The 72,089-nt window shown below is 35.1% G+C and overlaps 2 protein-coding genes across 5 annotated transcripts; both read right to left on the reverse strand.

Annotated features, from left to right (window-relative positions):
* Positions 1–1,922: 1,922 nt before the first annotated feature.
* LOC131071844 (uncharacterized) lies at positions 1,923–48,268 on the reverse strand. 4 transcript variants are annotated; one of them, XR_009112600.2, is made up of 9 exons: positions 48,032–48,268; positions 42,803–42,912; positions 37,790–37,939; positions 37,342–37,661; positions 30,738–30,848; positions 30,576–30,623; positions 2,909–3,114; positions 2,647–2,702; positions 1,923–2,427 (listed from the first exon to the last, which is right to left on the reverse strand). XR_009112600.2 is itself a non-coding variant. In XM_058007807.2 (8 exons), the coding sequence occupies exons 1-7, from the start codon at positions 48,132–48,134 to the stop codon at positions 2,955–2,957; spliced, it is 1,002 nt and encodes a 333-aa protein (XP_057863790.1). In that variant the 5' UTR covers positions 48,135–48,268; the 3' UTR covers positions 1,924–2,427; positions 2,909–2,954. The 4 variants fall into 4 exon arrangements, 3 of the variants coding, with proteins under 3 accessions (XP_057863790.1, XP_057863789.1, XP_057863788.1); XM_058007807.2 differs by lacking the exon at positions 2,647–2,702 and having other exon boundaries at positions 1,924–2,427; XM_058007806.2 differs by lacking the exon at positions 1,923–2,427 and having other exon boundaries at positions 2,643–2,702.
* LOC131071846 (uncharacterized) lies at positions 22,563–25,707 on the reverse strand. Its single transcript, XM_059211169.1, has 5 exons — positions 24,781–25,707; positions 24,370–24,668; positions 23,871–24,267; positions 23,353–23,765; positions 22,563–23,241 (listed from the first exon to the last, which is right to left on the reverse strand). The coding sequence occupies exons 4-5, from the start codon at positions 23,726–23,728 to the stop codon at positions 22,871–22,873; spliced, it is 747 nt and encodes a 248-aa protein (XP_059067152.1). The 5' UTR covers positions 23,729–23,765; positions 23,871–24,267; positions 24,370–24,668; positions 24,781–25,707; the 3' UTR covers positions 22,563–22,870.
* Positions 48,269–72,089: the final 23,821 nt, after the last annotated feature.

The raw sequence follows: 72,089 nt of genomic DNA on the forward strand, positions 1-72,089 counted from the left end.
AAAAGAGAAGAAAAATCCTTACCGAGATCTCTTTTGTTGTTTTGATCTTGTTTCCTCTCCTTCAAACCCTATAGACCTGTTTTGAGCAATAACAAATGTTCAAATGAGTGAAAAAGTCAAATAAAAAATAAAAAATTAATGTTGGGTTGGGTGCCTAAACCTGCAACGAGAGTCTTTTCTCAGGACTCGCAAGTCCCAACGTCAGACCCACTCGAGTCCTTGTCATAGACTTAGGAGTCTACATCAAGGACTCTCCCAGACTCAGCTCGCGAGTCCGTAGCGAGTCAACTCGGCCCGCCAATAGACTCGCAAGTCCAAAGAGTCCTTAAATTTATTCAAACTTTGGATAAATTTGTTATTATCTATTTAGATGATATCCTTGTCTTTTCTCACTTGGAACATACATCTTCAACATTTGGAACATGTTCTCTACACAATTCGATGTAACATTTTGTATGCAAGCTTTCATAAGTGTTCTTCTGATCAAGCATCTATCTCCATTCAAAGATTTTTCATTGATTCACAGGCAATTTAGGTAGATCTTGCAAAAGTAGAAGTTCTCCTCAAGTGGCCAACTCCAATGACTCGTTGAATTAAAAAGTATTCTTTGTCTTGCCATAACTTTCCAACCAATTGACAAAGACCAGTATGTTTAAGTGGATAGAAAACCATTTTCATGCTTTCAACATGTTGAAAAAGAAGTTACGTTCTACACATGTTCTTGTACTATCCTATATCTTGGATCCTTTTGAGATCAAGACAAATGCTTAACAATATGTACTTAGAGTTATTCTAAAGCAAAGTGGCCATTGAGACAGACGCTTCACTATATGTACTTGAAAAAGAAAAAAATGTCCAACTAATCACTTGTGTCTTCAATTTCTTCAATCTAAGAACAAAAGTTCAAGAAGTTCAACATATAAAGTGGGCTTCATATTTACAAAAATTTCACTTAGTCATCAAGTGTAACAAACATAAAATCAATTATGTTGCAAATTGTTATCCTCCTACAACACATGCTATAACTATTGTGACTACCATTTAAGATTTCAAACATGGTCTTCTCAATATCCTCAAGATCTTGATTTTCATGATCCAACCTTAAAAAGTCTTCAAAATCCTACATCATCCAAATTGACAAATTTTCAAGACTTTCACATCAAGGGTGGGTTTCTCTACAAGTTGGATAAGCTTTGTGTACCTTGAGATCACTGAACTTCACTTCCCAAGGAAACACGATTTACTCTTTTGATGGTCATTTTGGCAAGCGTAAAACACTTCATCATTTGCAATGTTTCTTCTATTGGCCTCACATTTGGTGAAATGTTCTACACTTCCTCAAGATATGTGTAGTTTGTCGCCACTCTGAACCAACAAACAGAAAGATGGGCTTAAGTATTCCTTTTCCTATTCCTACTTGTAATTGGGAAACATGGACTTGGTTAGTGGATTTCAATTGACTGTTCACCATCATGATTGTGTTTTTGTGGTTATCTCTTAGCTCAACTATTCTTTGACTCTATTTAGCTATCCTTTGGTCTACCTACTAGTATTGTTTTTTATTGCAAACTTACATTTTGTGGGCCGATTCTGACAATCTTTATGGAAGATTTTTGGAGTTTCCGTTAACTTCTCCATTGCTTTTCATTCCTAGTTTGGCAGACAGATTTTGAGGATCTACCACCAAGTTCTCCTCCCAAGTGGAACTTGAGCATAACCCACATTGAGCATGCTTACAGCTGGGCAGTTTACTCATCTATAGGTCAGTCAGCCTTTTAGGTATGACTTGGTTTTCAGCCTTTGGCTCCAAATGAGATGCCCTTATCTTTGTGTTCTATGACTATGCATATTCAGAAAGAGCAAAATAAGGCCCACTCCTTTAGTCAGCATTTGAATATTTTTCAATCAAAAGTAATTCAAATTCTTAAGAGCATTTAAATTGTAAAGACAACAATATTGAGGTTTCTCACCATCATCCTTTTAGCTTCCTAGAATGCTATTTTTTTTATCATAATGAGGCAATAGTATTTCCCCATCTCCCTCACACCTAGCCATGCTGGCTATTGATTTTTTACTTTCTCCAAGTTAAGAAAAGGGCAGTCATACGTCCATTTGCATTTCTCAGTTTGCCTTCATAGGATACTTAATGTCAATGTGTCTATGCCCGGTGTATGTACTTATCCATTTGATAAAAAATATAAGTTTTCAATCTGTCCATTTCTGCTGGTGACACATTGCCCATCTTTGTAAGGCTTTTGCTTTGAATGTACACAGCTCATCTTTAACAAGGTTTTTTTAATCATCCACCTGGCTATGGTCTAGTGGTAAGGCAGCCTGGTTGAGCATTATGACGACCACATTCAAACCTCACTAAGCATGCTCCCTGTTTTAATGGAGGCTGCAGCTGAGAACATAGACAGGTGCAAGCTGCAGACAAACGGGCGAATTTTCATAAATTACTTGGATGCAGCTTCTAAGCTTAATAGTGTTCCAATCAACCAACAAAAAAAACTGAGGCAATATTCTTGATGAACCTCACTATCCCAAATCTAGGCTATTGAAATGAAAAGAGTAAGGGACGGATCCAAACACACAGAAGAAATTTAAATTACTTAAAGGTACAAGGCAAATAGATTTTTTACATACAACTGCCATCGTATAATAAGAGTAATTTCTCTCTTTTGCAAACATAGCATCATATTCTGAAAGAAAATCAGGTCAAATACTTAAATCACTAACAGAAGGAATACATCAAATTATAATATAAAAAATACAAATTTATACCACTGCTGCTAAGATACCAAGGAATCATGTTTTAATATAAATACAACATCAGCTTAATCTCATCTGAGAAAAATATTATGGCAGACTTACGAATAATTTCTTGAACAACAATAGGTACTCAAACCTTGTAATGGTAATAGTGCCAGAAAATGTCAGAAACAGCTTCAGGGTTACAAGGCAATTGACTTTGGAGCACAACTTGTAACTTCTAACTTGATGGACCTCCACACATCTTTACATCGATCCACTTTTTCAAGCATATGCAAGAGAAATGTTTCCGCCCATGGTTCATCTTTGCCTAAACTGCTTAAATTAGCAGGCACGGAGAAACTGTTCCAACAGCATACAAAGAAAAAAAATAAAGAAATTAGATGCAATAGTTAAAACAAGACAGATGAAAGGAAAAGAAAAAAATGTGATTCTTCTATTTCGTATAGCCAATGTATGAAACGTTGCTTCCAAAACAGTAACACAAGCAAACATAAATTTGGTGCCCCTCTGCCCCTCTCATTACTCCACTGGACGCTGATACAATCATGCTAACCAATGATAATAAGAGCATCTTAAGGTAAAATGCCGACTCTAAATCAACAATTAACAATTCTTTGTAAGATCCACCTTCAGCCTTCAACAGTTCGTATGACCTTGGGTAGCACACGGAAATATATTAACACCATGCAAAAATAACTATAAAATGTGATTCTATAGACTCAGTTGACATATTATTTCTACTTGATTATGGTCTTCCTTGACCCTTGTTTCTTTTGTGTAATTGCATGCCTTCATCATTTTCAATTTTGTTGTGCGTAAGATATTCAAATAAGATGCCACAAATTTGCTTGGAGGCCTAGTTCTATATTCACCCAGAATATTAAAATATAAATGCCTGTAACATATTTTTCTAATGCATTTGACGAGGATAAAAAGGGAACTAAAGACATCGTATGAAGAAAGCAAATAAAAGGGCAGTAAATGCAAGAAAATTGTTGGAAAGAACCTACAAAGTTCATGGATAATATAACATACAACATATTTTAGAATGGTTTTGAAACTTGCCAACCATTATGAATTTATTTTATTTATTTTTGCCAGATGGTATAATGGAAATTAGAGTTGGAAAATATACCTTGTTTATTTTCTCTGTTTCAATCGATTCAGTTGACCCCCATGCATCACAACCTAGAGGTTTCTCTTTGCCATACTTCCTTTATTCATACCGTCAAATGTAGACAGAAATTCATATAAGCTCTAGTAACTTCAACTTTCTAAACAATGTCCCTAAGCTAAATTTGCAACAGTCAACCTTTTTTTAGTTGTGTCTACAAACCTCATGCTTTCTTATAATTGGTCATAGAAGCCTTTGTCAACACGAGCAGGTCACAAAACATCATTATTTGCTAGAAGTCATTGCCATGCCCCTGTAGCGAATTTGTCTGTTTCTCCATAACAGCCTGAACACGCCATAAGAGAAGATTGCATGGCATTGGTTTCAGCGAGCAAACAAGTAACAAAACCAAGTTGATTAGTCACCACGTGTGTTAAGGGAGAAGTTTTGATTAAGATGATGGCTTAATGGTTGTTAGGACAAACAAGAAGTAAGAAAGCAGCAGTTAAGACTTGAGAAGAGACACCACCTTTCAAGGGAAAGGTCCACTTGAAACAATACACCCTTTCAGCAATGAGGAATAGTATAAGTAGGAGAACAGATGGTAGATGGAGGCATCATTGAAGAATACAGAAACAGATCTAAAAATCATCAGCAATTGTTCAGAATTACATCCTCAGAAATATTGGATAAGACATAGTGAACAGCGTTCCATAAGCAGGCTTAGCAACTGTGTCATCAGCAGAGACAAAAAGATCAGATTCTCATTAACCCGATTGAGACCAGCTACAATCAGTATCTAACCATCTGAGTAATTGTGCTTGTGGTATATATTTACTTGTGCATTAATTGTCAATATCTATTACTTGTATATGTATATATGTCTAGACGTGTAATGAAAATTGAATATGTCTGATTAATACTTCTGTTTGTAAACCCCCATCATGTATGGAAGGAAGGAGGGTATGGAAGAGGGGATCTAGGTAGGATGCCCTGAGTGGATGTCCATGTTGCTTGCCACCGAGGCTAAGAGGGCCAAAGTTCCACTCTTGGGCTTAGATAGGACAACCAAGGAACCTCCATTACAATCTCCTCTCCAACTCTATAATGATGGCTATTAATCTTAGGAGATGAAGCATGGATAGGGAAAGTAGGTACAAGCACCCCACTAGGTAGAATACCCCGAGTGGATATCCATTTTGCCTACCATCGGGACCAAGAGGGCCAAAATTCTGCTCTTGGGCTTAGTGTGGATAGCTTCAAGCAGACCTATCATGCTTCTTCTCCCGCACCCTAATGTGTTAGAAATGATGTTATAGATATTATATGAATATCATGCGGACTAACCTTAATAATGGATATATATTATATGTGTGTATGTTTCTCATGTTCTGATTGCAGGATTCGATTCCAGGATCACATTATTTTAAGAGATATTTTACTTGGTAAAGATGTAACCCTAACCCTAATTTGTTGCAATGGTGATTCTAGGGCAATTAGGAAGGGGACATTGCAGTCATACTCATAGATACTTGTATGAAATATTCAGGGAAACCCAGAAATTAAAAACTATGCCAGTCCTCAAGATTTGCAGTTTGCTCTTCAGGATTGACCTTTCGCATGCATCCACTAAAAATAAATTGCCTTCGTAAACCGTAAAGGATTGCTTCCCCACAATTCTAAATAGTCAATATTTCAGTTCAGCTTCCAAGGAATAACAAAGGGCATTGATGTGCAAATTTTAAGACATCATTTTCTTTTCCTGAATGCAAGTGACTCAAAAAAGACGTTCTCATGTGATGATAGAAAACATGGTGTAATGGGAGTAAAAATAAGTATATCCATTCAAATATGCAGCAGAAATTAGCATGATAGAGTAAACAGAAAAGACAATAAATATGCAGAATATACCATGGGAAATAAACCCTCTAACAAGATGCAAAAAAACCATGTGAAGCCCGCTTGGGCAAAAGATGATAGCTCACATATGCAGCAGAAAATTAACATGCTAAAATAAGACAGCACATACACACCAAAAGAGAAACACACGATCTATAGCATATACCATAAGAAAAGAGAAAAAGCTTCCAAGTAAAGGTATAAACTGCACTTTGCCCATTTCAGCGAAGATTACAGCAGAAAATTAACATGATAAAGTAAAACATAACAGACACCACAAGAAGGATGCAATTTATACCATGGTAAAAAAGCCCTCCAAGCAGAAGTTAAAATAAAGCATTGCCTATTTGTGCTAAGATGATACCATAGTTTAATTAACCTCATAACCTCATGGCTTTCAAGAATTGCTCATGAAGCCCTCCACGGGGACTAGCCCCTATGCTCAATACAGCATGAATTGTAGCATGTGAGCCACTTTCATTAATCCACATTAGAGTGGCCCGCTTGCAGGAACCAATGGACAAGAATACTAGTTCTAAACGTCAACATATATTACAACTTCAAAACATTGTATACAATGCTGGAAGCGATATGCATCTCTGGTATTAGGGTGATGTAAATAGTAATTGCCCTACCAAGAAATTTTCAAACCTCCAATATTGCTGATTTCATCTTGCGAATATTTCATCAAACACTATGCATACAAGCTATATTGAGAAAAATTCTGATCTATATCATTTATTCAACATCAACCATACCATCATTCATGGCTTAACTAAGGCATTTTGTCAAACAGTTGGCAAACATTCAAAAGAGCTGGAAACAATAGAATAAATATAAATATATTGCTGACCTCTTAAGGAACAGCTGATATACATCCAGCAGCCTTTAACATTTATTTTTGCCAACAAATAGTGGTACGCCACCCCATAGTATTCTTATGGCCTCATTTAAAGTGGTACAGCAAACTCAAATTGTATGGACAGCAGTCCCAAAAGCTGTAACTTCTTTTAGCAAGGCTGTGGCTGGGTTTATATGGTCCAAAGGAAGCGGTATTGAAGTTTGTCAAGATCTTGGTGCCACATCTACCTGCCACATCCTCCCTTGTGTCTATTAAAATGGTATTGAAGTTTAAAATAAGGCTTTACGCCTTTCAATATTTGAATTGCCCCTCCTTTTACTACCTTTGATAGTTGTAAGGCCTCCTAAGGTAAGTAATATGGTATGGCTGGGTGCAACCCAGCTTAGAATTATATAATTTGATTTTTATTAGCTATATTAACACAGCACACACAACACTCTAGTTATTTTATCTATCTTCATTCGCACGCACAGCACTTACAAATTTATATTTGCCTGCAAAACCTTTATAAATTTGGAACCTATAAATCTGGCAAACCCTGGAAAGATATATCGCTTCAACCCAATTCCATACTCCATCCACACTCAGCACAAATGTGAATCCCTTATTAATCCACCCCTATTGGCTAGGGAAGATCTTCCACTTTCAAAACCAATCTTCGTCATAGGATTTCCATCCTAGGACTATAGAACTCTTCTCAACTCTACAACTGAGGTTTCAATAAAATATCAAATGTCAAGAATCCATCAAATGAGTCTCCTCAGCCTCTTTTATAAACCCTTGTAGAACTTTCCAAAAAATATAATTTAAAATCACTTTTTAAATAATAATCCTTTTTGCTCCATATATGTGATTTTATACAACAATTAAATAATTATAACATAAGTTGTCTTTTAATTTTTGCTTTTTCAACAACTTAAAATTTAATTATTAAATAATTTTCCACACATCCAAAGAAAATTACAGTATATATTAGAATGAACTGAAAATTAATTCCGATCAAACCAACATATTCTTAAATGCTTAAGAAATTGAACCTAATGAAAATCAGTGCTTTCAAAAAATAACAAACCTCTCCAAAAGTGTAGAAAGCTCCCTAAGTGAGAAAACAGCATTTGAAAAGTACAATAAAATTCGCTTTAATCTCTAGAACTCACTGCCATTGTTGGAACTCTAACCCAAAAAATGGGCACTCTGCAAATAAATTAGAGTCCCCAAAGAAACTGGAAAGGTTATAAAAAGGGGCATTGACATTAAGTGATCTAGATCCCTAGATCACATGATGTATCTAAGAGACATGTTAACCATGACAATATGGTTGTATGGTGTAATTGAAACATAAGATAATGCTTGTGTGAAGACAACCATTGATATAATTTAATTTTAACAACCAACAAAGTAAACAGTGAAAAGAGAACACAAAAGAGATCAAGAACTATTGCATTATTTACAATAAAATTCAAGATCTGCACAAAGATCTCCAAGCAAAGTGTTGTGATTGGCTTCCAAAACTAAGCTAAATGCTAGCCATACTAAACTAAACCAAATGCATGTGCAATAGTGTATCGTACAATAAGTTATAAACCAAGAAATTTGGCTATGTATAAGGGTGACAACTTAATCTAACATGTGCTGGAAGATCTGATCTTGACAAGTTCCATGTCATGCCCTGCCTAGGATTAATATAAAACACAGCACAAAAGTGAACGGCCAAAACAATAAGAAGCCAACCTGAGATTTAAAGGCAAACAATCAAATATGATCACTAGATAACCATGGGGCTCTGGTATTATGAAATATACAGTGACAAACAATGTATACTCTAGGCTAGCCGACCTCACTATTATTGAAAGTTGTCATTTTATGTCAAAGAAATCAGATTGATTAATGAAAGAAATCATGGTAATGATTATCATTTTAAAAGAAGATCAATTAATATTACTATGGCTGTGAATTATTTATAAGAGGAATGATGAATATAGGAGCAGTCATCCCTATTAGGGAGAAGAAAATAATTAGCAGGCAGCAATGTCATTGGAAAAGACCTGAATTTGTTAAGAAAAGCAGTAATTGTATTTTATAATTACAAAGCAGCAACCACACTTTATTACTGGGCAACGTTTATTTTTGGCCAATACCTTCCTTTTACAAATCAGCGCTCCCCTAATAAGACAAATTTGTCTTATTCATTTTGTCTCATTCACAAAAGTGCAGCAATTAATAGAGTGAAGAGGTGCAATCTTGATAAACTATCAAAAGGTACGGACTGCATTAATATTCAATAACAATTGTTAAGGTGCGATTTTAAAAGAGATGCAATGAAGGATGCAATTAGTATTATGACTAAGAGCAGTAATTAACAAAGAGGAAGACATGCCTTTTCAAATCTGAAAGGGTATGTGTTGATGTTGTTTTATGCACTATGCAACACAGAATAAAATACTAAGTATTCTATCCTCTCTTGAACAAAATCCTCCCAAGTGCTAAACTTCATGGTCAAATGGGATGACTCTGAGGTTCCGAATGTCAAGTCTTGACATGCTCTTGGATAGAGTCATTTGTTTGATCTGACATTGCTGGAATCACAAGGTGGACTTACATTGAATCTTGAAAGCTTAAATATCGCTGGAGCGTGGGATTTCACTTAACTTGAAAAAAAGGAAAAAGGATGAGGGTTGAGAAAGCTAATCTAATCCTAAGAATGCAAGAGTGATGGACAATCTTTAATGAAATTCAACTAAGTTTTGCTTTGACATGCAGCGAACATCTTCACAAGGCTAGTGCAATCTTCTAGGGATAGTTTTATGAATTTCAAATCACCACTACAAGCATAGACACCCTCAAGATGAAGCATATCAATGAAGGAGTGATAATTGAAGTTAAGCTTGGTTGAGATGGATCCAGCTGACTATGCAAGACACTTTACAATCAGCAAGGTGTTAGTAGTATACCATTGATCAAGCACAAAGTTCTTCCATTCATCTAAATAACATGAAAATTAAACGAGAAGTAGAGACCATGCAAATTGTTGAATCAACATATGAATTTCACCATATCTTCAAAGAAGTTTACATGTTTCTTACAACAAAGTCTTGGCAACAATCTTTGCCTTCTCTTCCTACTCTACTCTAACTATCTACTATTGAAATATTGACTATTGCTTGCTACTAAACTATTCACTATTGACTATTAACCTTTACAAATGAAAGAGTGGAGCCTTACATAGTGTTCTTATTACATTGAGTGGCTCAGATTGAGTCACAATCAACGGCCATATTGCCTGCTACTAAACTATTCATTATTGACTATTAACCATTACAAATGAAAGAGTGGAACCTTACATAGTGTTCTCATGACATTGAGTGGCTCAAATTGATTCACAATCAACGACCAAGATCGAAAGATAGAAACCCTGTTACACCCATTACAAAGCATTTAATGCTTGACCAATGACAAAATTACATTTGCATTCAATAATTGTTTCTGGATTCTATTGTGTAAGCCATTTTTTATCATTTGATGGGACACATGTCCCTCCTTGAATATTCGACCAATAGATGATGAGGGTAGGTACATCGAACTTTGTGCCCACATGTGGTAGTTATCTCTTTGTTGGATAAGTCAGGTACATTGAAATTGGACGCCCTAGCTTGAAATAATATGATTGGCTAAGTGATCGTTGGGTGCCTTAGCTTGCTTGATCCTTGTAACTCATCACAAAGGTAGGTGATCGAGGCATATCTCTTGATACTCTGTAATGTCCCTACTACTTAGAGATCACTATCCTGCAAAACCGATTGTTAGAATACAACAAATATATATATATATATATATAATCTAACTTGCAATTTAACTTTAAAATACTTAATTAACACTAATCACAATTCTTATCTAATAAAAAGGATACGAATGCCATACGGAGATATGTCCTTAGGTGGCTGTGAAGCTCACCTTCTTGGAACCCCTCTTGGTTCCAAGCCATCCAGGAAATCGAAGGTGAATTCGATTCTTGTCTTGGATGTAATTTCTTACACCCAAGCCATCCAGGAAATCAAAGGTTAATTTGATTCCTGTCTTGGATGTCACTACTTACACCCAAGCCATCTAGGAAATCGAAGGTTAATTCGATTCCTGTCTTGGGTGTAAGAACTACTTACACCCAAGCCATCCATGAAATCGAAGGTTAATTCGATTCCTGTCTTGGGTGTAATTTCTTACACCCAAGCCATCCAAGGAAGACCATATGTCAATTCCTTGCCTTGGATGATGCATCTCATCATCCAAGTCCATCAGAGGGGACCGGCCAAATCCGTCTCTTCTTGGATGAACTTAGTCAACCAAGCCATATATATGCATATAGATATTCAGTATATACTGCCTACCAGGGATTATCATAATACCTCCATTAGGCTAAGGGAATTTCCTCCCTATAGCCTCCATCATACAATCACATTTATATTACATTTTACAATTTATTACTATTTTCCATTGCATAATCTACATTTACATGTTCCTAACTTAACATGTATTCCCTAACATATATTCAGAAAACATCCATTATCATATACTCACATTTATTTATTAACGTATATTCCTAACTATTCATTAATATATTTTTACATATTCATTAACATATGTTTACATATTCCTTAACACCTAAAAGCCCTTCAGTAACATATATATTAAAAATATTCATTACTTATATTCATTACATATATATTAAATATGCATTAATTATATTCATTAACATATATATATTAAAGTATTCATTCATTAACATATATATTAAAATATGCATTTAATTATATTCATTAACATATATATATATATATATATATATATATATATATATATATATTAAAATATTCATTTATTAACATATATATTAAAATATGCATTTAATTATATCTATTAACATATATATTAAAACATTCATTCATTGCTTACCTCTTCGTAACCCGCAGTTCCTATCTCTTCCCTTGTTGTTCGCAGACTGCTCTTTCTCCACGAACCCCCTCCCTCTTTCCCTTAGAATGATATTCCAGTCTCCTTTAATATAACATGATGGGGTGCGATCTGGGTTGCAACTCTTTTGAATAAAACCTCTCTGTGAATATTAGTTGAATCTCTGTGAATATTGTTGAATAAAATCTCTTTGTGAATATTGTTGAATAAAACCTCTCTGTGAATATTAGTTGAATCTCTGTGAATATTAGTTGAATAAAATCTCTCCCTGTGAATACTGGAAATAAACTCCCTGTGAATGTTGGAATAAACTCTCTCTCTCTGTAAATATTAATCTCTTGTTTACTGTAAAATCAATCTAAAGCAATTACCTCTGTTATCTATTTTATTCATGTTCTTATTTCATAAATAAATACTCCTTTTGTTTATATATATATATATATCATTAAATAATTGGGAATGTAAACCATATATATATATATAATTTATTTCAAATGTTAAAATACATTAATGTTGCAAAGTGATTATATTTTAGCAACGGCATGTTCTCGAAAATTGTTTCGAAAAAAATCGAGCGGCGTGCATGGGGGTGGCAGTTATTGTAACCGTCGGGGAAGTGGTACCCTCCACTTCCCCTGCGGTCACTGTCACGGCAGTGGCCGCAGGGTAGTGGAGGGGACCACGGGGTCCCCTCATCACTGCGGGCCTGCTTCCGCAGACCCGCAGTGGTGATGGGACCCGTGGGCCCCACTCCCCACTATCCCTTAAAACAAAAAAAAATTCGCCTATCTTTCTTTTTTATATATTTTTTTTTTTTAGGTTTTTTTTTTTATATATAAATATAAATGTATAAGTTGCAATTTAGAAATTGTTAATTTTTCTCCTTAGTATAAACTTTAAGTTATTAAATTTAACTTAGAAAAATTTGTAGATATTGGGGATTATTGTGTAGTAAATTCATAATTAATTTATCTATAGAAAATTTTATAATTGTAAGTTATATTATATCAAATGTTATAATTAGAATCATTCAACCTATTTAAGACCCATTGGGGCACTTAGTTGGCATGTAGCAATTAATTCATATTAATATAATTCGAACCAAATGTCTAAGCAGGTTGCTATTTTTGGGACCAGTGGCTCTACAAGTGATTTTTCTCATGGTATAAATCAACACATTTCTCAACCTTGCATGTTTCATGCGAATTACTTATACTTTATTTGCATTTATTAAGGACAAAGTTACATTTCCTTCATCTTCATGCAAGTTACACGTTTAATTATTATTATGCAAGTTCCTAATTGTCATTATTATGCAAGTTATATTTCAAGTTTTGAATAATAAATAATTTTAGTTATGGTTTTTATTCCATGTAATTCATCAAGTAGTTAATTCAATTAATTGAGCTTTGCAATGTCTAATTATACACGTTCAATTAGTAATTGATTTTAAAGTATGATGTTTTCATAGCTCTTAGTTAGAAAACTAAATAAAGGAAGATGGAAACCAAAACCTAGTAGCGTTCGGTATATACAGTGCCTCTGGGTCATGCTTACGGGTAATGTCGTCGTGTTGAACTACTGCACTTAACACCTAATAAAGCTACATCAACGACGTCTGTGGCATCGTCCCTATAAATTGTCGGGGAGTAATAAGGGACACTTGGAAGTTAAAATCCAAGGGGCGGGTAATCCCTCTTGGATCGATAATCTAACAAGATAATCCTTAAATGATTTTACATCCGTTGAGTTAAACCATAGTAAACCCCCTTTAGGGTTGATTAAGTAAAATGCGTTTATGAAATTGATTTAATCTTGAAGAGATATTGGTGATTGACAATTTGGTCAAGGGTGACGCTTATGATAGGTGTTAGGATGTAGTTGTTTTAGGCCACAAACAATAGGCCATCTTGAGCCTTTGTTTAAGCGCTACCACCGTGGGTAGCAACCGCAGAGAAACTGTATGGGACATTGACCCTAGAAAGGGTTGCGTACCCACTAATCAGTTTACATCAAACCATAGAGTAGAAAATAGAACTACATACTTTACGCCTTGATCCCGTGCCGAAGTGGGTATGTAGGCAATCTTGGGACGGAGTTGTCCCTCGTACTCAAGCGTTCGTGGGTGGGGTCTAGGCTTGGTAAAAAGAAGGATTGAGTAAGAATCCTAATTTGAAAGATAAGTATAATAAAATGGAAAAAGTAATGCATACTCGGAAGGAATCCCGTATGGATTCGCTTGACTTCCCGAGGCCTTAAGCCAAATTCCGAGGCGGAATTCAAGTTTGAATTATGTTATTTAATTACTCCTAAGGACAGCGACCTTGGTGCACTTCTGTTAGAAGAGTGTAGTACTTAGTGAGTGGCTCAGGACCCGAATGGTCCCGATGAGTCTAAGTCTCTGGCCAGAGCACCTCCTATCCCAATTGGATAGATGCCTACCCCGTATGGGTAGATGCCTATCTCGTATTGGATAGATGAAATCTTATGTCCCGTATGGACCGATGCCTAACCCGTATGGATAGATGCTCATCCCGGATGGATGGATGCCTAATCCAAATGGATGGATGCCCATAGTATGCAATCGAATCAAACACAATGATTAAATTAAACAAAAAAAAAAGAATGGTCAATTTTGTTGGGTTAATTAAGGTGGGTTATTACAGATAAGCCCTCATGCATGTGAGTAATGTTCCTTACACGCCTTGAAATCTTGACCCTCTTCACATTCCTTTCCATGTTCATCCCCCTTGCATCAAATCTGGAAACAAACATAATTTGAATCAAAACATTGTAAAAAGTACTTTATCAAGCTTCCTACTGCCTTCTCTAAATCTGGAAATGAATTTTCTGATAATGGAAACATCTGATTTAGACTCTGATTTCTCTCCTTTTGACTTAATTCTCATCAATTTGCATCTGATTTTGTGTCTCAGGCCTGATTTATGTTGGTTTCAGGTGGTAAAGGAAGTGGAAGTGGAAAGAAATGGAAGTGGAAGTGGAAGTGGAAGTGAACGTGGAAGGTGAAGATCGCGCTTTGAGGAAGGCGAAGGAAATGTCAACGTAAAGTTTGCACCTTTGCTTGGGTAATGAAAGTGCTTAAAGTGAAAGGTCGCGATTTTGGACCCATAGTGGAAGTTCACACTTTTGAGGCTCGACTAGAAGTGTTAGGCCGCCTTTTGAAGCGGTAATTGGAAGTGTTAGTTTGCACTTTCAAGGGCATACTGGAAATGATAGTTCGCACATTTGGATGGGAACTAGAAGCGTTAGTTCGTACATTTGGAGCCTGATTGGAAGTTCCAAGTAGAAGATCGCACATTTGAAGGGGCAATTGGAAGTGTTCATTCGCACTTTCGAGGGTATACTGGAAATGATAGTTCGCACATTTGGATGGGAACTAGAAGCTTTAGTTCACACATTTGGAGCCTAGTTGCAAGTAGAAGATCGCACTGGAAGTGTTAGGTCACGTTTTGAAGGGGCAATTGGAAGTGTTAGTTTGCACTTTCAAGGGTATACTGGAAATGATAGTTCACACATTTGGATGGGAACTAGAAGCGTTAGTTCACACATTTGGAGCATGATTGGAAGCTGCAAGTAGAAGATCGCCCATTTGGATGGGCGCTGGAAGTGTCAAGTGTAAGGTCGTGCTTTTAAGTTATCACACGAAGTTCGCACTTCTTGAAGATAACTGGAAGTGGTTCATTATAGATTGATCATCTTGCTACCACATTCACTTCCTTGACTTGCTATTGATTAGGGTTGTAACAACTTCCTAGCAACGTACTGGCAAGATTGTGATTGTCTTCGAGTCAACGAAAATGCACAACGTAAAGTTCAGACATTTGGAGCCCAACTAGAAGTGATCTCAAGATGACAACTTTGGTAACTTAATCATTTCGCCTTGAGTCTCTTCATAATTACTTGAACTCTAGCCTATCCTTCCTTCCAAGCATTGAAAACAATTTGCCTTAGCCAAATTTTGGCACTTCAACTCTGATTTTGCAAGCAAAAGATGATCAAATGGAATGATCATCATGAATTGTTCACTTTGTAAGCCTTGAGAACTAACTAACCTCACTTCATCCTAAAGAGAGAGACTTGACTTGATTACCTCCTGGCCACCTAAGATACTACACTTCCTCAAGCACAAGGTTAATAGCTAAAGACACAACAACTAACCTAGAAAGCGAAAAAGTGGGGTCCCCATTTGCAATGGGACGATGTGTGAAAACGTCACAACAGTATGTCCCTTAGAAGTAAAGATATTAGAGGGGGTGTGGGTATGAATAAGAGAACAAAAACAGATATACACATCACCATTGATCAGATCTGAGCAAAACTGTTATTAAGTTACAGGCAGTAACATCCTTGTTCTTGGTGGTATGCATGGGAATGTGCTTAATATATGAAGCCTAAAAATGTTCTTATGCAGAATTTAATAGTAATAATAATATAGACTGCAATATGTATGACAGTAATACTTAATTTCATATACATTCATAGTACATGAAAGACTATTATATGCATAGCCCAATTACTTAATCATTTCTATCGAACACCCCCCCCCCCCAAAAAAAAAAAATAGTAATAATAATATAGAATGCAATATGTATGACAGTAATACTTAATTTCATATACATTCATAGTACATGAAAGACTATTATATGCATAGCCCAATTACTTAATCATTTCTATTGACCACCCCCCCCCAACCCCACCCTATAAGGAGAGGCGTGGTGTTGTTAGGGAGAAGCGGAGTAAATCCATCTTGTTGATGTGTTTTTTATGCACATGCAAACACAGAATAAAATACCATAAGTATCTTATCCTCTCTTGAACAAAGTTATTCGAATGCTGAAGATTTGCCTAAGGATCAATCGAAATAACTCCAAGATTCTTATATGTAGGGTCTCTACATGTGGATAAGCTCTTTTGGTTTGATGTGATTATGTTGGAATCACAATGAGAACTTACATTTGATTGCCTAAGCGTTTAATCTGCTGGAACTTGAGTCCTATCTACTCACCGGGAAGAATAAAGAAATAGCAAAAGGTGAAGGGCTCAGAAAGTCTACTCTAAGACCTAGAATGTGAGAAGATAGATGAACAACTAGGTGGAGTCCTACTGGGTTGGGTCTCACCATCAGGTTGAACAATCCGACACCAACTTAGTGCAATCTTCTAAGGGATGCTTCGAAAATAATCAAATCGTTACACCATCAGACACTGATCACCATTCAAGTTAATGCATGAACAATAAACACATAACGACTCGAGATTAAGCTCATTCTATGCCAATTGACCACACAGGGCGCACTTACAGTCAATAAGAGGCTAGTGGTCTGGACTATGCGGATTCCAAGCGAGTGCATTCAGTAACTTCTTTCATTCAATCTAATCATTTACCATCTAAAATGAAGATTCAACAAGAAACCATGCATATTACAAGAAACAAAACATTTCACATTAACTTCAATGAAAAATGAAATTTGTTTACAATTTTGGGCAACAATCTCTTGCCTTCTCTCCCTACTCTACTCTAATTGCTTATTCTACTGACTACTCACTATTGACTAATAGCTATTCTTACCACTATTAACAATTGACTAACTATTCCCTTTTACAAATGAAGAGCCAAAGCTTTATATAGAGAGCTCTTTACATTTCAATGGCTCCGATTGATTTACAATCAATGGCTAGGATTTCAAGATGAAAACCCTAATTAGGGTTAGTTACAACAAACTCTTTTAGCCAATGAGAAAATTACATTCAATATTTGAGAATTAATAGGAAATAGGGGTAGGTACATCGAAGTTTGTGCCTTCATGAATAGGCATGATTCACTGAATCTGGACACGCTGATGTGGACCCTTCTGACTGGAGAAACAGTGACTAGGATGCCACCTTATTTGGTACTTGCTCTATGATGACCTTAGTCGATCCTCCTTTGTCTTTGATGTACTTGATGAGTGGCACACCTTTCCTTGGCTCTCGTGTTTGATGAAGCCTCTTCACAGTCAAGTCACTCCTCCTCTGGTAGCTCACCTCGCCTTGAAGTGTTTATAAGATCTTTCTTCTCTGCCATCTTGTGATTTCTCCATGTGGTAGAATGAGGTCCTTGAGGATGGTTAGCTCCATTGCTAGCAACTGTTAAACACTTAAAGTCTTCAGCACTTTGAGTCTTCTTTTATGTGCTTAAGGGGCCTCTTGAGGATGATGAAGCTTCCTAATGGCGTCCTACTTATCTTTGTCTATTCTTCCTTCTAGCCCAGCCTTCTTGATCTACAAAGAAAACAAAAGATGATTAAGAATACATGATATATAATCATTCTAACATGGCATTTCTTACCTTAAATCATCAATAAGAAGATATTTGAATCAATTTCCCTTGAAGCTAGGAGGAAAAGACACACTTTTAGAAGAAATTCGCTTATGTACCTTAGAGAGGGTCAGGAGCGAATTTGACATTTGTGTTCAAATTCATCAAGTTTACTCATTTCTACTAGCTCACACCATGATTATAGGTCCTTAAGGCTTGGATGAGGTCATTCTTCCTTATGCAAAGTTCTTGAACTAAGGATTCTACCCAAACTAGAGGTGAGATGTAGATTTTGAAAGAATTCGCTCCTGTACCTTTGGAAGGGTCAGGAGCGAATTTGATCCTCTAGGCTCAATTCATACTCCTTTTCACTTAGCCTTGTCTTAGACTTGACCTTTCAATCCCTCTCCTGAAGACATTATTGATTTGACCCCCAAAAGGCCTAAAAGAAGGATTTCACTTTGGACCTTAGGCAAGGACGGGACTTATAACGAAATTCGCTCTGGACCCTCTGCAAGGACAGGACCTATAATGAAATTCGCTTTGGACCCTCTGGAAGGGTTATGAGTGAATTTGGCATTTAGTCTCAAATTCATCATTTCCTTTGCTTCAATTCACTTCTCAAGGTAAGTATACATCAACCCTCTCTCAACCACGCCATAGAAACAAAGATTTTGACCCCAAACAAGGAGTAAATAGATGTTTAGGAAAATTCGCTCTGGACCCTTTGGAAGGGTCAGGAACGAATTTTGCATTTTGCTCAATTTTCCTTTATAAAATTCATTTCTCATCCTTTTCTCATCAAAAACAAGTCTTTTGCCCTCAAAAATGCTTAGGAATAGGTTAGTTCAAAGGTTTGAGCAAGGTACAAGGCTTCTTGAAGAAATTCGATCTGGACCCTTTGGAAGGGTCAGGAGCTTAAGTGAAATTCGCTCTGGACCCTTTGAGAGGGTCAGAGGCGAAATTCATATTTTCACTCAATTTATCCTTCATTTCTCATAGCTTTGCCTTAGACTTCAACTTTGATCCTTTTCTTTCCATGATCTTGCAAATTTGCTCTCACTATTGCTCAAAATGACAACCATTCAATGACTTTGGTGAAGAATTAGGTCTCCTCAAGGATTTCGCTTTGGTACCTCTGGAAGGTACATGACCCTTTGAGAAAATTCGCTCTGGACCATTTGGAAGGGTCAGGAGCGAAATTTTGCTTTTTGGCTCAAATTCCTCATCCAATATTGTTGCAACTCATTCCAAGGGCATGGATCAATCATTCTTCATTCAGTCAAGGCCTGGAAGCAAGGGTTATAGTCCAAGTTAGGACCAAGAGAGGTTTTTTAAGGAATTCTCTCTTGTCCCTTTAAAAGGGTTAGGAGCGAATTTTGCAATAATGCTCAAATTCGAGACTTTCTCTCCAAATTTCCAAGTCCAAGTTTGTCCAAAGCATCTCCAAGGGTGAATTCAAGCTATTTAATCCATGCCTTAAAGTGAATTTTTTTGTCCAAAATAGGAGGGCAAAGAGAGCTAAGGAAATTTCGCTCCTGTACCTCTAGAAAGGTCAGGAGCGAAATTCACAATCTTAGCTCAAATTCTCCATTGTCTTCTAGCCTTTGCGTTCTAGTCTCATTGATATGCTTCTACAAGGGATAGGTAAGTGGATATTGCATAAACAAGAACCTGAGATAGAATATTTCATCCAGTTTGGGGGGGGAAGCTTTCTTTTGAGGAATTCGCTCCTGTACCCTTGGAAAGGTCAGGAGCGAATTTGAGGTTCTCACCCAAATTCCTCATTGTTCATGATCAAAAGCTTGCTCAACTTAATGTCCAAGGCATCCTTGACTTGACTCAACGGCATAGGTCTCAAAAGGCAAGACTCCTAGCATGACACAAAGACTTCCTCAAACTCAATCAAGACTCAACCCTAGAAACAAGACCCAAGCCTAACTAAGAGGAGGGTTTCAAACTTTCAACAGAAACCCTAACCTGGACCACCTACTGCCCCACTTCAATTCAAGCAGACCCTATTAGTTTTAAACAATCAGATGTTAAGTTTAAGCAATAAGATTATAACAGACTGTAAATGAACAGTAACAGCAATGAAAACACAAGACAAAACACACCAATACCCTGGGAAAACCTCCCTCTTGGAGGTGAAAAACCCAGCCTCAAAATACAATATGTATTATCTCAAATATAGGCAATTACAAGGCAATGAACTTATCTCAGACTGCTGTCCAATCAGCAAGTTAGCATATCACGATCTCACTTTACATAACAATGAAGATCGCAGCTCTTATCAACAGCAGATGACTAAGGAGGATCAGCAGCAGATGTCTAAGGGAGACTTGACCAGATTCGCACAAGGAGAGGCCTCATCAAGTTCGCATGATGATCTTGACAACTTCGGCACAATCAGCCTTGATGAATTTACACAATAGGCTTGGACAAGTTCGCATAAGTGGAGGAGAGATCGTTGTTTGGAGGGCAGATAACATTTGAATGAGATTATGATAATGACTTCATTTGATGTTAGTTTTATATCCAACCTTTGGCGCCAATCTCCCAAGACGGCTTGCATATTTATTTATTTATATTATATTGCCATTTTATAAGTTACATCATTTGCCTCCACGTTACATGTGTTTGGGCCCAGCCCTAATAGTTCATTTGCCTTCACGTTACATGAGTTTGGGCCCAGCCCTAAATACTTCATTTGCCTTCACGTTACATGTATTTGGGCCCAGCCCTAAGTGGTTCGAATTACATGAGAGAAAATACATATGGATTTTAATTGTCATAGACAACATTAAAATGCAATAGTCAGGTATCCAACCTAGCTATTATTTTCAACAGATCCTGCTATCCTAATGATCTCTCTGGCAACTCTCTAATACAAAGATTAATAGCCAAGAACCTAAAAGACTAAGCCAAGAAAACAAACCCTAGAAAGCAAAAAGTAGGGGTCCCCATTTGCAATGGGGCAATGTGTGAACACGTCACAACACATCCTAAATTAGGTGAGCCCCAAGGGTGGTCTGGACGGATGTTCTTGAAACCTAGGCCCAATAATGGAGGTGGTGTCATCACGCCATAGACAAGTAAATCCCCTTCCAGGATTGAGGATTAGAAAGGAAGTAAAAATTGTGGCTTGAATATATTCACTATCAATTGTACTATGAATTAGTATGATTATCTAGTTTAATAAATTAATTTAAGACATGATAATATTATGTAATGGGTGTTGATTATTGGGAAATTGGCAACTTCCTAGTAGGGGACATTGCATTCCATTGAATTCTCAACCCAAGGACTGGATTTCTTCAACAAAGGGGGAAATAGGATCAAAGCAACACCACAAATAAGATACCAATAAAGATACAGAAAAGATTGAGCTCAAGCATTGTCTCCAACACACTTAGTGATAGTTTCGGGACCATAACAAGGTAGAAGATTGTGAGACTACTAAAGCACTTCCAAATATGTAACCAGATCTTATCACCAACCTTTAACTCGTATGAAACTCAATGTTGGCTATGGTGTTGCTTGTACTTGGTCAGGCATGCTCAAGCTTGTCATGTACTTGCCATTCAATGTTTTAGATCATGTTAACAAGCTTGGCAGCAGAGTAAATAGCTTCTTGCATTGAAACACCATCAACATTAAACAACAGTTGATATGCTGATTTGATTACCAATTGGGAGCGAAATTCTAGTTGTGTGGGGCTTTTCATGTAAATGGAAGGTAAACTTTCATACCAAGAACATGGATGCTTAATATTGAACTTGAGAAGAGGATGGAGAGTGATTATGTTGATGACTTTGGGTTGTCCATTGATAAATGAAAGGAAGTTGTAGACAACATCAACTTTGTATCCATGAAGTACAAAAAAGTCTTGTAAGACAATAAAATGTTTCCAAGAACCAAAAGGCTCCCCCATCAAATATTTTTGTATCCTGTGGGTACTTCGTGGCAAAGAAAGTAAAAGGATTCCATTTGGTCCACTTTGAATCCAATAAGATAGATACACAGATCATGTTTGATAATAATTAGTTCACATTTCTGGCCCATGGTGTTTATGGGACAGAGATAACGAGATGACAAGGGATGCATTTCGAGGATGGCACTCCAAGAGACATTTTTTGAGGATGGCAGGCGGACGACAATATATATAGTTTTTTAAGGGGGTTGGAAATATGCATATATATATATATGGAAAGAGAGAGAGAGAGAGAGAGAGATTTCTACAAGTAAATGAATAGAAAAATAACAGCAGCAATATAACATGTCAATGTTAAAATGATGTTGGATGATTTCTGCAAAAGTCTGCAATGCCTACAACATTCCAAAAAGAAATTGTTTATTTATACTTTTCACACAATACCACACTGTACAGACCAAAGTTAAACTACTCGCCACTCGGCAAAACTCACCAAGGCCTGGAAAAAAAAACTCAAGAAAAACTCGGGGAAATCAGCGAAAAACTCGGCAACTTAAAAACATACTTAAATTTCATTAAAAATGCATTTTTTTTGCAAAATTTATTGAGAAGATGCATCCAATGAGTCAATAAATGAGAACACAAAAGAAACAAGCTGATTCTAGATATATTTAAATGCAAAGTATCTACAAAATCGCATCCTCATGAGGAATGCTGATGGCTGGAAGCCTGGAAGCAAAATAGTAAATAGTTTTTGTAAAACCAAAAGTAAATACATCATTACAATTACAACTTCCTCTTCCCAGCTCTAGCAAAAACTAGGGGAGAGGTAGAACTAGAGGGTCTAGTCCTAGAAGTCTGCAGTGGGCGTGAGTCACATGACTGTGCCTCCTCGCTCGGTATGGCTGGCTCATCCTCAATCCTGGCTGAAGCTATGTCTCCACCTTCTTGTGGCACTGGCAATGACACCTCATCCTCATCCTCATCCTCTTCTTCCTCGATGTCATCCAGCGTGAAAACCAAATCCATGCCCCTCCTCCATAGCCTGCCTCTTGAAATCAATGATGTCATCCTCGGAAAACAATGGATACTGCTCCTGTGGTGTCCAATCACTGTAAGGATCTATATCATCCAAGTCAATTGGACCACCTTCTACTTCCTCCACCTTCCTTACGCGCAATCGAAGATTATATTGCACGAAGACAAGGTCATTGAGGCGTTTCTGCACTAACTTGCTCCTCTTCTTCATGTGGATTGCTTCAAACAAGCTCCAATTGCGCTCACAATTGGATGAACTACAAGGCTGACATAAGACTCTGAGGGCAAATACTTTGAGATGTGAGGTGTTTCCACCCCAATTTTGACACCAAGCATCTGCAAAATAAAAAAAATTGAAAAGTTAGAAAGCAAATAGAAAAGAGAAAACATAATTTATCAATTTATCAATCACTTTAGATCCCAAAATCCAAATGGCAAATGTTATACCTGGGGTTTCAGTGGTTCTTCCTCTCCTAGCCAACTCTGAAGAGAATAGCTTACTCCTTGCTTCCTCATAATTTTGGAGTTCGCCCACAATGAGGTCTCTCTCCTCAACATCGGGTACCATCCTCTCAATGCATGTATTGAGGCCCTCCATAACCTCTCTATTAAGATCTGAGTAAGAACCCCTGAACCTAAAACGAGGGTTAAGGAAGTACCCTGTTGCATGAATGGGTTGTTGGAGCTGGTTGTTCCACCTCCTATCAATAATTTCCCAAATGGGATCAAATTTGAGTCTATCCCCCTTGTAGAAATTTTTGATAGACTCCTTGGCCCTATCCATGGCCTCATAAATATACCCCATTGGGGTTTTTATCCTCATCCACCAAGCGGAGAACTCTAACCAAGGGCTCCAACACCTACAATTGAAAAATACAAATTACAAAAAGATTAATTAATGAAGTTACAAATTAGTGATGAAAGACTTGAATCAAGAATAATTAAAAAAAAAGTTTCGAAGTTACCTTCACAATCTCTACAGCCCTTTGTGCAAATTGGTTGTCGAAGACTATGCATGCGACAGCCTCTCCTTCAAGCTTCTTTGAATATAGTGAGTTTAGCCATGCTCCACTCACAAACATTTGTTTCAAAGAAGTCAATACAGCAAGAAGGCTTTGCAACGTTAAGAAAATCATTGCAAACCTTGTGACACCAACTCTCACCAAATCTTTCCCTTCGGTGTGCTCTCTCATCAAATTTAGAACCCAAGGATGATTGTAAATATATTTGGTGATCCTCTTGCATCTTCCACAACTAGAGTCACCCACTCAAGTTTTCCTATGTCCTCCAAAAGAAGGTCAAGGACATGTGCTGCACAAAGTGTCCAAAAAAGAGTGGGGTGCCTCTCTTGGAGGATTCTACCTGCAAAAGAAGAAGTTATTCTTAAGAAAGATGCAACCAAGAAAAACAAAGCCACAACAAATGAAAAATATTGCTAAAGGTGATAATTCAAAAGGATTCTACCTGCTGACACATATGTTGCTGCATTATCTGTGATGATTTGCACCACATTCTCTACTCCCACCTCCATGACAACGTGCTCCAACATTCCAGCCAATGTTTCTCCATTTTTCACCTTGCTAAAGGCATCAACCGATTTCAAGAACACTACATTTTCCTTGCAAGCAACCAAAAAATTAATGATGGTGCAGTTCTTGCCATCTATCCACCCATCAAAAAGAATGGTGCGGCCATATTTTGCCCATTCAATTTTTTATTCCTCCACCACTTCTCTTGCCCTAGCAACTGCATTTGTGAGCAACCTACAAGAACAAAGTGAAATTAGTTCTTAGTACACAATTTTGATTTAATAAACAAGAAATCTAAAAAACAATAAAAAATGAAATCAAGTGGACTATTTAGTAATTTACTAACCTCCCACTCAAATCCTTGTGAGAAGGGGCCTTGTACCCCTTTCCTACAACTGTCATTGCGGTCACCAAATTCATCCAAAAAGGATTGTTTGCCACATTGAATGGAATGTTGTTGAAGTACCAAAAATCAGCACATGCAATGTCAACTTTTTCATGTCCCTCCCTATTCCATCTAGTGGCCTCTAATGATGGTTGTGCTCCAGGTGTGTTCTTGGGCACAAAATAATCACCTATGGACCTTGATCGTGATGCAACAGTGCCATTGTCAATGTCAAGTACTTTACTAGAGGAAGCAAAAGCGATGGGCGAGGTGGTGGTGGGTTTGCGGATACGTGGGCCACGCCGAGAGCCCACTATGCCCTCAAAAGCTTCTTGTTCTTCTTCAATGTCGATAGAAGCACCTTGACATTCAGCTATGGCTGATCTCATGGCTAGCTTTGCCCTCTCCCTTTGCAATTTCTTCTCTTCCCCAACTACAAGTAGGGCATTCATTTGTCTTTTATTTCAAGATTGGTCCCTATGCATTCTCTAGCATCATGTTCGTCTATGCCTGCAAGGTGGTATTTGAGACGGTTGATGCCCCCATGAAGTATTTTTTCACACTTTATGCAAATAACTGTCCCAGGATCCGGTCCCCTATAGGCACCTTTAGGACGGGTGCCTATATATCCAGATGGGCATGGTTCTTGTGGCCAATCAGAACTTGCCATAATTAATGCTTAGTTAACCAACACATACAAAGTGAAAAACAAGAAGTTTACATTTTAGTTAAACAATTTAGCAAACTATCTAAATTAGTTGAAAAAAATTTAGACATCATTCAAAGTTTAAAAAGAAAAAAAAAAACTATTAGGGCTTGATTTTTTTGGAAAACTAGATATCCTACAAAAAAATAGTGAAAAAATCAACAAAACTTGTCAAAACTAGTGTTAAATCTTGTTCAAATAACTTAAAAAGATTTTAGACTACTTAGGAATGATTTCTAACTCATCTAGATTAAACAAAAAATAACCATAATGTTTTAAAAAAGCATAGAAAAAAAATAAAAAACCAACCTGAGAATCTGATTTTTCTTGAAAAAACACCTCAAATCCACTTGGAATTCACAAGAATCGCTCAAAATCACCTTGCAAGAGTGTTGGAGTCACTCTTCCCCCTTCTCAGCAAAAAACCCAAGCTAAAATGATGAATTAAATTGTGTTTTTGACATTTTTCGCTTTTGTGCTGTAGCAGCTGAGTTTTTGTCACGGGACTCGCCGAGTTTTTGACAAAAACAGGCCAAGTTTTTTTCAAAAACTCACTGAGTTTTTGACAAAAACATGCCAAGTTTTTTTCAAAAACTCGCCGAGTTTTATTCGTGAGTTTAAGTCAAAAAAACTTGCAGGGGTGGAAAACTCTACGAGTTTTTACAACTCGCCGAGTACCCTGCGAGTAGTCCAACTATGTCACAGACTATGGAAAATGCACCTTTATCTCTCTTGCAACTGACAATAATAATTGACTTGAATAATACCACATCAAGAATTTTAAAGTTTGAGACTTTTTTGAACAATGAAATTAGAAATCCAAAATATTACTGTTAGTATCAACTGTTATATAACTTCAATTATTAACTACGAATCTGAATCATGATATATTTATTACTGTTACACTCCATTTGTTGTCACTTCTAAGATGATTAATTTAATTGTTGTTATACTGCTGTCATCATGTGTTTATTGCTGCTGTTTTAATGTTGTTGATGTTTACTGATGTTCTAATGCTATCATGATATATTTAACAGTCTTTTTTTAATATTATAAATGATTCATTTTTTAAACATTATAAAAAAAAATTGCAAGGAGTGCCTAGCCGCCCCAAGACAATTGAGGGACATTCAAGACATCCCCAGTCGCCTTGGGAATGGCTAGGCATCCTCGATGTGTTTCCTGCTGTCCCCGATTTTAGGAACGTGTTCCAGTATATTTCCTCATTTTCTGAGTTTGGGGGAGGGGGGAGGGGCGCTAGGGGATGTCCCCTAACATCCCCCATAACCAAAATGCCTCTAGGGACGAGGATATAGGTTTGCGGGGTGGGGATGCATTCCCATGTAACACAAGTTCATATCCCTGCTCCATTTCCAATACATGTCATGCTTTTTAAAACAATATTACTAAATTAATGCTATTGAAAGACTTCAACATACCAATATGATGCAAACTATCATTGTCATTAAACAATGCCCAAATTTGTAATTTTGATATAGAGATGTTGATATAATCACACCTCCTAGACTAACATGAGAATTCAATGGCATTCACTTGATTTTAAAATAGACTACACGATAATATTCCATGTATATCATTAGACATGAGAGTACATGAGAGTACAAAAGAGTTGGGAAACTTATCATCTCCAATGTCACATCTCAGTTAATTTTCCACAATTTTGTAACATAATTGAAAGTGATTTAAGGACAAGTTGTCTCAAACTTCATCATATCAAGACATTTTATCAAGATTACGAAACAATCATTTGCCATGATGATCTATAATCTCCAGAACTGATGAAATAAATCCAAATAGGTTTTATTTGATGAGAATTGACATGACGAGATTTAGTTCTCAACCAACTTCATAAAGGGCCTATACGCATTAAAATATTTTCAAGTATGTGTATGTTGAAATGATGCAATAATGGAAAAATTATGCTAATATTATCAACGAGATGAATTTGAACAAGAAAATAATATTATCTAGAGATAAGGATGGTGTCCATGTTGATTGTAACTAGGTAGAATGTGGATTCCAATTGCCTTAAGGCAACATTGGAATCCGCCAAGGGCTGGGCCCTTCTCTCCCCTCTCACACGCCACTCAAAAGGGAAACATGTTCCCTCTAATAGGGCCGACCCTATAAAGTAATAAAATAAATAAAAAAAGGGATCAGCACCAAGCCGACCTCAAATAGGTCCTCTTGCCTCATATAAATAAACAACTACTTGACCTCATTAATATACAATGATATCACATGCAATAATCATTCTGCAAGTGCGAAAATCAGAAAGAAAGAATTCTAAATGCGAGCTGAAGGAAGTGTGCATTGAGGCGACTGTTAATACAAGGGTGAACTTCAATAGAAGATGCGAATGGCAAGACATATGTGAAGCCAAAGACAATTTCCAGATCTGTTCATCTGAATGTCATCTTGCTGTTATATGCAAAGCATATTCAAGAGGTGTATTGCTGTGTGAAAGGCTTAGACAAATTGGTGTGCCACATCAAAGCTACCAGCTAAGTAATGTACTGTTACAATTGGATATAATTCATAGTCAGATCTGAGGATCTGTTGGCTGGGTTTTTCCTCCTAGGAGGTTTTCCCAGGGTATTTGTGTGTCGTGTTCATTTTGCTCAATTTATGTTTATGTCTAAGTCTGAAAGTAATTAAACTAAACAGCAAATATATTGATTTAGTAATTAACTTCAGTTTTCTGGGTATAGTTTAAATCTGAAAGTCTAAAATTCAACAATCCATACTAAATATGTTTCATACAGTGATCTAGGACACGAGGTAGCTTGTGGGAAAACACACCAAAACAGGTTCTAATGAGATGTATACAAAGTACAAACAATGAGGAAAAGAAAGAGTGCAAAAAAAACAAAAATCATAGTCCTAAGACAAAGTGAACTCAGTGACAATACAACATGCTAGAATTGTAATGCAAGATTGCATTAAGCAAAACTATGTATAATGATTTGAAGAATAGTTATGTTACATTCAAAAGAAAAAAGAGAAGAAGATGACTTAAAAGATAGGAGAAACAAAACCACTCATATTATATCATTTTGTATTCTCCATTTGTCATTTCTTGCATGTATTATGAAGCAATTGCACTAAACAAGATTGGCATCGTCAAAATTATCTAGCATAGAATATTGAGAGTTAGGTCTTCAATGTATGGCTACTCTTAATAGAATAGCTTTGACGTTGCTGATGAAGACTGCTTGTTACATGGAACCCTTCCATTGTACCCCAGATGTGTTAACACTTTAATTTGTATCTTGCATCTTATTCTGATTGGTCTTTATACTAGATTGATGTATAGACAACTCTTCTAAGTGGTAATATAGAGGAAGAAATGTATCTAAAACAGGTTGAGGTCTGTTGGAGATGTAGAGTTGATGTTGCATGGCTTTGTGAATTTAGACTGGGTAGGTGATGCTAATAGTAGGAAGATCACTCCAAGTTTTTGTTTCAAATTGCGGTTGGGTATGATATCCTGGTTCAACAGGTAGCAAGTAACAACACATTGAGTTCAATACAAGCAAAGAATATGGCAGCATCATCTGCTAGTTGCAAGGCTATCCAACTTTCCAAGTTGATAGCATTCGCAACTGATCAGATGTTAGAGCCAACAGTTGCATGCTATAATAATCAAAGTTGCATTGAGTTTCTAATAATACAGTGTTTGGTGACCATTCTAAGCATATAGACATTTGGTACCATTTCCGCAAGGACAGAGTTTAAAAGGGAGCAGTGATACTTGAATATGTTCCCTCAAATTCACAACATGTAAATATTTCGACAAAGCCCCTAGCTAAGGGGACACTGTCAGATGTGGAGAGATAGACTTGGATTGCTGGATAACACTTTCCTTGAAAAGAGGGAATGTTAGAGTTTTCACCTTGAGTTGCTTAATCAATGTTCTCATCGTAACAGCAGAAAATACAAACCTGTGTGCAGCTAAGAGATCAACATGGAGAGAACATAGTTATTTGGGAGAATGAGGTCCAGTTATGTAGGGAATCTTCTTTGATGTTAAAACCCAATTAACTATTTAAGACTTCAGTAATTTGTTAACGTAGCTTAGTCTCAACTTCTTTGATTGGTAGTATACATTGTTAGACTAGATTGCTTGATTAACTAGACTAGTTGATTGACCACTCAATCAGAGTGTTGCTCCAATAAGTTGTAAGCTTAAAATGGAGCTTTACTTAGCACCTCTTCTAATTTCTCTTTCTTAGATTATTAGTGCATTTTTCTATTTAAAAGGCACATATTCTAATTTTAATCATGATGCGCATTGAGTCTCTCTTCTAAAAATTTATTCCAGTGCAATGTATTTCTTTTCAAATTTATTGAGAAGACAATTACAGGTTTGGGAGTTCAATACAGTGCATTTTCTGTTCACATTTTCAATAGAACGTGTTTGTAGATTAGAATAATCAGAGATCATTGTTTTGAATCTTAGTTAAAGTTTTTGTGTTTTAAGCTTCCTAGTTTTAGGATTAAATTTTGTGGTTGCAGAATCTGCCCACCATGGTCTAAAAATTAACATTATCAATTAGGTGATATTAGTTTTGTGTCGCTGATAAATTCATTTCAAACCCATTTCATCTAAGAATGTGTTTCACAAATACCATTGTCATCTATCCTGTTCGCAATATTGTTTGTGAATTATATGCCTAAATTAGGAAGATTTGTGGCTTGCTCAAAATTGTGTTCTTTTCATTAGCAACATAATCATGAAATGCATTCAGAATTCTCCTATTTTATTTTCAAAGTTTAAATGACTGGAGTAAGTTGAGAGATGCAACATACAAGTTCTGTTTTTAATGTGTCAAATTCTTATATACATTGTTGAGAGAAAACCTCCTTGAGAACATCTTTTCATGGTATTTCCATTACAATACAAACTGGTTTACAAACTTAAGGATGCATTCTGAAATATATAGCAAAACTTCCGAATTATCCTACAAAAACCTTGAAATGTGCAGATGCAAAAAGGAAGAGACGGTAATAAGATATTTAGGCTCACCTCATGAGCTCTTCTTCCTCGGGATCTTCTTTGCCAAAACTTACTTTACTGCAAAAAATCGAGAATATTTTTTATTAGCTATTAAACTCTTCGCATATAATCTGCAGTTGATAAAATCTACAGATTTTAGAACATGACAAAAAGAGATTTAGAAGAGTGTACCTGCAAATGAGAATCCTGAAGAGATGTAGAGACCCAATAGAGAGACTCCTGACTGCTTGATCCACATTCTCCCTTCTGAAGATATACACTATAGGATAACCTAAAAGCCACCTGCACATTGTAAATTACTTAGATTCCCCGTAGTACTAAAACCCCACTCGAAGCCAATATGATACATGAAGGCCAGAACTGCTTCAATAATTTGTGAAAAGGATCTGTATAGAAAGCTAACATTGACTTTCAGATCAAAGAAAAGGACCAAACAAAGTACATGCAATGATGATAAATATGTTGAATATGTATAGCTTCTGTTCGCTGATCAAGTCTACAATTCAACTGTCTGATTGGCCTATTGGCCTCAGACATTTGAATATCTGTTATCTGCTTGTCATCAATTACTATTATTATTGGTCTTCATTTATCATCGATTTAATTGCTGATCAATTTCTTTTTCTTTATTAGTTGATTGTTAGTGACCGATGATGATCGGTTATATTTAACTAATGGTTATTACGTGTTTATTTAGTATTCCAATTCATTAATGAATCGATACGGGTTTCTCAAGCCACCCTTCATGTTAAAGGGACACGATCCTTAAGGAAGTCTGTGGATATCACATTTAAGTATAATATGATTTCCTTAGAACAGTGGTAGAAGAGGATATAGCAGATCAATATACTAGTATCGGTGGAAAGATATACGACCATTGAAACTACAAATTATCAGTGTGTGTGAATATATATATATATATATACATTGTAATCTAAAACTATATCAGATTGAAAGTGGAAACTGAAACTGAAGTCTATTGGGTTCAAATAATTAAAAACATAAAATTACCTAATCATATAAATCTGATCCAAAATTAACATGGTATCAATAAGAAAAAGATCAGATCAGATTTAAATAGGCAAGACTACTCTCTATATATTATTGAATTCGTCAACTCCCTTCTATACATCAAAATGGTGAATGGTGTTAGATTTGAGGATTGACTTGAAGGAGCTTCCAACTTTGTATCTTGGAAGTTTAGGATCATGCTTGCTTTTAGAGAAAACGAATTAGATGAATTCGTAAAGAAAGCTATACCGGTACTTGACAAAGAAAGCGAAAAGCTCCAATGGATTAAAAAGAACAATAAAGCTATGAAAATGTTGGTGGATGCAGTGAAAGATCATATTGTACCAATTATCTCAAAATTGAAAACAGCCTATGATATGTTCAAATCATTAGAAAGTATGTATGAGATAAATAACACTAGTAGAGCTCTTGCATTAAAGCAACAGCTCCATCAAGTTAAAATGATCAAGGGCGAAACTATCACCTCATACTTCATGAGGATAACAGAACTGAGAGACTAGCTCTCCACCATTGGTCACACAATTGAAAGTAAAGAGTTAACCATGTTGGCTCTCAATGGTCTCCCTTCTTCTTGGGAATCATTCATTCAAGGGATAAGTGCACGATCTAAACTTCCTAAGTTTGATCATCTAAAAACTAATTGCATTCAAGAAGAGTCGAGACTAATCACAAGAGAAGGATTGGACAAAGCTCCACGAACAATGACATTCATGTTCTAGCCACACACTCCACCAAGAAGAAGGGAAAGAAAGGATACTTCTAAAGAAAGAAAGACAAAGAATCAAATAGTGTTTCTACGTCCAAGAGAAGGAAGGATATGTCAAAAGTACAATGTTTCAGATGTGACAAATATGGTCACTATGCCATGAAATGTCCTACCAGGACAATGCCTCAAGCTTCCATTGCACATGTTGACGAAACCCTTCCTCAAGGAGATTCAGATGGATTCATCTTCTATTTGGCTCTTTCAAGTCATGTGGCTACCAGTCACAACACTTGGATAATTGATATTGGGGCATCACGCCACATCACGGGATTTAGAGAACATCTAGATAACTTGGTGGAAAATACATCAAATGAGAATGTTACCATTAGAGATGACTCTAGCTATACAGTGAAAGGGTTTGGGACCTCTACTCTACAACTAAATTCAGGCATATCCATACAATTGACTAATGTATTATTCGTACCAGGGATTAAGCGAAACTTGGTCTCCATATCAGCCTTGGAAGAGAAAGGCTACCGAATTACTTTCATGGATGGCAAGGTCCTAACATGGCCCAAGAAGACAAACATCAAGAAGGCCCAAATTATAGGAGTTCGCCATGGATGTCTCTATCAACTTTGCATTACTTCTTCTCAAGCACTAATTCATTATTCTTCAAACACATGTGAGATTTGGCGTAGAAGATTGGGGCATCTTCATTTTCGTGCTCTACCTTCGATGGAAAAGATGGTGACAAGACTTCCCAAGATTAACCAAGAACGTGAAGAAACTTGCAAAGGATGTGCCTTGGGGAAGAACACTAAAGGTACTTTTCATAACAGTGAAAGTAGATCTAAATATGTTTTAGAACTTATTCATTCAGACTTATGTGGCCCCATGACAATAGCTTCCTTAGGTGGGTTCTTGTACTATGTTATTTTCATTGATGACTATTCTAGGAAAACTTGGATATATTTTTTGAAAAGTAAAGAATCTGATTAAGTACTAAAGAGATTTAAGGTAGTAAAAAATATGTCAGGGAAAAGAATCAAAACCTTAAGATCAGCTAATGGAGGAGAGTGTACCTCTAATAACTTTAGAAACTTTTGTAGTGATGTTGGGATTAAGATGGAGTTTAGTGTTCCCTATAACCCTCAACAAAATAATGTGGTAGAAAGGAAAAATAGGACCATTGTAAAAAATCAGCCAAAGCCATGATTCATGACCAAAATCTTCATACTTTCTTTTGGGCTAAAGCATCTAGAACTATTGTCTATATTCAAAATAAATGCCCTCGCAGCATTTTGGGAAACAAAACACCTGAAGAAGCATTCACAAGAGTAAAACCTGATATAAGCCACTTGAGAATCTTTGGTTGCCCAGTATACATACACATACCCAAAGATAAAAGATCTAAACTAGAACCTTCAGGCAAGAAAGGAATTTTTGTAGGCTACAGTGAAACATCTAAAGCCTATAGGATCTATATTCCAGGACAAAAATTGATTGAGTTAAGTAGGGATGTAATCTTTGAAGAAGATGTTGCATTCAGAAAATCCAAGGATATCCATGAAATAGGCATTGAAGATCAAGAGCCTCCTCAAAGTATGAAAGAAGACCATACTCCTGAGATTCAGAGGGAGACTCATGAACTTGTGGAAGATGTTAATCCAAATGAACCCTGGGGTCCTACTGATGGGCCTAGAGACATTGTTGTAAACCAAAAGAGACCTCTTTGGGCAAGAAAAATGATGCAAGAGGCTAAAGGTTTTGCAGCACCAAAAGGAACCTTCAGGAAAAGTAAAAGACCACACAGATTCTCCAGCTATGTTGCATTAATGAGTGAAATCATTGAGTCAGAACCCACTAGTATTGAGGAAGCTTCTAGTCTTCAAGTTTGGAAAGATGCTATGACAGAAGAATAGCAATCTATTCTAAAGAATGATGTTTGGGACATTGTACCTAGACCAGAAGGTAAATCAATTGTTTCCTCTAAATGGCTCTTCAAAATTAAACATGTTGCTGGTGGTAGGATAGAAAAATATAAAGTCAGATTTCTAGCTAGAGGATTTTCTCAAAAGGAGGGAATTGACTACAAAGAAACCTTTTCTCCTATTGCTCGATATACTTTTGTCAGAACCGTGATTGCTATTGCTGCATCAAAAGGGTGGAAGATCCATCAAATTAATGTAAAGACTCCCTTTCTCAATGGTGTGATTGAGGAAGAGGTCTACATTGAGAAACCTGAGGGTTTCGTGATTCATGGGAAAGAGTCTCATGTTTGTAAATTAAAGAAGGCATTGTATGGTCCTAAACAGGCTCCTCGTACTTGGTATGAAAGGATTGACCATTACCTTTTGGGCTTGGGTTTCTCCAAGAATGATGCAGATTCTAGCCTATATTTCATGGTAATTAATGGAGAAATATTGATCCTAATTCTTTATGTTGATGACTTATTAATTATAGGAGAAAATCATCTTATTATCAAATGTAAGCAAGAGTCAGCATCTGAATTTGATATGAAAGATCTAGGTCTATTACACTATTTCCTTGGTTTAGAAGTATGGCGGAAATCTGATGGAATCATTCTAAGTCAAGGATACCATTGACATTCTGAAAAGGTTTGGAATGATGGATTGTAAATCCATGGTTACACCTATGGAAACAAACTTGCATAAGTTAAGAAAAGATGCAGCTTATTCAAACTTGGCAGATCCCACTCTTTACAGGCAAATGATTGGGTCCTTGATGTACTTGGTCAACACTAGACCAAATATTTGTTATGCAGTGAGTGCACTTAGTCAGTTCATGAGTGAACCAAGACAAATACATCTGGTTGCGGCAAAGCATATTCTGAGATACCTACGTGGCACAATTGGATATGTTTAAAATATGATGATGTGGACCTAAACCTTCAAGGGTATACTGATTCTGATTGGGCTGGGAGTGTAATTGATCAGAAAAGCACATCAGGGTGTTGTTTCAGTTTGGGTTTGGTTATAATTTCCCGGTTCAGCAGGAAGCAGTCTTCAGTTGCACTCAGCTCCACAGAAGTAGAGTATATTGCAGCATCCATGGGGCTCGAGAAGCTATGTGGCTCAAAAAACTTCTTGTAGGATTGTTTGGACAATCCTTAGACCCTACTATAATCCATTGTGACAATCAGAGTTGTATAAAGCTTTATGTCAATACTGTGTTTCATGACAGAACAAAGCATGTGGAGATTCCTTATCATTATGTTAGAGACATGGTGGAAAGGAATGTTATTCAGTTGAGATATGTTAGTACAGATGAACAAACTGCAGATATCCTCACCAAGCCTCTTTCTAGAATAAAGTTTGCATACTTTCAAGGTAAGCTTGGTATGGTAGAAAATGTAGCTCTGGCTGAGATTGAGTCTCAGCAACATTGATTTGTTTTAATAGTACTAATGTATTCTCTAAGATGTTTAAAATGTAAACTCTTATTAATAAAATCTTATTAATCTGATATGGTTCATGATTAGTGTCATGTGTGTGACTCCATGACTACTTTGGTTCAATGCTTGATGAGCCCATGTGAACATTATTGTGAGGTGACGATCTCTCAATGATGAACACTTGTACTTCTGATCATTATCGTAAGGTGACGATTTTACGATATTGATTGATCGTACCATTATGATGGATATCATGAGACATGATATCTATGGATATGTCATAATGGTTTATATCTCTAGTAGTAATATCTATGGATATGCCATAATGATGGATATAATGAGACGTGATATCTGTGGACAAGCCATAATGGTAGATATTACATAAACGGATACTGATGGTGGATTTCATGTGACGTGAAATCCATGGAGATGCCATGTAATAATTTCTTTAGATATACCATGATGGTGGATATCATGAGACATGATATCCGTGGACAAGCCATAATGGTGAATATAATCTAAAGAGACATTTATGGTGAATATCATGTGACTTGATATACATGGACATGCCATAAATACTTAATATCACAGTGAGGTGATATCTTCAGTGAGGCTACTCATACCATCACCATAAGGTGATGCATCTTACTAAAGGATAGAAGGATTCCTCCCTAGCTAAGAGGGAGTGTTGAATATGTATAGCTTCGGTCGGAATTCGCTGATCAAGTCTATACAATTCAACTGTCTGATTGGCCTATCGGCCTCAGACATTGAATATCTGTTATCTGCTTGTCATCAATTAATATTATTATTGGTCTTCATTTATTATTGATTTAATTGCTGATCGATTTCTTTTTCTTTATTAGTTGATTGTTAGTGACCAATGATGATCGGTTATATTTAACTAATGGTTATTACATGTTTAGTTAGTATTCCAATTCATTAATGAATCGATATGGGTTTCTCAAGCCACCCTCGTGTTAAAGGGGCACGACCCTTAAGGAAGTCCGTGGATATCACATTTAAGTATGATATGATTTCCTTAGAATGGTGGTAGAAGAGGATATAGCAGATCGATATACTAGTATCGGTGGAAAAGATATACGGCCATTGAAACTACAAATTATCAGTGTGTGTGAACTTATATATATATATATATATCCATTGTAATCTGAAACTATATCAGATTGAATGTGGAAACTGAAACTGAAGTCTATTGGGTTCAAATAATTAAAAATATAAAATTACCTAACCATATAAATCTGATCCAAAATTAACAAAATATAGATATCACCAGAACAGAAACTCTCTGAACAACTAAAACCCAAACTGAATGCTGAGGTATCACTAAACATGCATGAGAATTAAAAAGTTTGTAGAAGAAAAGCAAGAAACAATAACTTTTATCATCTACAAGATAAAAATTGCATGTTCATTGTTTCAAGAGGGACTAAAATCCAACTACACAAACTTACAGAAGATCCATGCATTAATCAACTTTGTACATGTCTGATATGAATCTGAAGAAAAAAAATATTGTCCATACCAAAACAAAAAACTACAAGATGCTCAGAAAGAATCAATCACAAGCAATGCTTAATCCTTAGGCAGATAAATACCCATTCAGTGTTGGAGGAGAAATTTGAGTGTCCATCATACATTGACTGACATCAATTATATCCAAGGCTTTAGAAACTACCAAAGAATCATTGTCCAATGTGGGAACTGTAATACTGAATTTCAATCCCTTCTGTCTGTCATTTTTGGTGGAAACTGTGCTTGAATACATGGAAGTGCCTTTGTCTGATATGTTTAATAAACTGTCTTGTGAGGGTATTTTCATCATAACTTGATATTGATTTAACATCACTGATAGCAACAGCTTTTGGATCAATATAAATTGGGCCAAAAGAATATTTTCATGTTCTGGTAAAGCCAGCTGCAATAAAAAAACAAAATAAAACGTCAAATACTTTGCAAGAATCCAAGGTAAGTGATATGAAATGACTCCTAATCAAGGCAAAAGCATAATACTAAAATCATTGTGTATTTTAACTGACCACTAACCTTCATAGGGCCCTGATCAAGAAATACAAATTGCAACTGGGAGTTTGAACCCATACCCAATTGCATGTGATCAAGCAGGTTTTGAACATGGATCAAGTATACCATTTCTTCTATGATCATAACTCGCAAAGAAAGAAATATTCTGGACTCCTGTGATCAAACCAACAAAGTCTGACATATTAATTGAAAGGCACACAATGGACCACATGCACTATTGGAAGTGATCTGATGATAATAAAGCGTGTTTGATCACATACATATATGATTAGCAGCAAAAGTCGTTTGAGAATAAAGTATACGATTTTTTGAAAAAATGGGAAAACATCGGATTTAAAAAATAATAATATAATATATATTTAATTATAATTATAATATTAATATTATTATAATTATATTATAATATTGCCCATTAATGGGCCTTTATAGGCTAATCCATCTTTGAAACAGTCAAAATCGGTTGAATGGAAAAAGCTAGACATGGGGTTGATCAAAGTCAACTTTGATGGGGGTTCCAAAGGCAACCCTGGGCCTTCCCGAGCAGATTGTGTTGCTAGTGATGAGTTGGGGAATAACTTGGCAATTGGTGCTCAAAAGCTTCCGGATGGTACGAATAATGAAGCCGAAGCCAGTGTGGCACTATTGGCAATCAATATGGCATGCGGAATGTTAGTACCCAAAGTGCACTTGGAAGGAGGTTCGCAAATAGTTTTCAATGCCATTTCAAAAGGGGAAGGACAAAATTGGAAACTCAACAAATTAATTAAAATTATTAGAGAAAAACTATATTTATTCTCAGATTTTAAAGTCTCCCATATAAGAAGAGACAGAAATAGGGTGGTGGACCCCTTATCAAAGTGGACGAGCTCTTTAAAGCAAGCAATGATGAAAAGTATGGTTCAATCTCTGAGATATGCAAATAGAGGAAATGGAGGTACGACTTGCAAGTTCAAATGATGTGGGTTTAACGACATTTATTGCCGTTGGTAATTCTTGGCAGGTGAAATGTGCAAGAGGCTTTATATGGCAGCGACACCACGGCTTTCAACACAATGTAATTTAATTCTACTTGATTTCCAGAGAGCTTTGGAAATGATGGAGGTAAACTTCACCTTGTGGACTGTTAAACAGCAACTAGCAGTCATTGGTAAGATAACAGATGATTGATTGAGAAATATTTTCTCTTTTGATGATCCTATGCGTTTTCAATTGATTCCAATGATATTGGGTGATGAGTATATGGTGTCTAAGTACCAATACCGCACCAATGTGGATATCATATCACTTTTCCTAGCGTGGTGTTTGGAGTTAGGGGATAAGGACACAACCAGATGGGTTATGTTTGTTGTGGTTCAAAGTGAGTGGTGTTTTGGAGCGGACTGTAATGTCCCCTACTAGTTGTGAACTTGTTTAGCAATAATTGTCTACTCAATACACTTGTAATTTAAAAACAACTTATTCAATTTAGGAGACAAACTCTGATTAAACTTATTATAGTGAATTTCTGAACCAAATATTACTATATCATTCTATTGATCACTTAACATTCAATTCATAACATTTGGAAAAACCAAAGTATGACTCAGAAATTACCTTATTCCGATAGGGTAGATTACTTGATTGGAGAGAACCTGCAACCACAAGGGAGCATACACACCTACCAGCATATTTACTTCTGATCACCACACACTATTCTATTTAATATACAGTCAGAGATAAAGTATAAGAGGCCTAGAGGGACAGCTTGGGTCCGTTGTCTACCAAGACCAAGGGATGGTTGCTTCTAACCCCTTTGCTAGACTTGGCAGCCCTGTGTGCTATCCTTCCAGTCTTGATACCTTTAAACATTCAGATTCTTTCCAACTTAGCAAGACTGGTATGGAGAAAGTAACTGGCTCCTTGACCTCATGGGTCCTATGACCACATGAAAGCCCCTCGTTACCACTGGAAACCCTCTCCATACTCCCACCAAGATGGATACAAGAAAGTTCCTAAAACTCTTTACTGAACAGCATTCATCTTAAATAAATTTACACAATATACATTCACAGACAGTAAGCAATCAAACATATCTGCTCAGTATACATAAACTTTCGGAACAATAATATTCCATTATAAACATACACGTAAGATTATCCACATTCATGATGTTATTATTACTGTTACTAATATAAGTAATGTAGATACTGAAAGTGTGCTGTGCCTTATATTAAATCAGGGAAATGCTTTCCTTTACCTGTCTGTGGTGAACAGATTCAATCTTTTTGTTATTTGCTGCACCTGATATATTTCCCTGAAGATTGCCCTTTATTCTTTTCTATTCTTCTTTTCTTTATCAGTTCTGACCTGATCTGATCGATGGTGATGTCATTGGAGGCTTTTGATTCCTTTCCTTTATATCTCTCAATGTGGGGGAGAGGTTACACCTCTTCATTATGTATGCCCTTTGGCAAGAGACATCCCCTTTCACCATTAGCACCCTTTGAAAGAGTGCAACTCTTTAATATTTCTGCCCTTTGAAAGGGACACAACCTTTCACAGTCAGATTTGCACTTCTTATTTAAATCAGATCTGCACTTCTGATTCCCAAATTATCCCCCTCCCAAATGAGGTTCTCTTCTACCTTTTATATCTCATGTTTGAGGGAGTCACAACTTTTCATTCCATGTCTTTTGGCCATTCATTAACTTAATTAAATTTTAATTATATTCTTTTACATTTTAATTTTAATTTTATTTTTATTCTTTTGAATTTTAATTTTTCTTATTATTATTTGCTATGAAATTCTATTTCAAAGTGGGGACATTACATGGACGGATTGTTGGAGATGGTGGTTCCTGAGGACGGTTTTAATGCTCCTGATGGAGAATGGCAACATGTTGCGGAAATTACAAGACAATAGACTTGGGTAACATTGATTCCTATAGTAGCTAGATTGTCCAAGATGAGGACCCCATGTTTACAAAGAATGATATTGCTGAATTCAAGTGACAAGAAGTGTAGGGTGCAGCAAAAGCAGAAGCAGGATACATTGGCTTGGATGATATCATAGATGAGGATGATGTTGATATTGAGTAGTCGTCAGCTTCTAATTCAAGGGTGTAGCTGCAATTAACTTCAAGGAGTAGGACTTCGACCATCACTACAATGTATATAGGGAAAACAAAATTATAAACTGCTGTAACTTTTGATGATGAATTTTTACCATCATTAGATTCTGTTGAGACATGGACCAGCTAGGACTCGAACCTAGGACCTTCCATACGCTGCTGGAGTGCTCTACCACTGAGCTACTGGCCCCTCTTGGACCAGTCCATCGTCGGTCCGGGTGTGGCTTATTTCCAACACCAACACCCCACCTTAAGCCACACCTCTCGTGTGCTTGGGGCTCCTAGCCTGGACCTAGCTCTGATACCATGTTGAGACATGGACCAGATAGGACTCGAACCTAGGACCTTCCATACGCTGCTGGAATGCTCTACCACTGAGCTACTGGCCCCTCTTGGACCAGTCCATCGTTGGTACGGGTGTGGCTTATTTCCAACACCAACAGATTCATCTCATATTGTACTTCTTTTTAACTTGAATCTAATAGAAAACACTTCACCAATATTCCATAGACTCATTTCATATGGTTTGTAATTATGCATAACTTTATGCTTCTTTAATGAAAATTTTGTTCTTAATTTTGCCGAGTTGCCAAGCCTGAGACAAAATTGGGTTGACCAGATTTCACAACATCACAAGTTTTAAAACTATGCTCTTAATTGATATTTATAAGAAATGTAATGAGGACTTTGACAAGATTAAAGTGCCATTAGTCACCATAGTCAATCATATAGTCAAAAAAAATAGCTAGGTTGACTGGGATAGAGACAAAAACCTCTTAATACTTAAAAAATAAGATATTTCATTATTTGTCCACTGTTGACATGATAATGAAGTCATAAACATAATGATGTCATAATTGTAATTTTATACTCTAGGTATGTTAATCAGATTTATATAATTGATTATGCCCTAGATTGTAATTAGATTTGCAGTATTGTAATAAGCCAACATTCAGTAAAATCAGAAATAAAAACAGTAGACAAACAAGCATACCCTGGGAAAACCTCCAAGGAGGAAAAACCCAGCATGAAAGACCCACAGGTCAGATTATATATTCTCCTCTAAATCATAAGTACAATACTTAGCTTTGAATCTGATCTTCACATATCAGATCTGTCCCTTTGCATACTTCAAAACTGCATCAAAATACACTATGTGCTCTTGGACAATTTCGCACAAGTCTGGATAAGTTCGCACCCTTCCTTGAAAATTCGCACCTTAGCAGCAGAGCTAAATTCGCTTTTGCTTGAGATTGAATTGATGATTTTGACTTGAGAAATGTCCTTTATTTATATGCGCATTTAACCTTTATTTCAAGTCAGCCTCCTTTAGGTTTTGGCACCAAAATTATTATGGCGTGAGTGTTTTAGGATAGCGTGAGAGATAGGGCTGGGCCTAGACTTGGGGTCATGTTACCCTTTAGGGCCCAGACCTAAAACGGTTCGGATGTTGCCTTAAGGCAATCTGAACCCTATAAAGCCCTAGTTATAAACAACAATAATAAGATCCACAATCATTAATATTAATCCCATCAAACCCTATTGGTCATGTTACCACTTTGTGTCATGTCTCTGGTCTCAAGCTATCTTTTAGTTATGTAAATACGCAATTGATCTCGTCAAGGAACAAAGGCTTTCTCAAGGCAATAACAATCTTGAAAGTATATGCATTTATATGCCAGAACCTTAAAGTTTTCAAGCATGTCCCTAGAAGTCACAGTCTTTTTACATACAACATTTCACGCATATTTATAAGTGCAAACCGAAAGCTAACAGATAACAAAATAAAACAAAATGCAAAGTATAAATATGGGATGTATCAAGAAGATACTACACAGCAGAGTGTCAATCAGTAAAATTTGTAAAATTGCTATATTCCATTTACTAGAACCAACCTAACTCAAACCTTTTGAGCCAAACACAGAACTCCATATAGATTCTCTTGCAGTTCAGGCATTTTCCCTCCATAATCTATCATAACCACAGGTCTCAATCCAGTACATAGTGCCAAAATATCTGTCCACAATAAAAGAAATCTATTATTGTGATATTTATTTTAGAATAATTTTCATGAATAGAAATATGAAAACAAACAAATAAATAGTAGCTGACACACAAACAAAAGCCCCTAGATTCATAAAAATATGAAAAAGGAAATGTTACATGCTACACTCGTGAAAAATTGATGTTTGATCTAATCAAGCCTGCAATGTCATAAAAATCTTTAAAAGACTTTTATTTCATATGTTATATGAACGATAAATGATGACTAAAGCAATTAAAGATGTATTCACCATGAGCAAAATATAGTCCTGAAAGTTTTCTATTTCCAAATGAAAACATGAAGACTTATACTATCAAGTTAGGGATATCTACCGTCTTGCATAACTCACTAATTTAAGTCATTGTAGTCATGTTAAGTAGGCAACTAAAAGGTTCAAGCTATAGGTCACAATTCTCACCTCCACGGGCATGTATGCATGTTTACTCTCCCACAAGGGATACAACCATTTATCAAGATTGATTGTCAACCCACTAGTTATTAACGATACCCAAGATAACTTCCTCTGCAAGCTGGCTAGTTGCTTTGTCCGGTGTGTTACATAGGCTATGAGAATTCATAAGCCATCTATATGTTGGTGCACCTTTACCATTCACCGAACATTAGAATAAAATATCCAAGGATACACTACCCTCTCTTGAACAAAATCACTACGTGTGCCAAGATTGCGAGAAAGACCACACAGCAACTCCAAGGTTTATATGTGCGAACGGGCAACTTTGTGTTGGATAGCTTCCTTGGTGATGTATGCTGAAATACAAGGGGGACTTATACTTGGCTTGTTCAATTCACAATGAAGGTCTAGACAATGAAGCTCTATAGTTTGGGTTTTGAATCATGGACTTTAAGAAAATTGAAAAGGAGATAAGGGTTAAGTGGTTCTAATCTATTCCTCAGAATTCAAGAGACGGTATTGACTAGGTGAACCCAATAACAACACTTTGCTTCGCCACGCTACGACAACTACACAAAGAGGGTGCAATCTTCAAGGGATGTGCTTATGATTTTCACGTCATGAAATACTACCATCAAATCGAACAATATTCATCCAGACAGAAGTTAAGTATCCACAAAGTAAGCTCAGATTAACTTTACACAATGAACAAAATCATTTGTTCATCAAAAGCATGAGTGAAGATTCACCATAAAGTACTTATCAGGTCTTGCATTCGTCTAACATACATGAAATAAAATCTAAACTATAATGAGGGATAAGAACCATGCAAATTCCAAAATAAGAGAAGTAGTCACCATCAATTTGAACAATGCATTACTTATTACTTTGGCAGTCATAAACAACAAATTACTTATCTCAACATGTTTTGCAACATGCTCCCATGATTTACAAATGAGGGGCGAGCTCAATTTATAGGCTCTTCGGTTACAATTAAATGGTTAGGATTGATTTTGAATCAATGGTCGAGATTACAAAATAAAACCCTAATTAGGGTTTTATTACAACTAGCTACCCCTCGACCAATGAGAAAATTACATTTGAGGACACTTGTCCTTCTTGCTAAATGTAAACCAATAAAAAAATAGAATGTTGTTGTGTTGTGAAGTGTGCCTTCTAGAAGCTCCGGATAAGTCAGGTTCATTGAACCTGGACATGTTGACTTGGAGCAATTTGATTGTTGGATATCCTCCTTGAATTCTCCAATTTGTGTCAAGAAATTGTCTAGTATGGAAATTTGTTTGGAATACTCTTCTTGCAACTATCTGATTCTGATTGGGAGCTTGTCTTTAATTCTTCAAGAGATAAAATCCTTCAAAAAGTTGCCCTGATTGCTTCAATAAGTCTGGGATTGTAAATGAAATCCTCCAAGAAGTCTGAAATTTCTTTCTATGTTTTCGCCAAGTCTGAAGACTTTTCTTTCTTGATGCTTTGAAATTCTTTCATGTGCCCTGAATTTGGAGAAGAAATCCCCTATGCCTTCGACACAATGGAGGAAATTGGAACTTTCTTTGTGAAGTATTTCCCATACTTAGCCAAACTTTGGCTATTCAAATTCATTTTGTGACACCTTCATGTGAATCTTCCAACACCTAGCCAAGATTTTGGCCATCTCTAATTTTGAATTTGGCTTGTGCTAAGTAGGACAAACTCCGCCCATGGCCAAGGATTTTATTCATTTCCTCTTTCCTTTCCTCTTCATTCTTCTTCTTCCTGTTTCCTCTCCAACACAGTCAAAATTTGATTCTTTTGTTGTGGAAAATTCCACACAGAGACATTTTTTTATTTTTTTTCTCTTGGCAAATTCCAACACTTGGGTCCGAATTTGGAAATTCTTTTCCTTCCCTAGGTAGGTGAATGTGTTGGCAAAGAGTCTTTAGAAATTCATGTGTGTTCAAAAATTTTCAAGTGTTGAATTTATTTTCCCTTTGAAAATAATTCTAAGTGTTGGAAAAAATATAAAAAAAAATTAGGTGTCGAGCTTTATTTTCCAACCCTTTCAATCTTGATTGATCTTTCAATGGTGGATCTCATGTTTCTTGTCCAATTTGTCTGTTCCTCTAGCCATTTTCCCTTCTTTATGGCGAATTTGATCATCTCATGCTAAACTTGTCCTAGGCGAACTTCATAGTGTTCAAACCACCCCCTTACATGCCATGGTGTACTTTCATCTTGTTTGGACATTCCCAACTTAAGTAAGGCGGACTTTGTATTTGGCAAGACAAGTGTTGGTCGGAGTTTGTGACTTCTTAGACATGTTCAACTTATCCTTGTCTTGCCATCTTGACCTTCTTCCAAGGCGAACTTGACAACTTCTATGCTATGACAGAATTGCTTAGTGTCACATCTTCATGTTCTTTGTGCCATCTTACTTGGGCGGAGTTTGCAATTGATTGGACATATTTCTTTATGCCTAGGCGGACTTGAATACTCTTTGGACAATTTGAATTTTGACCCCTCTTAGCCTTAGGCAGACTTAACCTCATGTTAGAACTTCTTGGGCGGACTTTGTCTTCTTTATGCCATGCTCCTCCAAGTGTTGGGTGGACTTTGCCATTTCATCTCGCTTCCTTTGGCGGACTTTGATCTTCCTTGGACATATCTTTCTAGCTGCATTTTGCCAAGGCAGACTTTGCATCATGATGGATAGTGCTTTCTACCTCCAAGGCCGACTTCAAGGCCTCTTTGCCATTTCATCTTGCTTCCTTGACGGATTTTGCCATTGTTTGGCCATTACTTTTTATGCCTTACTTTCTCCTTGGACGGACTTTAGAGTTCGTATGCCGTGTGCTTCAGATTTTGAACTTATCTAGCCAAGGCGGACTTTACCCTACCATTGACCATCTCCTTTGATGCTTGACGGACTTTGACTTGTGTTTTGCTATCCTTTCCTTGGCTTGAGCGGACTTGACCCCTTCATTGGACGTCCTTTTGATAGGTAGGTCGGACTTCATGTATGCTTTGGACAGTCTTCTTCATAGGCAGGTCGGACTTTAACAACCATCTTCCAAACCTGCTTGACCATAAGTGGACTTGGAGAGAATTGTGCCATGTTTGTATGTGCTGGTCCAAGGGCAGACTTTAACCTTTGACAGCCACTTCATGGCAGATTTAGCCATTGTTTGGCCAAAGGAAGACATGGCAAACTTTCATGCTTGTGGTTAGACATTGCCTTCACCTTGCTTTATATCTCCATTGGCTGTGCTTTCTTGGTGCTGGTCTGAGTTTACACCCCTTTGGATAATTTGACCAAGGCTGACTTGGAGGTTCATTAGACATGCTTTCTACCTTTCTTCCATTGCCATGTTCAAGTTTTGATCTGCTATGTTTTGATCTTCTAGAACAAAACCCTAAGTCTTTGCTTTTTCCTTGCTTTTTACACTTAAGAGACATAATTTTTCAATTCTGAAGACATGGGCACTGATGGCATGACCTTGGGGAACAAACCCTAAACCTACTTTCAAAAAAAGCCAAAAAAGCTGCTTCCCAGATTGGTCCAAAAGTGCAAAAAAACAAAAAAAAAAAAAATTCCTTAAAATAGGAAGGTGTCAGAATTGACTTAAAGCAATTGTGATCTTCATCCTTCGGGCCTTCTAAGCACTTTGGTGATGTCCAAAAACTGATCAGGGCATGATTTCTCTATTTGGCTCAAATGACTCCTCAAAAACTCTAACTCCTCGTTGTAAAAAGACTAGTGATTAGCAATTGCAATGCCAAGGCAAAACCCTAAAAAGCAAAAACAGGGGGTCCCCATTTGCAATGGGGCGATGTGTGAAAAGATCACAACACTACCTTACATCAGTATTAACCTCGGGAACAAACTTCTCACTCAAGAAACATTTACTCTGACTTGCAACTTGTAAAATGTTGAACCAAGTTCAAGCAAACATAAGATAGTTTTCACTCAGGCTTATCCAAAATAAAATGCAATGGTGTAGGGTTCATCTAACTGATTCAAAATGGATCAATTCAGTTCAGAAATAAAATGTACAGTGCATGCACACTAAAAAATATCAGGTACAAGGATTATTTCCAAAATCAATAAAACATCATCAAACCAACAAAGACAAATAAAGAAGAAATGACGAAAATCGTATGAGAGATGGTGCAATACTGCCAAAGGTGCAAGTCCAAGCTGAATTTGGGGGAAGGGGTACCTTCAAATCACAACAACCAAGCCAAAATGGCAAAATGAAACACTTCTCTATTATGACAGCTACTCCAAACCTTTTTTAAAATTATATGAATATACCAAATTCTCTGAAAAAAGCATATCATAATCTTACAGAAAAGGTGTCTCTCATTGGTGGCAAGCAAGCCAGTGGTACAAGTGCCATGTGAATTTGACCTATGAGAGATTTCTTCATCGTGGTAAGTAAGCCGAGTTGTAAAAATTCTGTGAATTTTCCTACTCACCAAAAAATCAAATCATTTTTTCACTTTTTACTGCCGTAATGATTACTCAATTTTGAAATGTTTCCGTATGACCAACAAATTATATGTTCGAAAGCCGTTAAGAACTACTGAAAACATTATATTAAAACAAAAAAACGGAAAAGAAACACATCAAAAGGACATTCTAACAAAAATTGGGGCCTGAGAAGACAAAAAGAATTTACCCAAATAAAGGCGACGTCTGGCTTGTGGTCGCAGCCTCCAGCGGAAAGAGCAAAGGCATTTTTCCAGTACTTTTAGAGCCTCTTCGGCTTCTTCTCGCCTCATTCCTTCCTTTGTCACTGCAATTCGAATGTTTCGAAGGGATTAGCTCTGTTCATGGTCTTCCATCCTCTTTTCGACTGAATCTGAATATTGTAAAGAAAAACAACTGTTGGTCGTTTTCAATTTAGAAGTATATGCGAGGGGTGATTTTTTAGGAGTTTTTATTTAATGAGTTTTAAATGAGATCATCAAGCTCTTGTATTATTGTGTTTTGTTTATTTTTTAAATTCTTAATTATTTTTATTTTATGTGTAATATTATTTTGTAAATGTCAATACAGATATGTTTTATATAAAATAAAGTAATCTTATCTTAAAGTTAATATAGCTTAATATAAAAAAATGTATGTATATGTAAACATAAATCAATGTCGATTAATAAATCAAGTTGTTAAGTATAATTAATACTTAGTTAGATAAATGCAAACAAGGTTATGATATTAGCTATATAAAAAACTAATATCAAAATGTCTTGTTGATACACTGAATATGGATGTCTTGGATTAAAAAATAACAAGTGCCACGTAGTGGCGAGTATTTGATGTATAGATTTGTAATAGTAATTGAATATATTTTTTTCAAATAATTAGCAAATAGAAGAGAATAATAATTTATATTGTATTAGTTATAATGAATGAATAGGTAATCGAAGAAATCAATCAAACTAGAACATATAAATATAGTAAATAAATGAGAGGCTTAGTAAAGCTATTAATTTTCTAAATTTATGTAAACGATAAATAGTATCAATAATAGTCATAGTTCGAGGTTAAATGGGAACCGCTAGCAAAGGAGTGGATTAAAATTAATTTTGATGGGGCCTCTAAGGGGAATCTGGGTATCTCAGGAGTGGGAGTAGTTGCAAGAGATGATAAAGGGGTTATCCTATTCAAGGGGGCTCAACGACTACAGAATGGGACAAATAACGAAGCGGAAGCACAAGCGGCACTAATGGCTACAAAATTGGCCATAAACATGAAAGTGTCAAAATTACATTTGGAAGGGGATTCCCAAGTGGTTATCAACACAATAGCGAAAGGTAACACCCCCTCATGGAAACTATCATTGGGTGGAGATAATACGTGAGAAACTCACCTCTTTAGAAGCTTTTCGAGTTTCCCATGTCAGGAGAAGCGCTAATGTAGTGGCGGACCTTCTCTCAAATGTTGGATGTGATATGACATGCCAAGTGGCCAAGTGGTGGAAGGGTAATGGTAGTGTATGGAAGTGGTATTAATGCAGTTCGTGAAGCTACAAACCAGTAAGCACGCTAGACGGCTCGCAAGGACGAGTAATCACTATCACTGGCATAATAATTAATGTGGCAGTTCAAAAGCATAGAGTCTTGGTTCGAGACAATGGCGGTGGGCAGGAAATCTGCTGTGAAATCTCTTTCCATTTATTTCACAGATCATGCATTTATACCTAGCCGCAAACGACGATGGATTTATAATTAATTTGAAAGTTGTGCAATGTATTCGCCAAAAACTGGGTTAATGAAGGTTGTTTGTGTCTTTGCAATTTAATTTTTCTGGTTTAACAGGTTGCGAGCAGGTTCAATGGAGGCTAATTTCACGCTCCAAACAGAGAAGAAATTGGTCCCTTTCCTGGGAACGGTTTCGGACAAGCGTTTGCAAGGCCTTTTCAAATACAAGGAAGAGAAGTTGTGGAGTGTTGCTCGGTTAATGCTGGGGGGGGAATTGGTGCATATCCATTCCCGGTACAGAACAAATATGGAGGTCTACTCTTTGATAATGGCATGGGCGTGTGAATTTGAGCCCAAAGTGGAGAAAGTCAAGCTAACAATGAAAAAGCTTGTTGATGGGGATTACTTAATTAATCTTGATTCCATCCTGGAATGGGTGATCCCCCAGACAAGAATTCGCATCCGGGAAGGCGAAGCAGAGGAGGAGATACTACCATTTATCAAGGGACCAGAGAGTCATTTAAAGGAGCAATGCAGGGAACGAGCTCACATTGGCTGGGAAGCCATGAAGCTCTGTGTCAAGTTGATACGAATAGATGAGGTCCTTAAGGCACTTAAGGTGGTGGCACGCATGGAGGTGGGAAGAGAGCTCCGGGATCGATTCGAGGAGGGGAGAGCGGTACAGTTTCTAGCTAGCCTGGAAGGTGACCCAGACTTCGGGAACTTGGACTGTATTCCGAAGATGAAGAATGAAGCGGCCAAAGGTAAAGCCTTGGCAGAAATTGACGATGAGGAGAGGAAGATGTCGAACCAGAGCGACTCGGATTGAGCGATCATAGTGCAAAATATGTGTTTTTTGATTTCTGCCTTGGTTGGTTTTTCAAAAACAAAAACTTTTATGGATTACTGTAATATGTCATGCATGAATGCACAGTACTGCGTTACTTCTTTTTCTGTTTTTGTTGGAACTCTGCATAGTAGGTTTGAACTGAATTTGGGCTGATGTTGATATCTATTTGGCCCTGTAGATTGTAACTTTTTTCTCAAAAATTAATATATCCAAAATTACCGATAAAAAATAAATAATAGTCATAGTTATCACTAAAATTAGATGGAATTGTTATATCCTTTAATTTCACAAAGTCTAATTTATTTTATTTTAATAAATATTATGTTGTAGACATCAAATTTTCACGCCTATCCCGAAAGGGTATTTCACAACAATTTTAACTTTGGAGTGTATTGATAATTTGCAATACCAATTTCTTAAAAAAATAATGGAATCTGTTTTGTTGTATTAATCACAATGATGTGTATGCTTGTTAATATATAATAAAAATCCACTTCTTCATGTTTTGAGGAATGATCTAAGGATAATGCTATTTGAAGGAATAGGGACATATATACAATATCGTTTTAACATTAAGTAAACTTAACTATAATTCAAACCTTAGTCATAATACATCAAAAACTATTTAATTATAGTGAATGTATTTGTATTTTTTAAGATCTTAGTTGGATATTAGAAAATACATTTGTTATTATTCAATAATGGAATATCAATAATCTAGGGAATATATTTTTTATTATTCAATTAATATTAGTCCTTCACTCCCTTGTCATGGTAGTTACCATGTACGCAATTAATTAATTAATATCAAAATATTTTTACCTAGTTTCAATAATGAAGGCAAAAATCATTTGTCATGTTAGTTACCTTGTAACATATATCAAATCAAAAAAAGTTTGGATTTATAGGACCAAAACATAATCAAAACATCTCCACATATTAATATTGTATTTTCATTATTATATTGTTATCAACTTATTATAATTATAGTATAATATTATTATATAATTTTTTATATAAAATATACTATATTATTGATAATATTATTTTATTATCCAATTTTTATATAATTAAATTATATGAAGATAACTAAAGTAATACTATTAATTCGTATTTTTAATATTATCTATATGTTTATTTATTTATATAAAGCTGTAAAAAATACAAACTCTATAATAATTTGAAAAGAAAATTTAAATATTCTAAATATTATTTTATTGTACCTAAAAATTTGCCTAAGAAATTTCATTTATTGAATTGTATTCCTAACGTCTTTGAATCCTAACCATAATTTAACCCTAACCACAAATAAAAAGTTTTGCCTAGAAGCCTATTTGATCCTTAAACGTAACTCAAATTTAACTTTACAACTAACCCTTACCCTAATTATGTTTGAACTATAATCATAATTTAACCCCAAGTCAAAAAAAATTATAACTTTAATTAAACACTAATTGATTCATAGTCCTACCTTAATTGAACCCTAATCCTAATTAAACTCTAATAGTAAACTAATTGAACATAAATCTAATCCTAATTGAATTATAATCCTAACCCTAACTATAATTATAATGGAACAATAATTATAATTAATATATTTGGTAATCTTTCTATTTTTTAATTTAGTTCATTTAATAACGTGTAAATATGTGTAATCTTATTGAATATTAGAGAATCCATTTTTTAAATTAACATTCAATTAGTATTATAAATATATATAAAGAAAGGCAAGAGATATGGAGGCTTTCATTTTTTAATTTAATAAAATTATTTTATTTAAGCGGAATAATAAAAAATGAAAGCCTCCATATCTTTTGGTTTTCTTTATATATATAATTTAATATATAAGTCAATAGCATCCACAAGTGCAAGTCAAAAGAAATTAAATAAAAAAACATTTATTAATTTATAATTATAATAATTTATTTCCAATAAATTATTTTAAAAAAATCTTTTGAAAAATAAAATTAAATATTAGAATTAGAATGTATAGTCGTTAAAATAACTTTAAATAAATCAAATTGAACACTAAAACAAATCTTAACAAATCAAATTAAACTAAACCAATTTGAACCCTAATAAAATAGCAATTTGACCCCCTAATAAAATTTGCATTCAAGATTAAGGGTTAGAGTTTAAATAACACTATTAAGTAATTAATTAGGATTAGAATTCAACTATGGTTAATGTTAAAGTTACAATTTTGATTATGGTTCAATTTGATTTAGTGTTAGATCTAGTGTTTAATTTCATTTATAGTTACAATTTAATTTGGTTTATTGTTATGGTTAGGATTTCATATAAAATTAGAGTTAGGCTTGGCATTAAAACATTAATCCTACTTTAATAATGGTTACAATTGAATTAGGTTTAGTGTTTAATTATATTTAACATTATGATTCAATTTTGTATAACGTTAAGGTTAGGGTTATTGTTAAATTCACTAATGGGTTTTTAAATTTTGTTTTGGGTTACGGTTAAATTTGGTTATGGGCCAGAATTAAGATTTAGTTTGGTTTTGTGTTAGTGTTTAGTTTTGTTTAGTATTAACTTAGGTTAAGGGTTAGTGTGCGATTATGTTTAAAGTTAGCTTTCAATTTTGTATAGTTCAGGATTGTGGTTAAATTTGGTTTAGTGCTAGTGTTAAACTTTGTTATGGGTTAGGGTTAAGGTTAACATTTAGTTTTAGTTTTAGTGTTTAGTTTGGTTTAGTCTTAAATTACATTAAGGGTTAGCATTTAACTTGACTTAGTTTTAAATTATGTTTAAAGTTAGGATTCAATTCTATATTGTTTTAGGGTTATAGTACTTAGTTTTAAATTGTTTTTTAACTTAGTTCATTTAATCTTAACTATAATGTCTATAAATATGTGTAATCTTATTGAATATTAGAGAATCCATTTTTTAAATTAACATTCAATTAGTATTATAGTTAGGGTTAACTAAAATTAGGATTCAATTAAATTTACAATTAACATTCAATTAGTATTATAATTAGTTTTATAGTTTTAATAATAAAGGAAAAAAATATTTGGCATGATAGTAATATATCAAATTTATGAAATTTTTATATTATAATTGTATGAGGATAACTAAAATGATTCAAAAATAATTTGAAAAGAAAAATAAAACATAGTAAATATTATTTTAATGACCTAAAAATTTGCCTTAAAAAACTCATGTAGAAAGTGGATCTGGGAAATCGGTAATAAGATGCAAATTATTTGAGCCAATTAGATTGAAGAAAAATAATTTTTGTAACTTGGAAACTTAAAATCATGCATCTAACTATTTAAAAATTAAAAAATAAACATAGAAAGAAAAAATTCATAGATGTAATTGGTTGAAAAGCAATCGAATGATAACAAGTTAATGAAAATTGGGTGAAACTGATTGCAATACTACTAGCCTAACGACAAGTACTAATAATAAATATCTACCTATAATTCATCTCAAGATCTAAACGACCAATCAACTTTGTGAAGGGTCAAATCAAAAATTGGTTCACTTTTATGGGCACATATTTGAACTCTTTTCATTCACTCTTGTTCCTTGTTTCATCAAATTTGCTATTGTATGCTTTGCTATTCGCTATTGTATGCTTTGCTATATAGGTTAGAAAAAATTATGGATACCTTTAAAGGGTTGTTTGATTGTTTGGTGACAAAATCTCCTAGCTCCACCCCAAAAAACTAACTTTATGATTATGTTCAAATGGTCAAAAATAGCATTTTTAGTCATGCAAATAATTGTATGATGATAGTGTAGATCTAGATTCATTTAAATGCTCCAATAGAAGTGTTCCTGGCATACTCATTTCTAAAATATAAATAATATTTATTGAGATTTAATGATGATAGTTGAATAACTTTAAATATTATGGCATGGCAATAATTTACACAAACTTGTGTTCAGGTACGATTTGTAATTTTCCCTTACATATACTTAGAAACTAGGAAATCAAATTACAAAACTATTTTTATAATTAATTCCTAAGTGTCAATGTTTAATGCAATAATTAAAAACACTAGTACATAAACAAATAAGCATACTAAAATGTAAAGAGCAACATAATACAATTATTTAAGTTAAGAAAGCCCCCATCAAGGGTGAAAAACACATTTGGTAGGAAGGAAACGTAAAGAACAACTTAACATGAGGATTCGAGCTAGGAAAACTCTTGTGATGGGTGAAAACTCCAACTATAGGAGCAACTACTCTCTACTAGAGCATATTTCTCATAATAGACAAGTATAAAAACTTACACAACCTTTTCCAAGCCTATAATTAATTTATCCTCTACTTTAGAAGATGCATACTCTAATTGTCACCCTCCTCCTTTATTCCAGACCTACAAACATTTATTGTAGGATGTTGGAGTCATATCATCTAATCAAAATTTGAAGAGATGAGGATAGTGGTTCATTTCAAATTTAACTAATTTTTTTAGCTTGAGAAAAATTATCCCTTTTGATAAGTGCCAATAGTAAAATTACCACTTTTATTATAAAATTATCTCAATGATATTGAAACTATCATTCTTGACATTGTATACCCTACTTCTCCTAGAGGGTATAACTTTTGCATGCAAACTTCAAACAATGTATTTCTTATTTAAGTTACATAGAGTTTTCGAAAGAACATGAATATGAAATTATATTGAACTTCCAATATCATATGTATGTAAGTTTTCATCTAACAATATGTCAAATTAGTGTTCTCCTTAATGACAAGATTAAATCCTTAATCCCATATGGATCAAATAAGTTTTAAGTGAAAAAAATGGTGTAATAGTTGGCCAAAAAAATAAATTTAAATTTTACAGAATTGGGGATCAAGTCCATTGGATACACTCGATCAACCTCTCACTCAAGGAAATGGACTCCGACAAGGGAATAGTAAAACCAATTTAAATAACAAATGTATAGGGATAGGTGTATAGTTAAACATAATAAATACATGATCTAGGTGAACATATTAGAACATATGTCTATATAGATAAGGTGGGTGATGAGCATGTAGGAATGTGTGTAATCAAGTGAGTAAAGGTATGGAGGTATAAGATTAAATTTTCATAAGGGTACACTTTTTGTTGATAAGAAAAAATATTAAGCCATTCAATCAAAAGGGGTGCAAAACTAAATGGGAATTGGAATAGGTATGCAAACTTAACCATTATATTTACCCCCCACTAAGGTGCATGTGATTCCTAAAATGATCATTTTATCTCAATGTATGTAGCATTGACAAACATGGATGCAAATAAAATTTTCAAACATAAAATAATGTCTTGGGACTATAGGAAGAAATATACCATAGTAAATGTTATTATTTAAGTCCATCATTTAGCATTTGTGTTCCATGAGAACCTAGAAAAACAATGAAAGATGTGCAATTAGTAGTTTCTAACACACAAATGCAAATGAAAATAGTTACAAACTAGATTTCACTATTAATGATCATGAAAGAGAGAAGAGAAATAATTGGGTTATAAAATTTATGCATGTTCAAAAACTAGCATTGATTTTCCTAGCCAATAGTTTGGGATGACAAGGTGTATTGGATGTGTAAACATGCCATGTGTAATGATTTTCCTAGTCATGATGATGAGTATTTAAATATGCACTTCTGACTATTTGTAATCTTGATGTAAAAATATTAGTGACAAATAATGCTTCCTTTAATTGGTTACGTCCATTACATGTAATGAATTGTAGGAGACAAAAAATAAAACATGAAATGTAAATGTAAGCTAAGCATGCAAGCATATAAACTATTGAAAAAATCATGCATCAAGCAAGTGGTACACATCAAATGATGAGCATAGTAAGCATGTGGGTTAGAGATTATATTGAGGAGTATTATTTCCCCCAACATTGGGTAGAAAAGAGGTGATGTGGACCTCTATGAACAAAACCACACATGTGAGGACATAGAATACTAGAATTTAAGGCATTTAAATATGACCGCAGTGTGGTAGCATGAACACATAATGGTTAAGGTAAGGAATTAAGCCCCCAATATTGATAAATAATTTAATACATGGCAAAATATATGATTGATGAAACAGGGGAGGTTATGGTGTCATCAATGAAACTCTTAGACATGGTTAGTTCATGCAAGAACATAATATTATATGAAAGGAATAATGCATGATACCCCGCACCATGGTAAGCTAGCTCTTAAAAAATGGTAAGTTCATGTGATCATAGGCTTACATATGATCATGATAACCCATATTTGAATAATTTAATCCACTCAAGTGAGATGGTATAACAAGGAACAAATAGTGTAATAGTCATGGATCATAAACAATGTAAAATTGATTAGTGAGGTAAGATGGCTCTCAATGGACAAATAAGTGTCAAGTGATAATAAAATGTAGGAAAACGGTTGGTGGATAAGCATGTAAGGTGCATATAGAAATGATTCTATCATGAGGGAGCATATAAACATCCAATCCCAATATATGCAATATGATAAGATAGCTCTAGAAGCATTATAAGAAAATGTGACCTCGCATGATGATAATATATCAAGATAAGATAGTCATAAGATGAATATGTGATAATTATCGTAAGCATAAGACATAGACATTAGCAAGATCATAGTTAATAAGATAAGCTTAATGTGGGATGGTTCAATCAGGATTAATATGGTAAGAATCGTGACAAAGAAACACAATATATAAATATTAAAAAAATTGAGGTCATGATAAAAGTAATCAGAATAAACAAAAAAACATCATATTCATAAAGGATAATGATCACAAGGATATAATAGCCATTTCTTATCATAAAATAATGTAGCATAGGCATCTAGGAAGGAACTTGTGAAAAACATAAGGTGATAAATGCAAAACCTAAGGGTACATAAGAATCAAACAAGGCATGCAATAAATAATAGCAAGATGGCATAATGTAAATATAAGAAATGTGCCCCTAAGCTTGTTAACAAAGCATAAACAATAGTATAGAAGGTGAAATGAGACTAGGAGGTTTAAGAAGTATGGAGGTGTCAAGGGGTAAAAGTGTAAGGAAACACAAGATAATGGATGAATAGACAAGGAGGGCTATAATATTCATAATGTAACCAAAAGTCCAAGATAGAGATGATTCAGAACACAAGGAAGATTTGACATAAAGAACACATGCTCAAAGATACTCATCTCAACATAAACCACTAAAGGTGTCTTTCACCATACAAATGTTAAATAGGAACATGAATTCATAAATATGAAACCCAAAAATAAAAAACATAGAATGTAATGAGTAACGAGAAGGATAGGTGGGAATATCTAATCAACAAAGTCAAATTCCTTATTATGCTTGTTAGGTGATTTCTTGTAATCTTAGTGTAGTGTATGTTACATTGAATGTCATTAATATCTTAATGCACATGGTTTGCTTCCATACAGTTCGCCTTCTCAAGTGAGGAAGTAAGCTCTTGAGTATGTTCAATATTTATTATTCTTTTATCTATAAATTGTTACCTATAATATTTGTGTGTATGATAAAGAGTAGGTTTAATACATGTATATCCTATGGATAACATGATCAAAATTTAAATCATGACAATACATCACCATGTCCAAACTATCCTCATGGACATTAGGTTTATTAAAAAAGTAATGAAAGTATTTTCCAATTTCATAAAAGAAGTGTAAAACAAATAGGAAGAATCAAACCATTGCAAAGATTTTCCACTTAAATAAAGTTTAGTTCACTAATAAATAAGATGCCATATAATTAGAAATAAACAATATAATTTTAAATAAGATATTAAAAATAAATTGTAAATTATTATTGTTTCAATAGTCCACAATGTTTGAATTTGCGTAGAATGCAAATAGTGAAGGTGGTGAGTGCAACAAGAAAGGTACGAAAAGGTAGAGTAAAGGTCAAGCTTTCAAAGGATATGGTGGTCTTTGATATGCCATATAAAGGCATTGTTGCAAGATTTGGGAAGAAGATCGATCGAGAAAAAATCAAAGCATGGGAAAAAGAGAAATGGTCGAGTGATTTGGCACTAGACATAAAGACTGGATACTAAAAATTCCTCCTGATCTGATTAACTTTAGAACATTCACACACTATGCATAATATCTTCAAACAAATTCACACACAATGATTAAGTAGACAATTCAAACAACTTTTGCTACTATTGTCATTCTACTCACACAACATCATCACCCACATATTCACACATCAATAACATTCTTCACATTTCTAACATGCTTGAAATAAATTTGATCTTCAATATATATGCATTCCAACATTGATTGCAGTCTTAAGTAGGCCTAGAACATATTTATAAGATGCACAAGTCAATCATAAGAATAATCCTTAAACCAAACGTGTAATATGCATGGTCCAAAAGCCAACAGACTGTGCTAGGAGTGAGAACATGTTATGCATTGTCCAACATAGACTCTAACAACCCCAATGAGTATCCATACACTTCCTCTAGGTAGTGTATGTAATCCTTCTCTAGCACATCAATCCAAAATATTAATACAATTAGCCAACTAATAGAAGGATTATTCAATTACTTATTTTTTCTTACAGACTGAATCTTATCTTGTACAACTTTGGAATATGATACTTTATATGTAGTTTTACTTAACTTTCAAACCACAAGCCCTACCATACAACTGTTACAGAATGCAGAGCCAAACACCATGATAGTGCAACTAAGTTTATATATTGTTTCTGAGCAACAAACGTCAAATACCTACTGCAAATACTTATGGATCACTTTCAACAACTAGAATAGGGTAAGTGCACCAAGATTCTAGTCAATTTGGTGTCTACTAGGTAAAAAAAGCCTAAAACAAACGTGGATTTAAAAAATTCAAAAACCATGTACTTGTTAAGGCTCAAAAAATCCGAATCTTAACACACACATGGTTTTTGAATTAAAACCACATACAAGTTTTTCTTATTAAACTTATAAAGTTAAAAAAATAAAAAAAATAAAAAATTGGGTCTTTTTATAACTTGCAACACACATTTTGTATAGTTTTTTTTCTCTCCTCGTAACTAACAAAAAATGATCATGCTTTTAATATTTGACACTCCACATTACCATGCCACATTGTAGAACGAGTAAGTTGCATTTTTTGTCCATCAAATTTAAAATTAATTTGCATTTTGAAAAAATGGATTTGTTATTGATTTCATATCTTAAAAAAAATTGATGGCAAATAATGTAAACCTTGAACTTGCACACAATTTGAATGATGACATGCTAGAGGAAAACCCTAGGATGGCTAACCCTTTAACCCCTCCTAGAAACCCTCTACAAGTTAGCCAAGATGATTATTAGGGCTTCTAGAACAAAATAGAGCTAGAATTTATGAACTAGTGGTAAGATTGAGGGCTTCAACATCAAACCAACATCATATATCCATTGCCTCAACATGGAAGCATTGGTAACAAATATTGACATGGTTACCAATCAAATAACTCAACAGAAAACTTATAGAGATATATGTTGTCAATATTATGAAATTGGATTGTTATATGATGTGAAAAAAAAACAAATAATCAAAGCACAAATATGTGTTCTTTTATTGATCCTAGAACAAATGAGATTCTTCCCACAAATTCAAAGAGGTTTCTAATACATTGGTGTAACCATGATGTCATAAGAAATAATTGGGATTTGTGAACTCGATGGTCTTTGACCAACTTCCCTAAAATAATAATGAGGGGTAGATCTATTTTCTTAGAAAACTATACTATGAGTTTATCCTTAACCAAATGCCCAATTAGTTTGATGTGAGGGAGTTCCAAGGTATAAGTGGAGGCTCTACTCAACATAGACCAAAAGCTCAACGGGTAGATAACCATCAAAATTGAAGACCACTAGCACCCAAACCTATTCATCATGTGACAATTCTAGCTGCTCTTGAGGAGACTATGGACATACAAACTCAACATGAAATTGCTAGCTTGATTGACACCATCATCCAGCAAAACACATAGGTATCCTGACCTCCTTTCTCAAATGATGGTACAATAGTTCAACCATCTAGCATTAGTGCCCCTATCTCTCACATGTGCTCAAATTGTTGTCATATATGCTTTGGGAGAGACAACAATGTAGAGGGCATAGATGGTTCAACCTCCCATGCGTGTTCTCGTTGTCATTTTAGATGTTATGGGAGTAGTAGGGATCATCACGGTAGTAGAGATGATGATGTGGTATTGGCAAATGAATTGTTGGATCAACTGTACTATGGTGTTGAAACATAGGTATGTTGATTTGAATTTATAATAGTTTATATATTAAATACTTAAAATTTGTAAATGTAAATAATTTTTTTATTATAGATTAAATTAAATTGATGCAAATATTATGAATTTTAGGACATAATGCCACAAGATGGTACATCATCGAGCATTCTTTTAACAACTTGTACACTTGCATGTTATCAGAGGTAAAATTTGTATGATATGTGAAAACAAAATAATACTTTGTAGGTCGGCATTGTACGACTACCTAATACACGCGTTTAAATTAATAGGTGGGCATTTCATCTTAAACTAATATTTACAAGATATATTAACTTACTAATGTATATTTATGTGGGGTTTAATAGGTGATGACATCAAATTAGATTTCGTAGGTCTAGGATGCTACCCTTACGACCATTTCATTTGGCTTAGAAAACTATATGGTATTCTTTTTTGTACATACATATTTACATTTTTTATCGAATATGCATATCATTTAAATTGTGATTAATTAAATTATATTTTAATGTTATATGTTGATATTATCTTGCTCTTGTAGTGTACACCAAGTGTGGGTGAGATAGATCCTTTGCCAAGGTCTCACTTGAAAACACCTAACCGAGGAAAGGTAATTGAACACAATTTTAAAAATTAATAGTTAAAAGAACTTATATGACTTATTCTAGCATAATTTAGATGTTATTTTTTCAAATGTATTATGGTTATACATTTGCATAGATTGATAATCTTACATTTTTGTCTTATTTATGCAACAACTAATGGGTTTTGTAGTCTTTATGACCACACATGGAACATTGAGAGAAGAGAGGCAAGAGGTATATGTTTTTTCTTAATATTCTCAATATTATGATTGTATGCACATGTGTATGCATTGTATTACAATCTTGTAATTTTGTATACAAGAAACTATCATAGTTGTTTCATCCTTGATGACTGCACCTGGAATATTGGAAGAAGTGTTAGTATTTTTGTCTAGTGGTCAAAATAACCAACAAAAACATTTCAAAATAATTGAAAGGCTTTAAGAGAAGGAAAAAAGGCTTGAATATTTTTTTTTAGGTCTACAGTAGAATCTTCATCAAATGTTTTAAATGCTTAACTTGGCCAAAGCCACGTTGCCTAAGAGAGAGAAAAGTCACTTGTAAGGAGTTTGAGTTAATGAGGACAACTTTAATATTTTAGGTTCTAAAGCTATCAAATTTCCACAATCCATGCTATAAATTTCTTGATGCTTCTGGATTAGATTGTGTGCAATTTTTTTTATGATCAATGTTTCGAATCACACTCTGTGATTCATCATCAGGATGAGAGTAGAGTTCAAAGGAGATGAAAGATGATGAATCATGGAGTGTGATTTGAAACTTTGATGATAAAAAAAATTGCACACAATCTAATCCAGAAACATCAAGAAATTTATTTTAGGTTTTATTTTTATTTTCTTCGTCATAATGTTTTGAAGAGCTTCATGGCGACTACAACTGATAAACATATGGAGGTTTGTTTGGAAGGGTTTTATGATAGCTACAACTCTTTTGCACATATTTATTCATGAAAAAAAGGTGCCCACAATAGCTTCCTTGTTGCTTATTTTAGTTTCAGTACCTTAAAAGGCAAAGTACAAGGTTGTCTCGCGTTGAAATGCATCCATGATGACAATGATATTGTTTGAAATGGTTAATTGCCACATAAAGATCACTATTTTCTCTCTATGCAAAGAAATCCAAGGTAAGGAACAAGTTGGTTATTCTTTTAGAGTCTCTTCATTGGGAAAAGTGCAGGCCACAAGATTAACTTACAAAAGTTATATAAGCCTTAGGTATCCCTAAAATATTATTATGATATTTCATAGATCCGCATAACATGGAGAATAGCAAAAAGACTATGTGATTCGAAAATTGTGTTTGTGTCTTGTTATTGTCAACTAAGAAATCTCCATAAAAATTTCCCATGTGTCAAGTAGTATATAACTATTTTGTTATGTTTTTCTATTAGTATTTTGTGTGAAATAGATGGTGTCATAAAATCATAAGGAGTGTTTACATTGTTCTTTTGTTTGGATTTTCCCTACTATTCACATTTTGGACATTGCAGTTGTATGACATGATAAACCTCATAAAAGCATTGATTTAAGGATGTGATGATAGAATCTTGAAGATATCTGCTAAATATGAAGGATTTCATTATTGTTTTGTGGTGAAGAAAGAGGTTAGGAATCTTCAAAATACAAAGTAAAAGGCAAAGCTCTTTGGTCAAGAACAAGGGGAATGTGTGACAATCTCAACTCTCGAGGAAAAGAGATGTGTGTTTCAAGGGTATTTATGAAGGACAACAGTAAGAAGAAGACAAAAGTGGATAATAGAGAGAGTATTATATACCTAAAATGATAAGCCTTCACAAAAATGATGATGACAATCATACCAATGATTCACTATCAAGATAAAAGAAGAGAACAATAGACCCAACTGTGAGTGATTGTTAAAAAGTGATATAGGATAGCGAGCAATGATTTAAGCATGACACAGTTGAAATATCGTTGAGTATATGACGATACTAAGAATATGCAAGAAGAATTAAAAAGAAGAGGAACAACATTCACATGTAGACAGTCATAAAATAGTCAAGGTCTGAGCTTGTGTTAAAGCAAGGATTCCATGTGGTGAGTTTAGGAGAATGTCAAGTGTTCACTAATAATCATGGCTTCTACTCATATATGGTCACATGAGGATTCAATTATTCATTGTCATTATTTTCTTTGTATTCTCACTGACCTTGCATAGCTATTATATGCATCACTGTCACAAGTTTTTCTTTCAAAGTCTGAGGCATGCATTGAAAATCACAAAAGTATCAATGTTAATGAAAGGATAACAAGAAAATAATTGAAGGGAAAAGTTTTAAGGGTTGATTGGATGCAGAAAAGTTGATAAAAAATGAGATAAAAGCTCATAATAAGAGAAAAAATAGTCAACAAAGATTATAAAATGGACAATAAGGAGTGACGGTCATAAACTTTAGTCTGCATGGTTATTGGTATTGTTGAACAAAGACTACATAGGTTTTCATGAGATTTAATCATAGTGGAAGGAATAAGTATTCAAGGGTAATATTTGTACTTATGTGCACTCCAAATATCATGTGTAAAGCATGAATAGGAGTAGCCTTAAGAATATGAAAAATCATCCACATTTGATAGAATGTCAAGGGTTCATATTTTGGTTTGATGGTGAATAATTTATAGGAAAAAGGTAAAGGGAGGCCTAAGAGATTCAATTTTGAGAGTTAAAGACCAAATTGTGATGAGTACATTCTTCCAATGTCAAAAGCATAAATGTCCAATTAACACTTGTGCAATAAACAAGAGTGTGATTCCAAACTTCAATGACAATAAGCATAAGATGACTCACAGTGATAGTCCTAGGACAATCAATAAACTTAAGGGTATTCATATCATTATAGCATCATAAATTGTATCCTTATATAATTTTACTCTTGCCTAGACCTCACCTTGGTGTTCTGGCCTCTAGTGCTTTATGTCTGTTGTGATGTTGCTCTTATCACCTTGAAATCTACATTTTCAACTCATAATGAAGTCTCTATCCCATTCTGAATCCCGATTGACAAGACCGAGAGGTCTTGGGCGCCTTGGTCTTGGCTCAAGACTAGGATTCCCTAGTCCTCCCAATCAAGACCCAAAATAAGACCTCACAATGTCACTTGATGTGGGCAGGAATTTTGGCTCCATGTCAGTCTACTCTAAAAATTGAAATATTTGATGCACGATTAGGTACAAAAGGAATTCTACCCCCCTCATTTAGTAATTATAAACAAGGGATGAGAAAGGAAATCACAAGTGAGGTCTCAATTGTACTCTAGCAAGATCAATTCAAGTTTGTGTGAGCAAGCATTTAAAGATTTATCAAGCATTAAAGGAGAAGGTGATGTCAATATCAAGCATTCATGATCAACCTTCTATGAAGATATTATGCACCTTTGCATGAGGATTCAAGCAAACATCATCAAGGTATCAAGTTCAAGATTTTTTAGATCAGATCTAGCCTTTCCCTCAAAAGGAAAGCATTCTACATTAGTTCAATTCCATTTGAATTATCAATTCAATTCAATTTTAATTCCTAAACTAGGGTTTTACCTAAGGAAACCCTCCATCAACCAAATATATTTCCTTCTTTTTGTGTGTCAGAATTGTCTCGGGAGCTGCAAGAAAGGAATCCGACAATTTAGATGACAACAATCAAACTCGGCTTTTGAAGGTGCAAAAAGTGGAGGACCAAGGCAACCAACTCCCTTAAATCCCAATAATTTTTGACATCCTTTTGACAATGGATTCTTTATATCATCTTGATCCGAAAAACATCCAGTTTGTCTGCCCTTGATATTTGGATGACCAAGGCGACCTACTCCCCTCGATTCTGACAATTTAACCCAAATCTTTCATCACAAGTTCTCATCCATTTTCTTTCCTGAAATATAGGTTTACAACTCTGCATGATATCTATAACATTATTGTTGGTGTAAATAATTATTCATCATGGATATTATTACACTTACTTAAGTTTACTTAGGATAATGCATTTCATAGTAGTTTGGATATGAGACACTTGGGTGTTTGTGCCACATTGGGATAGTGTGTGTAGGAGAAATTCCACCTTTTATGGTGTTGATCTTGTTATTACACTATCATATCCACTTATAGTGGAGTGATAATTCCACCTTCGGTGGGTGATCCACCTCATGTGGAATATTATATTATTTCTCCTACCTACCCACACCTATTTCCTATCTACCCTTGTTTCTTATTGAGCCACATGTCATATTTGTGTGCTCATACATCCATATGGCCTTGCCTATATAAGCAGGCCTCTATTCATTGTATGTAACTATTGAACATCTTGTTGTTGATCATTTCTATTGATGAGAATACAGTTTATTCTTGTCCCATATTATGTCTCTATTTTGTACATTTCATTGAGCTCTTGATCTTGGCAAAATCCAACAATTATGTTACTATTGTTTTATATCAATTTCTCATTGTTTGTCCTAGATCTAACATTGCAAGTCAACTTTAGTTACAATTTACTTTTCAACTCTAAAAATGGAAGAATTAACTTGATCTGAATTTAGTCCTTTTAGGATTGGATCAATCAAGTTCAATTCCCTTCCCTTAATATAAGGTGATCCCATGGAAATTAGTGGCTTTATCCATAAAGGTGGAAAAAACCTAAATTTTAACACCAAACATTTTGGTGAACCCGTCATAGCTCATGCTTATTTCTAACTGTTTATGTTTAGATTTGATTTTTGGGCATCTAATTCAATTTACCTTTTATTCATTACACTCAAATCACATTAATTTAAAGGTTAAATTAACAAAACCCTAGATATTGTGTTAAAATTGATTTATGGGTTACACAATTTTCAAATTACATGCTTAGATTTGATTTTTATATCATTTTTAGATTTAGAAGTATCTTGTGTTCAAATTCATTATACACATTGCTTGATTCATTGTTTAATCAATCATTTTACAAAAAAAGTTGCTTTGTTTAATCATACATATGGCTTACACTATCAAAAAATTTGTGGTTTCAAATCTTTGCATTCTATATCTCTTTCCTTGTGAATGGGTTTTGTTACCCTTATTCCTACATCCAATATTCCAGTGAGAGGAAGTTGTAGACTTAGGGATTTCTGAAGTTTAAATACCAAGGGTATGAAGCCTGAGTTAAATAACTTATTCTATGTGAGTGTTCTAGTACTTCCTCTAAAGCAACACATGGCATGCCTGATATTGCATATCCCCATTCACCTCATACTTCTCATGATGAAGAGTTACTAGCGCTCAATTAGGGAAGCTTGACATGGAGTTTGACAATCTTGAACGATGGATGACCCAAGAACACCTAAATAATGAGGCATTATCCTTAATTGAATATTTGAAAAGAATAGTTCACACTGATAAATTATGTGTGAAAGTGTTACGTGGCATTGCTCATATTATTGATGCCAATATTATGCCTATCAAAATTTGTGTCGAAGCCCTTGGTTATTCTCATCCTACTAGTCAGGTTGAGCATTCTATTTCTATGACTACAACCTCACCTAGTGTGCTTACATATATGTAGCTTCTATCATGACTACCTCTACACAAAATTATAATTCTATACATGTTAGTCATGGGGGCAGTCCTGTTAATTCATACTCTTATATACCTCCTTCCATGAGTCTTTCATTTGTTTCCCAACCATCTCCTATACCAACATATCACAATAGTCACCCTCCTTATTCTCAACCTCCGACCACCTATAGCAACATTACTCCTCCCTCACAATCCAATATATCCAATTCCAATCCATCCACCAAAGCCACTATCAATAACCTAGTCCAAAGTGTTTCATCCTTGCAACAACAGTTGGCTTCTAACCCAATCCAAGTTCAATGTTCTCGCTTATTATGTAGCAAGCCCACTATCTGATGAGATTAATTCCATGGGTGATCCTAAGAATGTGGAACTCCCTCTATTGGAGTTATACAATGGAAAAGGTGACCCTTAGACTCATGTCAAGACATTTCAAACCTTGTGTTGTGACTTCTTTCATGATCAAAGACTCATGATAAAACTATTTACCCAAACCTTTTAGAGATAAGGGTTTGCAATGGTATTGTTCTTTTCCTCCCTATTCCATCACTTCTTTTCAAAAATTGGATAATGCTTTCATTCAACAATTTCAAAATAACATTTGTCCTTTGACTTATTTGATTCATTGTACAAGCAAGGAGTTAGAGAAAAAGTGATTTATTTTATTAGTAGATATAAACATTTGCATTCACAAATTGCTTATCATGTTCCTAACCATGATGTTCAAACAATTTTCATTACTATTCTGCAAAAGGATATTAGAGATAAGATTCTATTTTTATGAGTTTACTTCTTTCACGTAATTGTGTGTAGTGCTTCATAACTATCAGCTTCAAGTGAGCCAATTTGAATCATCTCCTTCAACGGCTCTAGTTGATAAGAATGAGAGCACTCAACAATCGTTTCCAAAATTCAACAAACACAATAAAGGTTTGATCAAGATAAATGATAACCCTTCCAACAACATCAACACTCAAGTGGCAGCCACAACATCAGGTGTGGCCCCTTTATCCAAATATTTTAGAAAAGAATTAACTCCTCTCTTTGAGTCTTTGCATAGCATAATGTTGAGGTTGATTAATGCTAATGTATTGAAACTTCCTCCCATCAAACCCATAGATACCCCTAAGGCTCTACTACCTTCATTTGACCATAAAAACTTTTGCTAATACCATTGCCAAGTAGGACATGACGTTGAGGAAGTGTTATAAGCTAAGGTATAATATTCGAGATCTTTTTTTTTTGGTCAGTAATATTTAGATTTTATTAATAAAAGTGGCCAACTTAAATTGCAAACCAAAAAACCACCCCGATCATCAAAAAACAACCCATACATCCTTTTTGTATCAAAATCTGCCCTTATAGACCCAAATAGTCTTCAAAATGATGCTAAAATTTGCTCGATTACAATCATATTAACATATTCTAAAAGTATTCTAAAACTACCATTTAAACTAGATCACAAACCATAGTTCAAATATTGCATCAAACATATAAACAAACACAAAATAAATGGTAAATTTAAGCGGAACCACCGCATAACCTGGGTAGTGCACTATCTGCATCATTCTTCCTCTTTGTGAGTCTTAGCTTGCATCCCACCTCCCATCTAGCCTCCTCCATAGCCTCCATCAATTTCACCTCCACTCACATCAGGTCCACATAGGTTTTCAATGCCTCCCACCCACGCTTTGCCAGTGCCCTGAACCTCTCCTTCAGTTCGCCTTCCTGCCATCACACAAATGGAAAAATATCTACATGAATTTCTCCATTGGTTCCTTCAGCCACATCAAAGCCTTCTCTAGGTACCGCCTATTAAAATATGGTGTCCATACCCAACAAATATTCTTCACGAACCAGAGCCTTCATCCATCTTCACAGTATTAATCGAGTCTTCAAATTCTAAACCCCACGTGGCCATTAACGAATATATATCCAAATTTGTTCTATAGTGGTGACAAATATAGTTTATCTCCTCCCCCATAACTAATTTCACTGTTTATGTTAGCCTCTCATACTTTAACCGAAAGAGGACCTGCAATCTTCTGTCTGAGATGCGTCCTACAAAGGGAACCAATCGCTTCTCAGTTTTAAACATAAAGCTAGCCTCCATTTCTTCTGCTTCAATAGTTCCACCACCTTCACAACCTCGCTCAAACCTCTTTGCAACCAAGCTTTGAGAGAAACATAGGAGATTGTAGATAAAAATGCAAACACCTACCAAAGAAATATCCACGTCTAAAAAGTTGTAGCATCTATCAATGAGCTGCCATTTCCAAAGCATTTTATCTATGCATGCCATCATTTACCCTGCTCATGAATATAAATTCATAAAAGTATTATCCTTGGCATGTTGCAAACATTCTAATCCAACTGAAGCAACACTAAATCCACCACCCTTCTAGCCAATAAGCCCGTCTGCCACCCTCCATCACAGCACTTGCCAATTTATAGGATATGCACAAAAACTTAAGCATCTGCTTCCACATGACCCGTCGAAAGATTTTGAAAATATTCAATATGAGTTGCCTTCTCCATTTTGAATGGCATGGCCCACTTTGACAATGCATCCGCCATATCATTCCTTGTCCTTCGTACATGAGAGACTCTAAAATCATTTAAAAATTAAATAAATCATGTTTGATCTTTTTGACATAATTATTTAAAATCCATGCCTATGTCTCCCCTTTTATTATTGCATTGATAATTATTAAAGAATCTCCTTCCAAATGGAGATTTGAGAAACCAAATTTTAAGCCCCATTCAACCACCAGTTGAGCTTCTTGTTCCTGTGTCTCATTATTCATGCCCCTACCCAGCCTTTGAGCTCCCAATGCTAAAATGTTCCATTTCCTATCTTTAATACCACTCTTGCCCCTGAAAATCCTGGATTGACTTTGGAAGCTCCACCAAAATTTTCCTTAATCCATCCTTCATCCGGTGGTTCCCATTGTTCCTTATTTTGTACAACAGGAGGGCAAGAAGACAGATCGTCTCGTCTAGGCCCATGAACGGGCCATAATATTCAAGATCTTATTGATAACAATGTTATATCTATAGCTAGTGTGAATGATAAAGGGAACAAATTCATAGCACCTCCTAATCAAAGCCTCCAAATCTTCACCAATAATTTGCCTTCCTACTATAACAATGTCGTTGAGTCTAAGTCACTTGCATTCTTTCCTAATGACTTGGGTGTGGAGTCCAATAATATTGTGAACCTCATTGAAAAAACTAAACCTAAACCTGAATTATGCATCGCCTTTGATCCCAGTGAGACTATTATTGCACTTGATCGACCATTATACATTGCTCCTAAGATTAAAGACAAACTCTCACGAGGGGTTATCGTTGATCCAGTATGTATGGTTAATGTTATTGCTGAAGAACATCTTTTTACTAAACAATTGCATTGAGTTACATATGATAAATCTGATGTTACGATCAAGGTGTATGATGGTTTTTCTTCTTCAACTACTAGTTCTATTACTCTTCCTGTTGAGGTTGATACTAAGTGCTTAGATGTTACCTTTGTTTTTATTCCTATATTGGATCAATTTCATTTGAAGTTTGGACATCCTTGGCTCTCTTCCATGAAATCTATTCTTTCTACAATCGATAAGTGTTCAAAGTTCCCTCGCAATGGGAATATTGTCACAATTAATCATAGCCTTTACCAACTCACAATGAATCATGAAATTTCACCCTTGATTACTTTTGGCCTAAACAATCTTAACCTTTAAAGCCTTGAGAGGATGATCATTTTAGATCTTATCAAAAATGGAAAATTGATATGATAATGGCCTTAAGTAAACCTATAGACCCTTCACCCATGAATATTCCTCCTTCTCGTCATGGACCTGTTCTTCTTCCTACAACTTTTATTCCCCCTATATATGCCACACTCCCACCTCCTACACCTTATAAAGGAAAACACCCAACATCATGTATCTCTCAACCTAGTGAGGCTCCTTTTGTTCCTCCCCAAAAAGGGAAGAAAAGATGCCTATATTGATTAATCCTCAACCTTCAGAAGTATTAAGTAAAACTAAAAGAAATCGTTGTGTGAGAGAACTTCGATGAAGGTGTAACGTCAAGGCTCCTGAAATTGCTTCCCAAACCAATTCCTCCCCAAAGATATCAAATGTTGACTTAGTCCCGTTTGTCCAACCATCACCTAACCCTAGGGAGTAAATTCAACTCAAATCACTAAAAAATAAAGGTTCTTAAGAAAAATGATGGTTCAACTTCTTTTCAAGCTAGAGATCCTATTATGATTAATTTAGATGATGATATGTATGATGAATATTATTGTTCATGTTAACAATGTTGATCCTAATGATTTTGATGATATGTATGATCTCGTTGACATTAATCATGAACTATCTTCGTATTTTTCAAAAGCATTGATCCTAGATCCTAGTGACAAAGTCACACATCATTAAAGCATGGTCCTTATTCATAACTTGTAGTAGATGCATCTATCATGACCATTGTTACTCCTCTTGCATCTTGTCCACCATCCCTAAATGATGTTAAGCAAGCTTGGGAGTTGGATGATTTGCTCGACTAGCTTCATCTGTGTTGTAGATTCTCATGTATGTTTGCTTGTGAGTAATGTGTTTCCCTTGTGATTTGCTACTTGGTATGTCTTTATGTTTTGTTAGGTTCTACTTGATATGTCTTTAATCCATTGGTGCAAGGTAACAATGAGGTTGAATCTATTGTTACATTATTCTATTTGTATCTCAATTCTTTTATATGTGGTCTCAATGTTATATCGTACATGTGCTATTATTCATAAATGCACTTTTGTGTTGTCTACTTGGGGATGATGCAAAGCGTTGAGATCTATTTTTGGTATCTTTCATGTTGACTCAAGAAGATATTTGTTTGTTCATCGTATTTGCTCTTCTTCCACTGTGCTTGTAGTTCCACTATCTTTGGGGGATGAGTCCAATTCAGTGCAATTATTCTTGATATACATTATTTATCAAAAGTGCATACTAACTATAGCTTGTGGATCCCTTATGTGCTTTTTCCTATATGTTTTGTGACCATTTCCATTTGATTTGTCATTTCTTGGGGGCATTTTATTGTGGCAATGTTCTTATCTTTCGAATGTATGTATGCTACCTTAAAACAATTACTCTCGTTAAGGTGTACCCAGTCACTTTAATGTGGGGGCATACACTCTACTCAATGTTACATTCTATGCACACACCATGAGCCTTGGTTTGTACACTTTGATCACACACCGTGGCATA

The sequence above is a fragment of the Cryptomeria japonica genome, chromosome 9 (assembly GCF_030272615.1).
Source record: "Cryptomeria japonica chromosome 9, Sugi_1.0, whole genome shotgun sequence".
Taxonomy (NCBI): domain Eukaryota; kingdom Viridiplantae; phylum Streptophyta; class Pinopsida; order Cupressales; family Cupressaceae; genus Cryptomeria; species Cryptomeria japonica.

Coding starts and splice junctions, on each gene's coding strand:
- LOC131071846 (XM_059211169.1), bottom strand. CDS start 23,728: ATGAGGATAAAAACCCCAATGGGGTATATTTATGAGGCCATGGATAGG. Junction 23,242..23,352: donor AAGAACCACTGAAACCCCAG/GTATAACATTTG, acceptor TTTATTTTGCAG/ATGCTTGGTGTCAAAATTGG.
- LOC131071844 (XM_058007807.2), bottom strand. CDS start 48,134: ATGAGGCGAGAAGAAGCCGAAGAGGCTCTAAAAGTACTGGAAAAATGC. Junction 42,913..48,031: donor CAGACGTCGCCTTTATTTGG/GTAAATTCTTTT, acceptor TATTGTGGACAG/ATATTTTGGCACTATGTACT. Junction 30,624..30,737: donor TTCAGGATTCTCATTTGCAG/GTACACTCTTCT, acceptor GATTTTTTGCAG/TAAAGTAAGTTTTGGCAAAG.